Source organism: Cherax quadricarinatus, chromosome 66 (genome assembly GCF_038502225.1).
Source record: "Cherax quadricarinatus isolate ZL_2023a chromosome 66, ASM3850222v1, whole genome shotgun sequence".
Lineage (NCBI taxonomy): Eukaryota > Metazoa > Arthropoda > Malacostraca > Decapoda > Parastacidae > Cherax > Cherax quadricarinatus.
Genome location: NC_091357.1, coordinates 20,285,152 through 20,357,240, shown reverse-complemented (window position 1 = coordinate 20,357,240; position 72,089 = coordinate 20,285,152). Strand labels below are relative to the sequence as shown.

Genomic DNA, 72,089 nt, shown 5'->3' with positions numbered 1-72,089 from the left:
GGTACCGGTGAGTGCCAGTGAAAAACCGGGGGTGCCCGTGAGTACCAGTGGGGTACCAGTGGGGTGCCAGTGAGTACCGGTGAGTGCCAGTGGTACCGGGGAGGGGCCTCTGAAATGCCGGGGAAATACCGGTGAGTGCCAGTGAGTCCGGGGAGTGCCGGGGGGTACCGGGGGTCCAGTGAGTCCCGTGAGTGCCTCCGGTGCCAGTGAGGGACCGGTGGGGGGCCCGGGGAGTACCGGGGAGGGGCCGGGGAGTCCAAATGGTACCAGTGGTCCAGTGAGTGCCGGGGAGTGCCAGTGGACCGGTGGTCCAGTGAGTGCCCCGGGGGTGCCGGGGAGTGCCAGTGGTACCGGGGAGTCCAGTGATCCCGTGAGTCCAGTGAAGGGGCCAGTGAGTGCCAGTGAGTGCCGGGGGTGCCAGTGAGTACCAGTGAGTACCAGTGGTACCAGTAGTCCCGTGAGTGCCCGTGAGTGCCCCCCACCACAGCAGTAACAACCTTCAACAAGACTCACGGGGCCCGGAGATCAATACTTGCACCAAGTATAAATATATACCAATTTTCCACGGGGAAAAACTTTTAGGGAAAAATAATTAAGACTTTTTTCAAAAATATCTTGTAAGGGGCTCAAATATCCTAATATATATATATATATATATATATATATATATATATATATATATATATATATATATATATATATATTTTTAAAATATATAATATAATTTTTGTGTGTGTGTGTGTGTGTGTGTACTCACCCCAGTTGAGGTTGCAGGGGGCAGTCAAGCTCCCGGGTCCCCCCTCTTCACTGATCCTTGGTCCTCTCCCCGAACCAAGGCTTTATCATACCTCTGCTTAAAGCTATGTATGGATCCTGCCTCCCCCTAAACCCTTCCCAAACTATTCACTTACTGACTTCTCTGTGGCTGAAGAAATCTTCCTAACATCCCTGTTTATTCATCTGTGTCTTCCCGCTTCCCAACTGTGTCCCCTTGTGTATGTGTGTGTGTGTGTGTGTGTGTGTGTGTGTGTGTGTGTGTGTGTGTGTGTGTGTGTGTGTGTGTGTTTTATGCAATAATCGCGAACATACTATACAAGATGCAAAATAACCACAGGGGAGAGTTGTATGGTAGTTCTAGGTCTTTTGTGTTGCAATCAACGCATCATCAGGAGCTTGCAATGTTGCAGAAACAGTAGAAATTTCAGGAAAATTGCAGCTCTTGATGACGTTGATTACCTTTTGAAGGGGTAGAATTTTCATTCAACTCCCCTGCGATTATTTTTTTATATGTGTGTGTACTCACCTATTTTTTGGTTCAGGGGGCGATTCCAAATCCTGGGCCTCTTCACTGATCCTTTCTAGGGTTTTCTCTCTCACTGCTCCATGGCTTTATCATACCTCGACTTAAAAAATGTGTATGGGTTTCCCGCCTCCACTCTCACTTTCCCCGACTAATCCACTTCCCGGCCTTTATTATAAAAAAATCTTCCTAACATCCCCACGACTCATCTGTGTGTGTGTGTGTGTGTGTGTGTGTGTGTGTGTGTGTGGTAAATAGGGGGTTCTAACACGGTAACAGTCGATGTAGATTCTGTCTCAGTAAGACTTTCTGAAAACCCTCATCCTTCATTTTAAAATCTATGTTGTAGTTTTGTGATGTACTACTGCAATGGGGGGGGAAAAGAGAGAGAGAGAGAGAGAGAGAAAATTTAAAAGCTCTTAGCTTGTAAATAAACTTAGAAACTAAATTCACCTTTTAAAACCCCCTTAAAAAAAAAAAAAGGGGGAGAGAGAGAGAGAGGCCGGGGTTTTTCACACAGACACTTTGGGGTCCACCTGTACAAATTACCTGGGCGCTGCTAACAAGGTCCAGTGAAAAAAATTAGTGAAATGGAATAGCAGTGCCAATATTCCCCACCCACCCCGTTTCTCTCTCTCTCTCTCTCTCTCTCTCTCTCTCTCTCTCTCTCTCTCTCTCTCTCTCTCTCTCTCTCTCTCTCTCTCTCTCTCTCTCCCTCAATCTTCCTGCTCCTGCATCTCCACTCTCAACTATTAAAATCAACCATTTTGTCTTAAACAGGCAAATCTCCCATTTAAACCCCATTTTTCGTTCCCAGGATAAACCGAAGTTTCAAAATTTCTAAAACGAAAATCCGGTTTCGATTCAAATTTCCATGGTTTTTGTTTTAGAAAGGTTTTAATTACCTTGAAAATGAGGTAAATTAAAATTTAACATGGGTTAGAATGTATTGAAGAAGGTTGAAGTGTTCCCGCACTGAGGTTGAAGTGGTTACCTTGGAGCACTGAGGTTGAGAAGTGGTTGCAGCAGAATGAGGTTGAGGAAGTGGTTACCTTGGACACTGAGGTTGAAAGTGGTTTACCTTGGAGCACTGAGGTTGGGGGGAAGTGGTTACCTTGGAGCACTGAGGTTGAAGTGGTTGCCGGAGCACTGAGGTTGAGGAAGTGGTTACCTTGGAGCACTGAGGTTGAGGGAAGTGGTTCACCTTGGAGCACTGAGGTTGAGGGAAGTGGTTACCTTGGAGCACTGAGGTTGAGGAAGTGGTTACCTTGGAGCACTGAGGTTGAGGAAGTGGTTACCTTGGAGCACTGAGGTTGAGGGAAGTGGTGCCTTGGAGCACTGAGGTTGAGAATGGTTCCTTGGAACACTGAGGTTGAGGGAAGTGGTTACCTTGGAGCACTGAGGTTGAGGGAAGTGGTCTGGAGCACTGAGGTTGAGGAAGTGGTTACCTTGGAGCACTGAGGTTGAGGAAGTGGTTACCTTGGAGCACTAAAGGTTGGGGGAAGTGGTTACCTTGGAGCACTGAGGTTGGGGGAAGTGGTTACCTTGGGCACTGAGGTTGAGGGAAGTGGTTACCTTGGAGCACTGAGGTTGAGAAGTGGTTACCTTGGAGCACTGAGGTTGAGGAAGTGGTTGACCTGGAGCACTGAGGTTGAGGGAAGTGGTTGCCTTGGAGCACTGAGGTTGAGAAGTGGTTACCTTGGAGCACTGAGGTTGAGGGAAGTGGTTCCTTGGAGCACTGAGGTTGAGGAAGTGGTTACCTTGGAGCACTGAGGTTGAGGAGTGGTTGCCTTGGAGCACTGAGGTTGAGGGAAGTGGTTACCTTGGAGCACTGAGGTTGGGGGAAGTGGTTACCTTGGAGCACTGAGGTTGAGGGAAGTGGTTACCTTGGAGCACTGAGGTTGAGGGGAGTGGTTGAACCTTGGAGCACTGAGGTTGAGGAAGTGGTTACCTTGGAGCACTGAGGTTGAGAGTGGTTACCTTGGAGCACTGAGGTTGAGAAGTGGTTACCTTGGAGCACTGAGGTTGAGGAAGTGGTTCGCTGGGCACTGAGGTTGAGGGAAGTGGTTACCTTGGAGCACTGAGGTTGAGGAAGTGGTTACCTTGGAGCACTGAGGTTGAGGGGGGAAGGGGTTGGTTACCTTGGAGCACTGAGGTTGAGGGGAAGTGGTTACCTGGGCACTGAGGTTGAGGGAAGTGGTTGCCTTGGGCACTGAGGTTGAGGGAAGTGGTTACCTTGGAGCACTGAGGTTGAGGAAGTGGTTACCTTGGAGCACTGAGGTTGGGGGAAGTGGTTACCTTGGGCACTGGGGGTTGAGGAAGTGGTTACCTTGGAGCACTGAGGTTGAGGAAGTGGTTGCCTTGGAGCACTGAGGTTGAGGGAAGTGGTTACCTTGGAGCACTGAGGTTGAAAGTGGTTACCTTGGAGCACTGAGGTTGAGGAAGTGGTTACCTTGGAGCACTGAGGTTGAGGGAAGTGGTTACCTTGGAGCACTGAGGTTGAGGAAGTGGTTGCCTTGGAGCACTGAGGTTGAGGAAGTGGTATACCTGGGAGCACTGAGGGTTGAGGGGAAGTGGTTACCTTGGAGCACTGAGGTTGAGGGGAAGTGGTTACCTTGGAGCACTGAGGTTGAGGGGAAGTGGTTACCTTGGAGCACTGAGGTTGAGGGAAGTGGTTACCTTGGAGCACTGAGGTTGAGGGGAAGTGGTTACCTTGGAGCACTGAGGTTGAGGGGAAGTGGTTACCTTGGAGCACTGAGGTTGAGGGGAAGTGGTTACCTTGGAGCACTGAGGTTGAGGGGAAGTGGTTACCTTGGAGCACTGAGGTCGACGGGTAGTGGTTACCTTGGAGCACTGAGGTTGAGGGGAAGTGGTTACCTTGGAGCACTGAGGTTGAGGGCAAGTGGTTACTTTGGAGCACTGAGGTCGACGGGTAGTGGTTACCTTGGAGCACTGAGGTTGAGGGGAAGTGGTTACCTTGGAGCACTGAGGTTGAGGGGAAGTGGTTACCTTGGAGCACTGAGGTCGAGGGAAAGTGGTTACCTTGGAGCACTGAGGTCGACGGGTAGTGGTTACCTTGGAGCACTGAGGTTGAGGGGAAGTGGTTACCTTGGAGCACTGAGGTCGACGGGTAGTGGTTACCTTGGAGCACTGAGGTTGAGGGGAAGTGGTTACCTTGGAGCACTGAGGTTGAGGGCAAGTGGTTACCTTGGAGCACTGAGGTTGAGGGGAAGTGGTTACCTTGGAGCACTGAGGTTGAGGGAAAGTGGTTACCTTGGAGCACTGAGGTTGAGGGGAAGTGGTTACCTTGGAGCACTGAGGTCGACGGAAAGTGGTTACCTTGGAGCACTGAGGTCGAGGGAAAGTGGTTACCTTGGAGCACTGAGGTCGACGGGAAGTGGTTACCTTGGAGCACTGAGGTCGACGGGAAGTGGTTACCTTGGAGCACTGAGGTCGACGGGAAGTGGTTACCTTGGAGCACTGAGGTCGAGGGAAAGTGGTTACCTTGGAGCACTGAGGTCGACGGGAAGTGGTTACCTTGGAGCACTGAGGTCGAGGGAAAGTGGTTACCTTGGAGCACTGAGGTCGACGGGAAGTGGTTACCTTGGAGCACTGAGGTCGATGGGAAGTGGTTACCTTGGAGCACTGAGGTCGAGGGAAAGTGGTTACCTTGGAGCACTGAGGTCGACGGGAAGTGGTTACCTTGGAGCACTGAGTTCGACGGGAAGTGGTTACCTTGGAGCACTGAGGTTGAGGGGAAGTGGTTACCTTGGAGCACTGAGGTTGAGGGGAAGTGGTTACCTTGGAGCACTGAGGTCGACGGAAAGTGGTTACCTTGGAGCACTGAGGTCGAGGGAAAGTGGTTACCTTGGAGCACTGAGGTCGACGGGAAGTGGTTACCTTGGAGCACTGAGGTCGACGGGAAGTGGTTACCTTGGAGCACTGAGGTCGACGGGAAGTGGTTACCTTGGAGCACTGAGGTCGAGGGAAAGTGGTTACCTTGGAGCACTGAGGTCGACGGGAAGTGGTTACCTTGGAGCACTGAGGTCGAGGGAAAGTGGTTACCTTGGAGCACTGAGGTAGACGGAAAGTGGTTACCTTGGAGCACTGAGGTCGATGGGAAGTGGTTACCTTGGAGCACTGAGGTCGAGGGAAAGTGGTTACCTTGGAGCACTGAGGTCGACGGGAAGTGGTTACCTTGGAGCACTGAGGTCGACGGGAAGTGGTTACCTTGGAGCACTGAGGTTGAGGGGAAGTGGTTACCTTGGAGCACTGAGGTTGAGGGGAAGTGGTTACCTTGGAGCACTGAGGTTGAGGGGAAGTGGTTACCTTGGAGCACTGAGGTTGAGGGGAAGTGGTTACCTTGGAGCACTGAGGTTGAGGGGAAGTGGTTGCCTTGGAGCACTGAGGTTGAAGGAAAGTGGTTACCTTGGAGCACTGAGGTTGAGGGGAAGTGGTTACCTTGGAGCACTGAGGTTGAGGGGAAGTGGTTACCTTGGAGCACTGAGGTTGAGGGGAAGTGGTTACCTTGGAGCACTGAGGTTGAGAGGAAGTGGTTACCTTGGAGCACTGAGGTTGAGGGAAAGTGGTTACCTTGGAACACTGAGGTTGAGGGGAAGTGGTTACCTTGGAGCACTGAGGTTGAGGAGAAGTGGTTACCTTGGAGCACTGAGGTTGAGGGGAAGTGGTTACCTTGGAGCACTGAGGTTGAGGGGAAGTGGTTACCTTGGAGCACTGAGGTTGAGGGGAAGTGGTTACCTTGGAGCACTGAGGTTGAGGGGAAGTGGTTACCTTGGAACACTGAGGTTGAGGGGAAGTGGTTACCTTGGAGCACTGAGGTCGACGGGAAGTGGTTACCTTGGAGCACTGAGGTCGACGGGAAGTGGTTACCTTGGAGCACCGAGGTCGACGGGTAGTGGTTACCTTGGAGCACTGAGGTCGACGGGAAGTGGTTACCTTGGAGCACTGAGGTCGACGGGAAGTGGTTACCTTGGAGCACTGAGGTCGACAGGTAGTGGTTACCTTGGAGCACTGAGGTCGACGGGTAGTGGTTACCTTGGAGCACTGAAGTCGACGGGAAGTGGTTACCTTGGAGCACTGAGGTCGACGGGAAGTGGTTGCCTTGGAGCGCTGAGGTCGACGGGAAGTGGTTACCTTGGAGCACTGAGGGTGAGGGGAAGTGTTTACCTTGGAGCACTGAGGTCGACGGGAAGTGGTTACCTTGGAGCACTGAGGTCGACGGGAAGTGGTTACCTTGGAGCTCTGAGGTCGACGGGTAGTGGTTACCTTGGAGCACTGAGGTTGAGGGAAAGTGGTTACCTTGGAGCACTGAGGTTGAGGGGAAGTGGTTACCTTGGAGCACTGAGGTCGACGGGAAGTGGTTACCTTGGAGCACTGAGGTCGACGGGTAGTGGTTACCTTGGAGCACTGAGGTTGAGGGGAAGTGGTTACCTTGGAGCACTGAGGTTGAGGGGAAGTGGTTACCTTGGAGCACTGAGGTTGAGGGGAAGTGGTTACCTTGGAGCACTGAGGTTGAGGGGAAGTGGTTACCTTGGAGCACTGAGGTCGACGGGTAGTGGTTACCTTGGAGCACTGAGGTCGACGGGAAGTGGTTACCTTGGAGCACTGAGGTCGACGGGAAGTGGTTACCTTGGAGCACTGAGGTCGACGGGTAGTGGTTACCTTGGAGCACTAAGGTTGAGGGGAAGTGGTTACCTTGGAGCACTGAGGTTGAGGGGAAGTGGTTACCTTGGAGCACTGAGGTCGACGGGAAGTGGTTACCTTGGAGCACTGAGGTCGACGGGGAAGTGGTTACCTTGGAGCACTGAGGTCGACGGGAAGTGGTTTCCTTGGAGCACTGAGGTCGACGGGTAGTGGTTACCTTGGAGCACTGAGGTCGATGGGAAGTGGTTACCTTGGAGCACTGAGGTCGACGGGAAGTGGTTACCTTGGAGCATTGAGGTTGAGGGGAAGTGGTTACCAGGATACCAGGATACCTATCTCGGATCACTGGTTTTAGTTACACCCCAGCACCTCGACTACCACCTCCATAACTTGGCTTTTGTTAAGGTTACACTCCTGAACCATTATTACAACTAATACAGAAACCCAGGTGTTAGACCTGTGTGTTATTCATCAATAGTTTGTGCTTCACTGTTGTCTACCAAACCTGAGGACCCATCCTCATGTTTCATATCTTATCATGACGCTGTGCGTGCCAATGCCTCTCTCCGAATAACACGACGATTACAATCCACGGAACGGGCGGGGTTTGAACTAACCTGGAGTTTCACGACTCACTCGCCATGGGTTTAAATCACACCCATTCCGTGGAGTGCTTGTCCAGGCTGTGATTTTCTTTAACCCCCCTCCCCCACCCCCAGCTGGCTTATCCACCTTACCAATGGCTTCTTACAGACCAGGAACATGCAGTGTAGACAGAGATGCCTGTATATACACGTGTGTAAGCGTGTTCGGGAACAAAGCTGAACAATACCGTGACTGGAACAATACACAAATAACCCGCACATGGGAGAGTGAAACTGACCACCACGTTTCACTCCCACTTGCTCCATTTACAATTATTATCAACAAGGAAGCGCTATTTACAAGGTTCTAAATGGTTCAAGTCCGACCGAAATGTCGTCGTAAGCTCCTCTCTCTCTCTCTCTCTCTCTCTCTCTCTCTCACTGTCTCACTGTTTCTATCTCTATCAGTCTCTCACTGTCTCTCTCACTCTCTCACCAGGCCGAGGGTGTCACCATTCATGTTGTGAGATTTTTTTAAACTGGTATTTTCTTTCTTTTTTTTTTGTGGGTGTGAATGTCGCCACTGTCCTTCATTGTTATGTTTCTGTTCATGCTTTTGTTTCTGTTGTTGCTCCTCTGGTTCATGTGGTTGTCGTTGCTGTTATTAATTTTGCTTCTGTTCCTACTGTTTCTCTGTTTTGTTTTGTTTTTTGTTAGTTTTGCTGTTGGTTTGTATCTTCTCCTGTTGTTGTTGCTATTGTTGAAGCGTTTGTGATTTGCTGTTGTTGTTGTTGCTATGGTCTCTCTCTCTCTCTCTCTCTCTCTCTCTCTCTCTCTCTCTCTCTCCCTGTCTCTCTCTCTCTCTCTCTCTCTCTCTCTCTCTCTCTCTCTCTCCATCTCTCTCTCTCTCCCTCTCTCTTACACAGTGTTTTACAAGGTTAGGTTAAGGTTGCTATATTTACCAACTAAGAGTTGTTAACTATATCAGCTCATTTGCAAGACTTTTTATTGTTATGAGACATACAGATAGGGAACAAGGTGAAGTTGAAGCCATCTGTGGGCCAGAGGATGAGGTTGGGGTCATCTGTGAGCCACAGAATGAGGTTGGGGTCATCTGTGAGCCACAGAATGAGGTTGGGGTCATCTGTGAGCCAGAGAATGTGGTTGGGGGCCATCTGTGGACCAGAGGATGAGGGTGGAGCCATATGTGAGCCAGAGGATAAGACCGGAGCCACTTATGGGCCATAGGATGAGGTTGGAGCCATCTCTGGGCCAGCAATTTCACTGGATCAACTTACTTTCCTCTCTCTCTCTCTCTCTCTCTCTCTCTCTCTCTCTCTCTCTCTCTCTCTCTCTCTCTCTCTCTCTCTCTCTCTCTCTCTCTCTCTCTCTCTCTCCCTCTCCCTCTCTCTCCCACCACCTTATATGTACACCACACGGCACCTAACAAGAGCCTTCCTTCATACACTAACGACCTTCCTGGAGGTTAATGGTACAGTCTGCCCTCCTGCCTCCTAACAGGCGACACTCTCAACCATCCACATAGCCAAACAATGTAATTAAAAAGAGAACCAATAAAAGTGTCCAAAGGAAACCAGTAAAAGATAATAATAATAATAATAATAATAATAATAATAATAATAATAATAATAATAATAATAATAATAATAATAATAATAGTTTACTTAAAATCATTATACAATAATGTACAATAACTGGCTTGTGACAGTATTGTAGTATTGTGTGACAGTATTGTAGTATTGTGTGACAGTATTGTAGTATTGTGTGACAGTATTGTAGTATTGTGTGACAGTATTGTAGAATTGTGTGACAATATTGTGGTACTGTGTGACAGTATTGTAGTATTGTGTGACAGTATTGTAGTACTGTGTGACAGTATTGTAGTATTGTGTGACAGTATTATGGTGCTGTGTGACAGTGAACATTAAAATGGTATAAAATACCGACAGATTGTTAGGTAAGACACATATGCAACAGTTAGGTATCTTTATTTTGAAACGTTTCAAAATAAAGATACCTAACTGTTGCATATGTGTCTTACCTAACAATCTGTCGGTATTTTATACCATTTTAATGTTCATTCTGTCAGACACTGCAACACAAGGGTATCTTGGTACAGACCATCTACTTCGACAACCTCTACTAGTGAGAACGGCTGGGTTTGAGAAGGACCTGCCCTCCCAAATCAACCTACGTCTCACCTCCTGGCACTATATAAGGCCCGATTCTGTCACTTCAACTTCATATTGTTTCAGACAACGGAACAATGCTCTTCTCCAGACTGAGGGACTGACCACCTCAAAACTTTAAGGGTGATGGACTGATTACATCGTCTTCAAGTATCTTCTGCTTCTATCAACTTTTCTGTACTCGACTGAAGAAGCCTGCTGTGTAGGCGAAACGTTTCATAATAAAGATACCTAACTGTTGCATATGTGTCTTACCTAACAAACTGTGTGACAGTATTGTGGTACTGTGTGACAGTATTGTAGTACTGTGTGACAGTATTGTAGTACTGTGTGACAGTATTGTAGTACTGTGTGACAGTATTGTAGTACTGTGTGACAGTATTGTAGTACTGTGTGACAGTATTGTAGTATTGTGTGACAGTATTGTAGTATTGTGTGACAGTATTGTAGTATTGTGTGACAGTATTAAGGTACTGTGTGACAGTATTGTAGTATTGTGTGACAGTATTGTAGTATTGTGTGACAGTATTGTGGTACTGTGTGACAGTATTGTAGTACTGTGTAACAGTATTATTGTACTGTGTGACAGTATTGTAGTACTGTGTGACAGTATTGTAGTATTGTGTGACAGTATTGTGGTACTGTGTGACAGTATTGTGGTACTGTGTGACAGTATTGTAGTACTGTGTAACAGTATTGTGGTACTGTGTGACAGTATTGTGGTACTGTGTGACAGTATTGTAGTACTGTGTGACAGTATTGTAGTACTGTGTGACAGTATTGTAGTATTGTGTGACAGTATTGTGGTACTGTGTGACAGTATTGTAGTATTGTGTGACAGTATTGTAGTATTGTGTGACAGTATTGTGGTACTGTGTGACAGTATTGTAGTATTGTGTGACAGTATTGTGGTATTGTGTGACAGTATTGTAGTATTGTGTGACAGTATTGTAGTATTGTGTGACAGTATTGTGGTACTGTGTGACAGTATTGTAGTATTGTGTGACAGTATTGTAGTACTGTGTGACAGTATTGTAGTACTGTGTGACAGTATTGTAGTACTGTGTGACAGTATTGTAGTAGTGTGACAGTATTGTAGTACTGTGTGACAGTATTGTAGTACTGTGTGACAGTATTGTAGTACTGTGTGACAGTATTGTAGTACTGTGTGACAGTATTGTAGTACTGTGTGACAGTATTGTAGTACTGTGTGACAGTATTGTAGTATTGTGTGACAGCATTATGGTATTGTGTGACAGTATTGTGGTATTGTGTGACAGTATTGTGGTACTGTGTAACAGTATTGTAGTATTGTGTAACAGTATTATGGTATTGTGTGACAGTATTGTGGTATTGTGTGACAGTATTGTGGTACTGTGTAACAGTATTGTAGTACTGTGTGACAGTATTATGGTACTGTGTGACAGTATTGTAGTACTGTGTGACAGTATTGTAGTACTGTGTGACAGTATTGTGGTATTGTGTGACAGTATTGTGGTATTGTGTGACAGTATTGTAGTACTGTGTGACAGTATTGTAGTACTGTGTGACAGTATTGTAGTATTGTGTGACAGTATTATGGTACTGTGTGACAGTATTGTAGTACTGTGTGACAGTATTGTAGTACTGTGTGACAGTATTGTGGTATTGTGTGACAGTATTGTGGTATTGTGTGACAGTATTGTAGTACTGTGTGACAGTATTGTGGTATTGTGTGACAGTATTGTGGTATTGTGTGACAGTATTGTGGTACTGTGTAACAGTATTGTGGTAATGTGACAGTGTTGTGGTATTGTGTGACAGTATTGTGGTATTGTGTGACAGTATTGTGGTATTGTGTGACAGTATTGTGGTACTGTGTAACAATATTGTGGTAATGTGACAGTGTTGTGGTATTGTGTGACAGTATTGTAGTATTGTGTGACAGTATTGTGGTATTGTGTGACCATCTGGAACGAGGTATAAGAAGGTAAGGGAGGAAGAACAGGGAGAGGGAAGAGAAGCAAAGGGAGTGAGTGAGAGAGAATAGGGAAGAGAGGAGGGGGACGTGGGAAGGAGGAGGTGTTAAGAGAAATAAAGGGAAGGGGTAAGGGGTAAAGCGGAGAAGGAAAGGGGAAGAAATCTGCTCGTTGTTCAAGTCTAATCTCCGTGATCTTGATAAATGGTCTCCCCCTCCCCTTCTTACCCTCTTCCCTCCCCTCCCTTCTAACACCCCTCCCCCTCCCTAACAGGTTCACCTCTTCCTCCTCTGTCACTCTTCCTCCTCTGCCACTCTGCCTCACACACCACTCTGCCTCACACACACACACCACTCTGCCTCTCACACCACTCTGCCTCTCACACCACTCTGCCTCTCACACCACTCTGCCTCACACACCACACTGCCTCACACACCACACTGCCTCACACACCACTCTGCTTCACACACACCACTCTGCCTCACACAGCACTCTGCCTCCCACAGCACTCTGCCTCACACACCACTCTGCCTCACACAGCACTCTGCCTCACACACCACACTGCCTCACACACCACTCTGCCTCATACAGCACTCTGCCTCTCACGCCACTTTGCCTCACACAGCACTCTGCCTCACACAGAACTCTGCCTCACAAAGCACTTTGCCTCTCACACCACTGCCTCACACAGCACTCTGCCTCACACTCCACTCTGCCTCACACACCACACTGCCTCACACACCACACTGCCTCACACACCACACTGCCTCACACACCACACTGCCTCACACCACTCTGTCTCACACACCACTCTGCCTCACACACCACACTGCCTCACACACCACACTGCCTCACACACCACACTGCCTCACACACCACACTGCCTCATATACCACACTGCCTCACACACCACACTGCCTCACACACGACACTGCCTCACACACCACACTGCCTCACACACCACACTGCCTCACACACCACACTGCCTCACACACCACACTGCCTCACACCACTCTGCCTCACACACCACACTGTCTCACACACCACACTGCCCCACACACCACACTGCCTCAAACCACTCTGCCTCACACACCACTCTGCCTCACACACCACATTGCCTCACACACCACACTGCCTCACACACCACACTGCCTCACACCACTCTGCCTCACACACCACTCTGCCTCACATACCACACTGCCTCACACACCACACTGCCTCACACACCACACTGCCTCACACACCACTCTGCCTCACACACCACACTTCCTCACACACCACACTGCCTCACACCACACTGCCTCACACACCACACTGCTTCACACACCACTCTGCCTCACACACCACTCTGCCTCACACACCACACTGCCTCACACACCACACTGCCTCACACCACACTGCCTCACACACCACACTGCCTCACACACCACTCTGCCTCACACACCACACTGCCTCACACACCACACTGCCTCACACACCACTCTGCCTCACACACCACACTGCCTCACACACCACTCTGCCTCACACCACTCTGCCTCAGACACCACTGCCTCAGACACCACACTGCCTCACACACCACTCCCTCACACACCACACTGCCTCACACACCACACTGCCTCAGACACCACACTGCCTCACACACCACTCCCTCACACACCACACTGCCTCAGACACCACACTCCCTCACACACCACTCCCTCACACACCACACTCCCTCACACACCACACTCCCTCACACACCACACTCCCTCACACACCACACTCCCTCACACACCACACTCCCTCACACACCACACTGCTTCACACACCACACTCCCTCACACAACACTCCCTCACACACCACACTCCCTCACACACCACACTGCCTCACACACCACTCCCTCACACACCACACTGCCTCAGACACCACACTGCCTCACACACCACTCCCTCACACACCACACTCCCTCACACACCACACTCCCTCACACACCACTCCCTCACACACCACACTGCCTCACACACCACACTCCCTCACACACCACACTGCCTCACACACCACACTCCCTCACACACCACACTGCCTCACACACCACACTGCCTCAGACACCACACTGCCTCACACACCACTCCCTCACACACCACACTCCCTCACACACCACACTGCCTCACACACCACACTGCCTCACACACCACACTCCCTCACACACCACACTGCCTCACACACCACACTGCCTCAGACACCACACTGCCTCACACACCACTCCCTCACACACCACACTCCCTCACACACCACACTGCCTCACACACCACACTGCCTCAGACACCACACTGCCTCACACACCACTCCCTCACACACCACTCCCTCACACACCACACTGCCTCACACACCACTCCCTCACACACCACACTCCCTCACACACCACACTGCCTCAGACACCACACTGCCTCACACACCACAATGCCTCACACACCACTCCCTCACACACCACACTCCCTCACACACCACACTCCCTCACACACCACTCCCTCACACACCACACTGCCTCAGACACCACACTGCCTCACACACCACACTCCCTCACACACCACACTCCCTCACACACCACACTTCCTCACACACCACACTGCCTCTCACACCACACTCCCTCACACACCACACTGCCTCACACACCACACTTCCTCACACACCACACTCCCTCACACACCACACTGCCTCTCACACCACACTGCCTCTCACACCACACTCCCTCACACACCACACTCCCTCACACACCACACTGCCTCACACACCACACTTCCTCACACACCACACTCCCTCACACACCACAATGCCTCACACACCACACTTCCTCACACACCACACTCCCTCACACACCACACTCCCTCACACACCACACTCCCTCACACACCACACTGCCTCACACACCACACTTCCTCACACACCACACTCCCTCACACACCACACTTCCTCACACACCACACTCCCTCACACACCACAATGCCTCACACACCACACTTCCTCACACACCACACTCCCTCACACACCACTCCCTCACACACCACTCCCTCAAACACCACTCCCTCACACACCACACTGCCTCTCACACCACACTCCCTCACACACCACACTGCCTCACACACCACACTGCCTCACACACCACACTGCCTCACACACCACACTCCCTCACACACCACACTCCCTCACACACCACACTCCCTCACACACCACACTGCCTCACACACCACACTGCCTCTCACACCACACTGCCTCACACACCACACTCCCTCACACACCACACTGCCTCTCACACCACACTCCCTCACACACCACACTGCCTCACACACCACACTCCCTCACACACCACACTCCCTCACACACCACACTCCCTCACACACCACACTCCCTCACACACCACACTCCCTCACTCACCACACTGCCTCACACACCACACTGCCTCTCACACCACACTGCCTCACACACCACACTCCCTCACACACCACACTGCCTCACACACCACACTCCCTCACACACCACACTGCCTCACACACCACACTCCCTCACACACCACACTCCCTCACACACCACACTGCCTCACACACCACACTCCCTCACACACCACACTCCCTCACACACCACACTGCCTCACACACCACACTCCCTCACACACCACACTCCCTCACACACCACACTCCCTCACACACCACACTGCCTCACACACCACACTGCCTCTCACACCACACTGCCTCACACACCACACTCCCTCACACACCACACTGCCTCTCACACCACACTCCCTCACACACCACACTGCCTCACACACACCACACTGCCTCTCACACCACACTGCCTCACACACCACACTGCCTCTCACACCACACTCCCTCACACACCACACTGCCTCTCACACCACACTCCCTCACACACCACACTCCCTCACACACCACACTCCCTCACACACCACACTGCCTCACACACCACACTCCCTCACACACCACACTCCCTCACACACCACACTCCCTCACACACCACACTGCCTCACACACCACACTGCCTCTCACACCACACTCCCTCACACACCACACTCCCTCACACACCACACTCCCTCACACACCACACTCCCTCACACACCACACTCCCTCACACACCACACTGCCTCTCACACCACACTGCCTCACACACCACACTGCCTCAGACACCACACTCCCTCACACACCACACTGCCTCACACACCACACTGCCTCACACACCACACTGCCTCACACACCACACTCCCTCACACACCACACTCCCTCACACACCACACTCCCTCACACACCACACTGCCTCTCACACCACACTGCCTCACACACCACACTGCCTCAGACACCACACTCCCTCACACACCACACTGCCTCACACACCACACTGCCTCACACACCACACTCCCTCACACACCACACTCCCTCACACACCACACTCCCTCACACACCACACTCCCTCACACACCACACTGCCTCTCACACCACACTGCCTCACACACCACACTGCCTCAGACACCACACTCCCTCACACACCACACTGCCTCACACACCACACTGCCTCACACACCACACTCCCTCACACACCACACTCCCTCACACACCACACTCCCTCACACACCACACTCCCTCACACACCACACTGCCTCTCACACCACACTGCCTCACACACCACACTGCCTCAGACACCACACTCCCTCACACACCACACTGCCTCACACACCACACTGCCTCTCACACCACACTCCCTCACACACCACACTGCCTCACACACCACACTGCCTCTCACACCACACTCCCTCACACACCACACTCCCTCACACACCACACTGCCTCTCACACCACACTCCCTCACACACCACACTGCCTCTCACACCACACTCCCTCACACACCACACTCCCTCACACACCACACTCCCTCACACACCACACTGCCTCACACACCACACTGCCTCACACACCACACTCCCTCACACACCACACTCCCTCACACACCACACTCCCTCACACACCACACTCCCTCACACACCACACTCCCTCACACACCACACTCCCTCACACACCACACTCCCTCACACACCGCACTCCCTCACACACCACACTCCCTCACACACCACACTCCCTCACACACCACACTCCCTCACACACACCACTCCCTCACACACTACACTCCCTCACACACCACACTGCCTCACACACCACACTCCCTCACACACCACACTCCCTCACACACCACACTCCCTCACACACCACACTGCCTCACACACCACACTGCCTCACACACCACACTTCCTCTCACACCACACTCCCTCACACACCACACTCCCTCACACACCACACTGCCTCACACACCACACTCCCTCACACACCACACTGCCTCACACACCACACTCCCTCACACACCACACTCCCTCACACACCACACTCCCTCACACACCACACTCCCTCACACACCACACTGCCTCACACACCACACTCCCTCTCACACCACACTCCCTCACACACCACACTCCCTCACACACCACACTCCCTCACACACCACACTGCCTCACACACCACACTGCCTCACTCACACCACACTGCCTCACTCACACCACACTGCCTCACTCACACCACACTGCCTCACTCACACCACACTGCCTCACTCACACCACACTGCCTCACTCACACCACACTGCCTCACTCACACCACACTGCCTCACTCACACCACACTGCCTCACACACCACACTGCCTCTCACACCACACTCCCTCACACACCACACTCCCTCACACACCACACTCCCTCACACACCACACTCCCTCACACACCACACTGCCTCACACACCACACTCCCTCACACACCACACTGCCTCACACACCACACTCCCTCACACACCACACTGCCTCACACACCACACTCCCTCACACACCACACTGCCTCACACACCACACTGCCTCACACACCACACTCCCTCACACACCACACTGCCTCACACACCACACTGCCTCACACACCACACTGCCTCTCACACCACACTCCCTCACACACCACACTGCCTCACACACCACACTCCCTCACACACCACACTCCCTCTCACACCACACTGCCTCTCACACCACACTCCCTCACACACCACACTCCCTCACACACCACACTGCCTCACACACCACACTCCCTCACACACCACACTGCCTCACACACCACACTGCCTCACACACCACACTGCCTCACACACCACACTGCCTCTCACACCACACTCCCTCACACACCACACTCCCTCACACACCACACTCCCTCACACACCACACTCCCTCACACACCACACTCCCTCACACACCACACTGCCTCACACACCACACTGCCTCACACACCACACTGCCTCTCACACCACACTGCCTCTCACACCACACTCCCTCACACACCACACTGCCTCACACACCACACTGCCTCACACACCACACTGCCTCTCACACCACACTGCCTCACACACCACACTCCCTCACACACCACACTGCCTCACACACCACACTGCCTCACACACCACACTGCCTCTCACACCACACTCCCTCACACACCACACTGCCTCACACACCACACTGCCTCACACACCACACTGCCTCTCACACCACACTGCCTCTCACACCACACTCCCTCACACACCACACTGCCTCACACACCACACTGCCTCACATACCACACTGCCTCACACACCACACTGCCTCACACACCACACTGCCTCTCACACCACACTGCCTCACACACCACACTGCCTCACACACCACACTCCCTCACACACCACACTGCCTCACACACCACACTGCCTCACACACCACACTGCCTCACACACCACACTGCCTCACACACCACACTGCCACACACACCACTCTTAACACTAACAAATTAAGTTATTAAAGACAGCTCTGGTATAACGCTCTCTTTTTACCTATACTTTCAATAGCCTATTTATGTTGACATCTCACATATATATTTCAATTTCTAAATGTTTGGGAATCTCTAGCCCCATCATGACTAAAATGTAAATGAACAATTTACTAAGCACAACAGTTTGGTTTATCACAAGCAAATATGTCCCAGTAAAAGAACTATGCATTATATTTTCTGTGGTGTTGAAGTCAGTACAGCGAAGTACCCAGAAGTGAAGTCTCTGTGGTGTTGAAGTCAGTACAGTGTAGTACCCAGAAGTGAAGTCTCTGTGGTGTTGAAGTCAGTACAGTGTAGTACCCAGAAGTGAAGTTTCTGTGGTGTTGAAGTCAGTACAGCGTAGTACCCAGAAGTGAAGTCTCTGTGGTGTTGAAGTCAGTACAGCGTAGTGCCCAGAAGTGAAGTCTATGTGGTGTTGAAGTCAGTACAGCGAAGTACCCAGAAGTGAAGTCTCTGTGGTGTTGAAGTCAGTACAGCGAAGTACCCAGAAGTGAAGTCTCTGTGGTGTTGAAGTCAGTACAGCGAAGTACCCAGAAGTGAAGTCTCTGTGGTGTTGAAGTCAGTACAGTGTAGTACCCAGAAGTGAAGTTTCTGTGGTGTTGAAGTCAGTACAGCGTAGTAGTACCCAGTAAGTGAAGTGAAGTCTCTGTGGTGTTGAAGTCAGTACAGCGTAGTACCCAGAAGTGAAGTCTCTGTGGTGTTGAAGTCAGTACAGCGTAGTACCCAGAAGTGAAGTCTCTGTGGTGTTGAAGTCAGTACAGCGTAGTACCCAGAAGTGAAGTCTCTGTGGTGTTGAAGTCAGTACAGCGTAGTACCCATAAGTGAAGTTTCTGTGGTGTTGAAGTCAGTACAGTGTAGTACCCAGAGGTGAAGTCTTTGTGGTGTTGAAGTCAGTACAGCGTAGTACCCATAAGTGAAGTTTCTGTGGTGTTGAAGTCAGTACAGCGTAGTACCCATAAGTGAAGTTTCTGTGGTGTTGAAGTCAGTACAGTGTAGTACCCAGAGGTGAAGTCTTTGTGGTGTTGAAGTCAGTACAGCGTAGTACCCAGAGGTGAAGTCTTTGTGGTGTTGAAGTCAGTACAGCGTAGTACCCATAAGTGAAGTTTCTGTGGTGTTGAAGTCAGTACAGCGTAGTACCCAGAGGTGAAGTCTTTGTGGTGTTGAAGTCAGTACAGCGTAGTACCCAGAAGTGAAGTTTCTGTGGTGTTGAAGTCAGTACAGTGTAGTACCCAGAGGTGAAGTCTTTGTGGTGTTGAAGTCAGTACAGCGTAGTACCCAGAAGTGAAGTCTCTGTGGTGTTGAAGTCAGTACAGTGTAGTACCCAGAAGTGAAGTCTCTGTGGTGTTGAAGTCAGTATTTGATCCCGGTTTGTATGTGGTGTCCCCAGGCTTGTTGTGGTGATGCGGAACCCGTATTGGTGATCGGGCTTGTTGTGGGTGATGCTAAAACTTTTGTGGTGCTAAACTTTTTTGGGGGTTGATGCTGGAGGCTTGTTTTGGTGATCAAGGCTTTTTGGGGTGATGCTGGCTTTGTTTTGGGGGGATGCGGGAAAGGCTTTTTGGGGGTGATGCTGAGCTTTTTTGTGGGGGGAAGGGCCTGTGGTGATACTGGGCCCTTTATGGGGTTTGATGCTGGGCTTGTTGTGGTGATGCGGGAAGGTTGTGTGGGTGATGCTGGGTTTTGTATGTGGGTGATCCTGGGCTTGTTTGGGGGGTTTACTGGGCGAATGTGGTGATGCTAGGCTTTGTATGTGGTTTGCCTGGAAAACATTATGGGTGATCCCGGGGCTTGTATGTGGTGATCCCTGAGCTTTGTTTTGGTGATGCTAAGGTTTGGGATGGGGGTGCCCACTGGGTTTTGTTTTTGGGGGTTGAGGCTTGTGGGGTGGTCACTAAAACTTTGAATTTTGATGCTGGGCTTTGTAGGGGTGATCTAAGGCTTTTTGTGGTGATCTGGGTTTTTGTATTGGGGGGATACGGGAAAAATTTTTATGAAAGGGTGATCGGGAAAACCTTAAAGGGGGTGATACTGGGGCTTTGTATGGCGTCGGAGGCTTTTTGTGGTGATCTGAGTTTTGTATGTGGGTGATGGGAAAACTTTTTGTGGTGATACGGGAAACTGTATGTGGCGATCGGAAAGCGTTGGTGATACTAAAGTTTTGTAGGGGTGATGCAGGCTTGTATGGGTGTCCACTGGAAAAAAGAGGGTGGTGGGAAAAATTTTGTAGGGGTGATCAAAGGCGTATGTGATGCTAAAACTTTGTAGGGGGCTGGGGTTTTATGGGTGATCCCTGAGCTTTGTTGTGGTGATCGGGAAGTTTGTATGGTGATCCCGGGGTTTTTGTATGGTGATATTGAGCTTTATTGGTGATGCACGGAACCCTTGTTTTGGGGGAAGACTGGGCTTGTATGGGTGATGCGGGAAAATTTGTATTGGTGATCGGCCCGATGTGGGTGATTTTGGGGGTTTTGTATATGGGGTGATAGGGGGGCTTGTATGTTTTTGATGAAAGGCTTTGTATGGGTGATGCGGAAACCCGGTTTTGGGGGTGATCTGGGCTTGTATGTGGTGATCTGGTTTGTTTTAATTGGTTCGGGGGCCAATGGTGCTGGGGCTTGTATGGGTGATCTGATTTTTAATGTGGTGATCCCAAGGCTTGTATGGGTGATACTGAGTTTTGTATGGGTGATCCCGGGGGTTTGTTGTGGTGATATTTTAGGTTTTTGTGTGGTGATCTGGGGGCCCTTGTTGTGGTGATCTGAAGATTGTATGGGGGTGATGCGGGCCTTGTAGGGGGTTGATGCTGGGGCTTTGTGTGGTGATGCTGAGCTTTGTTGTGGTGTCCGGCTTTTTTGTGGGTGATGCTGGGGGCTTTTTGTGGGTGATGCAGGCTTTTTTGGGGTGATGCTGGGCTTGAAGGTGGGTGATACGGTTTTGTATGTGGTGATGGGGGGCCCGTTTGGGGGTGATGCTGGGGCTTTTTTGTGGGGGCCTGGGCTTGTTTTGGTGTTTGGGGAAGCTTCGTTGGGGTTGATGCTAGGTTTGTTGGGGGTGTTTAAAAACTTTGTTTTGGGGGTGATCTGGGGGCTTTGTTAGGGGGTGATCTGGGCTTTGTATGGGGGTGATCTGGCTTTTTGTGGTGTCAAATTTTGGGGGGATCCCGGGAAAAAGTTGGGTGTCTGATTTTTGTATGGTGAGGGAAACGTATGTGGGTGATGCTGGGGGCTTGTGTGGGTGATCCCGGGGAAATTTTGGGGGTTTTGATGCTGGGGCTTTTTGTGGTGATACAGGCTTTGGGGTTTGATCTAAGGTTTTGTAGGGGGTGATCGGGAAAACGTATGTGGGTGATCCCAAGGTTTTGTATGTGGTACTGGGGCTTGTGGGGGTGATCGGGGGTTTTTAAATGTGGTGATGCTGGGGCTTTTTGGGGGTGCCTGGGTTTGGGAGTGGTGATCCCTGGGCTTTGTACATGGTGATCTGGAAGCTTGTTTTGGGGGTGATTGAGGCTTTTTATAGGGGTGATACGGGAAGCTTGTATGTGGTGACCCGGGAACCGTGTGGGGGTTATGAAGGCTTGTAGGGTGATGCTGGGCTTGTATTTGGTGATCCCCTAAAGCGTAGGGGGGGTGTTTAAAAGGCTTGTATGGGTGATGCGGTTTTGTATGTGGTGATCCTGGGCTTGTATGTGGTGTACTGGCTTGTATGTGGTGATCTGGGGTTTTATGTGGTGATACTGGAAACTTTGTGTGGGTGATGCTAGGCTTTGTTGTGGTGATGCTGGGGCTTTTTGGGTGATGCGGAAGCTTGTGGGGGTGATGCAGGCTTTGTGGGGGTGATGCGGGGTTTGGGGGGGTGGTGATACGGGAAGCTGTATGTGGGTGAGGGAAAGGTTTGTATGGGGTGATCCCGGGGCTTTGTTTGTGGGGGATGCAAGGGCGTATGTGGTGACCCCGGGGTTTTTGTTGTGGGTGTTTAAAAATTTTGTATGTGGTGATCGGGGGCTTTGTATGGGTGATCTGAGCTTTGTATTGGGGTGATGCTGGGGCTTTGTAGGGGGTGATGCGGGAACCCTTGTATGTGGGGGTGTAGGCTTTGTATGGGTGTTCACTGGGGGCTTGTGTGGGGGGTGCGGGAAAACTTTGTGTGGGTGATACTGGGGCTTTTTTGGGTGATCACAAGGCTTGTTTTAATTTGCCCCCTGGGCTTTGTTGTGGTGATCAGGTTTTGTTTGGGGGTGATCCCAAGGACCTTTTTTGGTGTAAAAAAACAGGTTTTTTTGGGTAGGGAGGCTTTGTTATGGTGATCCCGGGAAAACGTATGTGGTGATCTAAATTTTTTGTTTTGGGGTGATCCTAGGCTTGTATTGGTGATCCGGGAAGCTTGTTGGGGGTGTTTGGGGGCTTTGTATGAGGTGCGGAAGCTTGTATGTGGTGATCTGGTTTTTGTATGTGGTGATCCCGGGGGTTTTGTATGGGTGATCCCTGGCTTGTATGTGGGGGGAAACTGGGCTTTGTTTTGAAGGGGGTCCTGGGCTTGTATGGGGGTTACGGTTTTTGTTGTGGTGATGCGGCCCTTTTTTGGGTGATACTGGGGTTTGTATGGGTGATGCTGGGTTTTGTATGTTTTGATCCTAGGCTTTGTTGTGGGGGTGATGCTGGGGGTTTTTATGGGTGATCGGGAAGCGTTTTGGTGATACGGGAAACTTGTTAAAGCCTGGCTTTGTATGTGGTGATGCGGAAGCTTGTTTTGGTGATACGGGAAGCTTGTATAGTGATCGGGAGCTTTGATTGGTAACTGGAAGCTTGTAGGGTGATCTGGCTTGTTTTGGGTGTCTGGGGTTTTGTATGTTTGATCTGGTTTGTTTTGGGTGATGAAGGCTTTATGTGGTGATCACGGCTTTGTTTTGGGGGTGATACTGGGGCTTTGTAGGGGGTGATGCGGGAGCTTTGTTTTGGGGTTGATCCGGGCGTATGTGGTATGGAGCTTTTTTGGGGGTGATACTGGCTTGTATGTGGTGTTTTTGACTTTGTTTTGGGGGTGATCTGCCCTTGTATTGGGTGATCCCAAAGGTTTTTGTAGGGGTGATCTAGGCTTGTATGTGGGTGATCCTGGGGCTTTGTTTTGGTGATCTGGGCTTTTTTGGTGCTGGGGGCTTTGTTGGGGGTGATCGGGGCTTTGTATGTTTGTCTGGGCTTTGTATGGGTGATGCGGGAAAATTTTGTATGTAATTTTAAAAGGCTTGTAGGGTTTTTGATGCTAAGGTTTTTGTATGGGTGATCCGGGAAGGCGTATGTGGTGATCCCGGGCTTTGTATGTGGGTGATACGGGGGTTTTTGTATGGGTGCTGAGCTTTTTAGGGGTGATCGGGAAGCGTATGGGGGTGATCGGGCTTTGTATGTGGTGATACTGGGGCTTGTATGGGTGATGCGGGAACCCTTTGTTTGGTGATACTAAAGGCTTTTTTGTGGTAATCCCTGGGCTTTGTATGTTTTGATACTAGGCTTGTTTTGGTGATCGGTTTTTGTATGTGGTGATCCCAAGGTTTGTATGGGGGTGATCACAGGTTTTGTTGTGGTGATCTGGGCTTTTTTGGGTGATCCTGGATTTTTTGGTTTGGTGATGGTAAAACTTTGAAATTGATGGTAAAGCTTTGTTTTGGTGATACTGGCCCTTTTTTGGGTGATCTGGAGGATTGGGTGATGCTAAAACTTTTTTGGGGTTTGATCTGGGCTTGTATGTGGGTGATCTAAAACGTATGTGGTGGAGGAAACTTTGTTTTGGTGATCCTAAAGCTTGTATTGGTGATGAAGGCTTGTATGTGGTGATGCTGGGTTTTGGGTATGGTGATGCTGGAGGCTTGTATTGGTGATACGGTTTTGTTTTAAAATTGATGCTGGAGGCTTGTATGTGGTGATCTGGGGGCTTTGTATGTGGTGATGCGGGAAATTTTGGGTTGGTGACACTGGAAACTTTTATTGGTGATACTGGGGTTTTGTATTGGTGATCTAAAATTTTTGTTTTGGTGATACAGGCTTTGTATTAGTGATACTGAGCTTTGTATTAGTGATCCCCCGGTTTGTTTTGGGTGATGCTGGGCTTTTATGTGGTGATGGGGAAAACTTGTATGTTTTTGATTTTTGAGCTTTGTATTGGTGATGCTAAAGTTTTGTATATGGTGATACTGAGCTTTGTATGTGGTGATACGGGAAAGGCTTGTAGGGTTTGATGCTGGGGGCTTTTTTGTGTGGGTGATGCTAAACTTTGTATTGATACTAAAGTCTTTGTATGGGGGTGATCTAGGCTTGTATGTGGGTGATCCCTGGGCTTTGTATGGGTGATCTAAAGGCTTTGTTTAGGTGATCTGGGGCTTTGTATTGGTTTGATGCTGGTTTGTAGGGGTGATGGGGGGTTTTTGTAGGTGATGCTGAGTTTTTGGTTTAAACGATCCCTGGGGCTTTTTTATGGTGATCGGCTTTTATGTTGGTGATCACAGGTTTTGTATGTGGTGATAGGGGGCCCTTTGTTTGATACGGGCTTTTGTGGTGATCTGGGGGCTTTGTTGTGGTAAACTGGGTTTTGTATGGGTGATCTGGGCTTTGTTTTAAAAGTGATCTAGGCTTTAGGGGTTTGATCAAATTTGTATGGTGATCGGGAGCTTTGTTATGGGTGATAAGGCTTTGTTTTGGTGTTTAAAAACTATGTGGTGATCTAAATTTTTGTATGGGTGACCCGGGGTTTTTGTATGTGGGTGATGCTGGGCTTTGTATGTGGTGATCGGGAAAGCTTTTTGAAGGTGATCCTGGGCTTTGTATGTGGTGATGCAAGGGCTTGTATTTTGGGTGATCGGGAGCTTGTATGTTTTGATCCCGGGTTTTGGGTAATGGGGGGATCTGGGCGTGTGGTGCGGGGAACCTTTATGGGGTTGATGCTAGGCTTGTATGTGGGTGATGCGGGAGTTTTGTATGGGTGATGGGGCTTGTTTGGGGGTGATCTGGCTTTGTATGGGGGTCTCAAAGCTTGTAGGGTTTGATCCAAAAGGCTTGTTGTGGTGTCTAGGCTTGTATGGGTGATACAAGGGCTTGTATGTGAGTGATCTAAAAACTTTGTATTAAGGGGCCTGGGCTTGTATGTGGTGATCAAGGTTTTATGGTGATACTGGGGCTTGTAGTGGTGATACGGGGGCTTTTTGTGGTGATCCGGGAGGCTTTGTATGTGGGTGAGGGACTTGTATGTGGTGATGCGGGTTTTTGTATGTTGATACGGGAAAAGTTGGGGGTCCCAAGGCTTTTTTTGGTGATCTGGGCTTTTAATTATCGGCTTTTGGGTGATCTGAGCTTTGTATGTGGTGATGCTAAAACTTTGTGGTGATACTAAAGCTTTGTTTTGGGTGATCGGGAAGTTTTTGTATGTGATGCTGGAAGCATGGGGGTTTTGGGCTTTGTATGGGTGTTTACTGGGGCTTGTATTGGGTGATCCTGAGCTTTGTTTTGGGGGTGATCGGCTTTGTATGGTGATCTGGGTTTGTATATGGTGATCCCCGGGGGTTTTTGTATTGGTTGATTCTAAGGCTTGTATGGGGGTGATGCGGGGCCCTTTGTAGGTGTACTAAAGCTTTTTGTTTTGGGTGCGGGAAAGGCTTGTTTTGTGGTGATACGGGAATCTTATATATATTATATATATATATATATATATATATATATATATATATTATATATATTTTTATATATATATATATATATATATATATATATATATATATATATATATATAAAGTTTGATGAATAAAGGAAGAGTATGGGAGACTTGAACCGGGTCCTGGTTCCTAACATTTCCCAAACCACCACAAAAACTACTGGGCTCTAAACAGAAAGTTTTTACATACGTTTTTTTTCGGACGTGCCCAAGACGTGCCCGGGTGTCACAGACTTTTTTTGCGGAATCTTCTTTTAAAAAAAGCCTCGTTTTAGTGCTGGATGAATCAAATGCCAGCCCAGGGTTTCCCAGTCCCCCGACGTTTTGTTTTTAGTTTCTCAAAAACCCCTTTTTTCCCTGCGTTGCTTTAATATTTTTTCCACTTGTCTTTATAAAAGGAAAATGGCTTTTAATAGAATAGTGGTTGGGGCTTTACCTCCTGGGAGTGTTGGGTGCGTCCTTTAATTTTTGTGGCGAGGCACCGTCCGTACCTGCCAACGTCTGGTGGTACACTGACTGTTGGATCCTCCCAGTAGTAGTAGACCTCCTCACCACCACTCACTCCCCTACCACTACACCACTGCCACTACTACCACTACTACTGCTGCCACTGCTACCACTGCCACTACTGCCACTACTACTACTACCACTACTACCACTACTGCACTACTACTACTACCTGCTACACCACTGCCATGCCACTGCTACTACTGCCACTACTGCCACTGCTGCCACTGCTGCTACTGCTGCTGCACTACTGCTGCTGCTGCTGCTGCACTGCTGCCACTGCTACCTGCCATTTGTCCGCTGCCACTGCTGCTGCTAATGCTGCTGCCACTGCTGCTGCCACTGCTGCTGCCGCTGCTGCCACTGCTGCGGCCGCTGCTACCACTGCTGCTGCCTGCTGCCCAGCTGCCACTCTGCCACTGCTGCCTGCTGCTGCTGCTGCCACTGCTGCTGCCCTGCTGCTGCTGCCACTGCTGCTACTGCTGCTGCACTACACACTGCTGTCACTGCTGCTGCTGCTGCCCACTGCTGCCACTCGCCACTGCCCTGCCACTGCTGCCACTGCCACTGCTACTACTACTACCACTACCACTACTACCACTACTACTACCACTACTATCACTACTACTAACTCTACTGTGGCCCGGTGGCCTGGTGGCTAAAGCTCCCGCTTCACACACGGAGGTCCCGGGTTCGATTCCCGGCGTGTGGAAACATTTCGACACGTTTCCTTACACCTGTTGTCCTGTTCACCTAGCAGCAAATAGGTACCTGGGTGTTAGTCGACTGGTGTGGGTCGCATCCTGGGGGACAAGAATAAGGATCGCAATGGAAATAAGTTAGAGTGTTAGACAGTCCTCGATGACGCACTGACTTTCTTGGGTTATCCTGGGTGGCTAACCCTCCGGGGTTAAAAATCCGAACGGAATCTTATCTTACTACTACCGCTACTACCACTACTACTACCACCACTACTACTACTACTACCACTATTACTACCACTACTACTACTACCACTACTACTATTACTACCACTACTACTACCAACACCACAAATAATACTATTGTCACTACTACTACCACTATTACCACTACTTGCTGCTGCTGCCACTATTGCCCTGCTGCTGGGTGCTGCCCCACTGCTGCTGCTGTTGTCACTAGCTGCTGCCAGCTGTTGCACTGCTGCTGCCTCTGCTGCTGCCACCTGCTACTGCTGTTGTCGCTGCTGCTGCCACTGCTGCTGCCTGCTGCTCTGCCACCACCACTGCTGTTGTCACTGCTGCTGCTGCCTTTGCCACTGCTGCTGCCTCACTGCTGCCACCACTACTGACTGCTTTGTCCTACTGCACTGCCACTATTGCCCTCTGCTGCATCTGCTACTGCCACCACCACTGCTACTGCTGTTGTCTGTCTCTGCTACTGCCACTGTGCCTGCTCTGCCTCTGCTGCACCGCCTGCACCTGCTGCTGCTGCCACTATTGCCACTGCTACTGCACTCTGCTACTCCCGCCACTCTACTGCTGTTGTCACTGCTTCTACTGCCTGTTGCCGCCTGTCTGCCTCTACTGTGCCACCACTGCTGCTGTTGTCTGCTGCTGCTGCTGCCACTGTTGCCACTGCTGCTGCTATCTGCTGCCACCGCTGCTGCTGCTGTTGTCCTGCTGCTACTGCTGCCACTGTTGCCACTGCTCTGCCTCTGCTGCCACCCACTGCTGCTGCTTTGTCACTGCTGCTGCTGTTGCCCTGCACTGCCTCTGCTGCTGCCACCACTGCTGCTGCTGTTGTGCTGCTGCTGCTGCCACTGTCCAGCTGCTGCTGCTCCCCCTATCTGTGCTACTTGCCTGCTACTGCTCTCTCTGCCACCACCCTGCTGCTGCTGTTGTCACTGCTGCTGCTGCCACTGTTTCCTGCTACTGCACTCTGCTACTGCCCCGCCACTGCTACTGCTGTTGTCACTGCTACTGCTACTGCCACTTTGCCATGGTGCTGCATCTGCTACTGCCACCACTACTGCTGCTATTGTCACTACTGCTGCTGCATGTTGCCACTACTGTCTGCTACTGACCCCACTGCTGCTGCTGTTGTCCTGCTGCTGCTGCCACTATTGCACTGCTACTACTCTCTGCTGCGCCACTGCTGCTGCTACTGCCACTGTGCCACTGCTACTGCACTGCCACTGCTCCACTGCTCTGCTACTTTGTCCTGCTACTACTACCGTGTGCCACTGACTGCCTCTACTACTGCCCCCCTGCTGCTACTGGTCACTGCTACTCACTGCCACTGTTGCACTGCTGGTGCCTTCTGTCCTCATGCTACTGTGACCACTACTGCCACTGTACACACGCCTCTCATCTCCACCGCCACTGCTGCAGCTGCTGCCACTAATGCCGCTGCTACTACCTCTGCGCATGCAGCTGCTAAATTACTGTTACTAGCAATGATGTAACTGCCATTATTGCCAATGCACTACAGCATCATACTGGGTTGCATGCCCTTGCTGTACTTGTAGTGATATTCTGTTGTGACTAGTTGCCACCTGGCTATTTATACTGCCGCCCATATCCATCCTGTGACTAGCGCGAGCATGTGGATACACAAGAGGCCTGCTGGGCCCAAGTTACGGTACTGTATGGTTTATTCTCTACTATCTATGTTCCTATCGTTACAGCAATTTATTGCTGCACACCCTGTACTTTTTTTCATTAATAGATATCTTTACCCCTGTCCATGACTGTCCTCTGTCTGTCTCTGTGTTCCTCTATACTGGACATTAAGCACTGTGCTGTGCCTATGCCTGATCACTATTTACTTTTGTTTGTCATCTGCTGTGTGTTGCCAACTGCCGATCTGCAGCTAAGCTGCCACTCACATCAGCAGTACTTGTCCAAGCCCAAACTGCTACAACATCAGTCAGTACTTTCTACTGAGCTAAATTGGCCACTACTACTCCTCTGTACTTTACCAACCTAAGTCTGCTACTAGCTAGTGTACTTTTGCAACTGCCTGTGCCACTACTCAGCATACTGCCAGCTACTGCCACCACACATCAGTCGTACTTGTACCCAGCTGCTGCCACTTAGCCACTCAGTACTTTACTCAAGGCTGACTGCCACTACAACTGCTACTTTGCACTGCTAAGCATGTGCCACTACTGTCCTCTGTACTGCCAACATAGTTCACTTATCTGTTACAAGCAAATTTATGAAATTTGCTTAGTATATCTGGTATCTTATTTTCATTAATAAGATATCTTGACATGTCACATAGGTTATTATACTGTCTGTCTCTGTATTCCTCAATAAGTGGACAATTAAGCACATAGTGTTCAAGAGAGTGACCATATGCCTGATCACATAATTTACATTTAGTTTGATCATCATCTGTGTGTCTCCCAAACTGCCAGAAGTACTTGTAACCAAGCCTAAGCCTGGCCACTACAACATCAGTCAGTACTTGTAACCAAGCCTAAGTCTGGCCACTACAACATCAGTCAGTACTTGTAACCAAGCCTAAGTCTGGCCACTACAACATCAGTCAGTACTTGTAACCAAGCCTAAGTCTGGCCACTACAACATCAGTCAGTACTTGTAACCAAGGCTAAGTCTGGCCACTACAACATCAGTCAGTACTTGTAACCAAGCCTAAGTCTGGCCACTACAACATCAGTCAGTACTTGTAACCAAGGCTAAGTCTGGCCACTACAACATCAGTCAGTACTTGTAACCAAGGCTAAGTCTGGCCACTACAACATCAATCAGTACTTGTAACCAAGGCTAAGCCTGGCCACTACAACATCAGTCAGTACTTGTAACCAAGGCTAAGCCTGGCCACTACCTGGAGTTTACCTGGAGAGAGTTTCGGGGGTCAACGCCCCCGCGGCCCGGTCTGTGACCAGGCCTCCTGGTGGATCAGCGCCTGATCAACCAGGCTGTTGCTGCTGGCTGCACGCAAACCAACGTACGAGCCACAGCCCGGCTGATCAGGAACTGACTTTAGGTGCTTGTCCAGTGCCAGCTTGAAGACTGCCAGGGGTCTGTTGGTAATCCCCCTTATGTGTGCTGGGAGGCAGTTGAACAGTCTCGGGCCCCTGACACTTATTGTATGGTCTCTTAACGTGCTAGTGACACCCCTGCTTTTCATTGGGGGGATGGTGCATCGTCTGCCAAGTCTTTTGCTTTCGTAGTGAGTGATTTTCGTGTGCAAGTTCGGTACTAGTCCCTCTAGGATTTTCCAGGTGTATATAATCATGTATCTCTCCCTCCTGCGTTCCAGGGAATACAGGTTTAGAAACCTCAAGCGCTCCCAGTAATTGAGGTGTTTTATCTCCGTTATGCGCGCCGTGAAAGTTCTCTGTACATTTTCTAGGTCGGCAATTTCACCTGCCTTGAAAGGTGCTGTTAGAGTGCAGCAATATTCCAGCCTAGATAGAACAAGCCTAAGCCTGGCCACTACAACATCAGTCAGTGTTCACATTGCACGTTGCTCCATAAACATACTTATCTACGTTCATGTTATCATAGTGGGTTATAGATCTACTCAGGCTTCTAACTGCATTCCTATAACAATCATCTTCATTATTTACTTCTCTCCTAATATTATTCCTAATGCTAGACACAGTTATACCAAAGTTATATTCTACATTCTCCTTCTGGGTACTTTTCTTGGCTAACATATCAACTTTATCATGAAGGAGTAATCCAATGTGTGATGGGATCCATAGCAATTGTACATTAATTCCTTTGTCCCTAATTTTTGAGTATCTATACCTGGCTTCTCCAATGAGCATGTTGTTGGAGTCATTACATGAGTCAAGAGCCTTCAGTTAGGTAGTGTATTTAAATAATAACAAAGTTAGATTGGGTCTTAGGTTTAACATTTATGTGATATAATTGTGAGAAACATTTAAGATATACAATTTATAAGATTCAGTTATTCAGTATTTATTTGGTTTTGGGTGAGTAAGTGATCTTTGAGAAGAGACTTGAATTTATAAACAGAGAGTGTGTCTTTTATATTTACAGGTAATAAATTCCAGATTTTAGGGTCTTTTATGTGCATTGAGTTTTTGCATAGCGTGAGATGGACTCGAGGAACATCAAAGAGTGATCTGTGCCTTGTGTTATGGTCATGTGTTCTGTTGAGGTTGGTAAGGAGATGTTTGAGGGGAGGGTTAATATCAGAGTTAAGTGTTCTATGTATGTAGTAGGTGCAGTAATAAGTATGGATGTTTTGTATGGTGAGTAGGTTTAGAGTTTTGAATATTGGTGGAGTGTGCTGCCTGTAGTGGGAATTTGTTATCATTCTAACTGCAGCCTTTTGTTGGGTAATTAATGGTCTGAGATGGTTTATTGTTGTTGAGCCCCATGCACAAATTCCATAGGTGAGATAGGGGTAAATAAGAGAGTGATAAAGGGCCAGGAGGGCTGACTGTGGAACATAGTACCGTATCTTCGATAGTATGCCTACGGTCTGGATTCCTAAGAATTTTCCCTCTGTTAGCTTTGTGATAGGTGATCCGTTTATGATTATGTTAAGAGGGACATCTGTAACTGTTACCAAACTGAATGAAGTAGGTTTTGTCATGTTTAGTGTAAGTTTGTTAGTCCTCATCCAGGTAGATATTTTCTGTAATTCGGTATTTACAGTATTGGCTAGCGTGACTGGGCTCGGGTGAGAGACGACGTATGTGGTGTCATCTGCAAATAGTGTGGGTTTGAGTAATTGCGATGCATTTGGTAGGTCATATATGTATATGAGAAAGAGTAGAGGGCCTAGGACACTTCCCTGTGGGACCCCCTCAAGGAAGGTTCCTTGATGTTGGTGAGGGGGCTCTCGATTTAGGGAATTGGATCTGTGCTCCAGTTCCCCGAATTAAGCCTGAATGCCTTCCATATCCCCCCCCCCAGGCGCTGTATAATCCTCCGGGTTTAGCGCTTCCCCCTTGATTATAATAATAATAATTCCCTGTGGGACACTATTGTCACTACTACTACTACTTCTACTACCACTACTACTACCACTACTACTACCACTGCTACTACCACCACCACTTCTACTATTGTCACTACTACTACTACCACTGCCACCACTACAACTACTACCACCACCAACCACTATTACCAGTACTACTACCACCACCACGACCACTACCACCTCCTCCACTACATCCCTGAGCATACACAATAATACACAAGCATCTGTTACCGTCTTCCCGGAGACACAACATTAGTATTGTGAGTCACAACCAACGAGGCCTCTCCCTCCCTCCCTCCTCGACTGAAGAACCAACTGACTGATAAAACATTTCCAGAATAAAAATACCTAGATGTTGCACAATTGACTCATTTATCAACTTGTCGGCTTTCTAAACCTCAGCTTACACACTGAGGGACCAGGATTCGATCCTTGACACGATTGGAAACATTGGAAATGCTTCCATACACTTGTTCACTGTCATGTGGACACAGTAGATATGATGTGTTATAATGCAGAGACAAGGGTGTCATGTGACATGATAGAGAAGGTGTGTTATAACCCTGAATTATTATTATTATAATTAAGGGGGAAGCGCTAAACCCGGAGGATTATACAGCGCCTGGGGGGGGGATGTGGAAGGCATTCAGGCTTAATTCGGGGAACTGGAGCACAGATCCAATTCCTTAAATCAAGAGCCCCTCACCAACATCAAGGAACCTTCCTTGAGGGGTTATAACCCTGAAAAGGGTGTCGTCTGTGCCCTGAGTGTCAGGTGACACATGTGTAAAATTATAATTAACGTATGATGTATATATCTATACCAAAGATTATATGTTTTTTATATCAATATTGTTATATTAAAGATTGTTTATTATTGTAGGATACATCTATACCAAAGATTGTTTTTATATCAAATATTGTTTTAGTAAAGGTTATAAAGTTGTGTTTATTCTGTATCCCGAACTCTTATGCTACTGCACTGATATAAGGCCAATCAGTGTTTTGTAATATTCACCTAAAAGTAAATAGGTACCTGGGGATTAGGCGACCAGTGTGGGTTGCATCCTGGAGAAAAAGAGCTGAGATACAATGGAAATAAGCCAAACAGTCCTCGATGACAGCCTGACTTCAGTGGATTACGCTGAGTAATAGTTAACTTGGGAGCATTATTACTATTAATAGTAGTAGTATTTTTCTTGTTAGTATATTCACAGGAAAGCACTAAACTCCAAGGGCTCATACACTGCCTGGGGAATGGTAGGAAATAAAGTTTGATCCGAGGGGGACAGTAGTTCAGTTCCTCTGATCATGAACCTCCTTCAGCATTATCAAGGCACCTTATTTATTTAAAGGGCTGCCAAAGGGGGCAAATATTCCCACCTATTTATGCCAAAATGAAGAGGTATAGAAAGCATTGAGGTTTGAGCAGAGGGAGGATAATTCTAGTCCCTTGCATCAGGAACCCTTCATCTTCGAGGCGTCGTCATAAGGCACTGTAAGGCTCCACTTATACAGCAGGTTAAGTTCCGAGCTATTATAGGGCCCCACTTATACAGCAGGTTTGGTTTCGGCTATTGTAGGGCCCCACTTATACAGCAGGTTAGGTTCCGGGATACTATAGGGCCCCACTCATACAGCAGGTTAGGGTCCAGCTACTGTAGGGCCCCACTTATATTAGGTTCTGGACTACTGCTGTAAAGTGAAAATCATTGTAAAGTGAAACATGGGCTTTTCTTTTCACTTTCAAATGCATATAAAAGCCTGATAACATGTATTAAGTGAGCAACAGAGCTAGGCCTAAAAAATGCATGTACAGTACACACATTACTTACCTTAAAATATTTTTATAGTGAGTGGTGAATATATTTACTGTAGGAAGTCTTCAATAAATGAGGAATGGGTATAATTGAAAACTGTTGTATTAGCGAAACACTGTAAAGTGAAGCATTGTAAAGTGAAGCCTTGTAAAGCAGAGCACTGTAAAGTGAAACCTTGTAAAGCAAAGTGCTGTAATGCAAAGCACTGTAAAGCAAAGTGCTGCAAAGTGAAGCACTGTGAAGCGAAATTTAGATTTAGATTTTTTAAAGCGAAGCATTGTAAAGAGGAGCCTGCCTGTATTACACCTCAGTTAGCACTGATGCTGCAGGGCAGACATCCCACGTTGATTTATTTCAGGATTTATAAATATTATAAAACACTTGAAAGATTAAGCTTGAACAATACACAAATAACCTGCACTTGTTTAATTATTTTATTACAGCTACCATTACATGTAAATTACAAGAGGAACTGAAATGTACATCTATGTGGCAAATACAGAAGAAGCAGAAGTCTACACTAAAAGGAACATGATTATTTTTGTACTGGAACTATAGTTATATTCCCTGAAAATATACTGTCGGTCCTAAACTACCTATGGAAAATACATTTTATAACCACGAAAATGTAATTCAGACCCCTGGCCAAGAAAATGTAATTAATACCACTTGTCATGAAAATGTAATTAATACCACCTGCCATGAAAATGTAATTAATACCATCTCATGAAAATGTAATTAATACCACTTGTCATGAAAATGTAATTAATACCACTTGTCATGAAAATGTAATTAATACCACTTGTCATGAAACTGTAATTAATACCACTTGTCATGAAACTGTAATTAATACCACTTGTCATGAAACTGTAATTAATACCACTTGTCATGAAACTGCAGTTAATACCACTTGTCATGAAACTGTAATTAATACCACTTGTCATGAAACTGTAATTAATACCACTTGTCATGAAACTGTAATTAATACCACTTGTCATGAAACTGTAATTAATACCACTTGTCATGAAACTGCAGTTAATACCACTTGTCATGAAACTGGAATTAATGCCTCCTGGTCATGAAAATGTAATTAATACCCCTATTCACAAAAATGTAATTAATACCCGAGTGTATTTACTTCATACCCCTAAAAATACAGTAGGACCCCGTATCCACAGGGGTTACGTTCCAAGGGCTTGCCGCAGATATCAAAACCATGGATAGTAGTGAATCCTATTTATAAGTCCTATACATACCTATTATAAAGTTTAAGCGATAAATTACACACAATAAGTGGTGAATTATCACTTTTTCACTGATGGGAAGCACTTCACAGCTTCTCTTAGGCTTTAAAGAACTTCCACCATCACTACTATTGCACTTGGAGGTCATTATCAAGCAAAATTACGGTTTTTTTTTCGGGCCATGGTAAACCATGGATAAATGAACATGCAGATGCTGGACCTGCAGATAGAAGGGTTCTACTGTATAGTTCGTGTACAGTACATACCTCAATGTAGCCTATTTAATCCATCTAGATAACATAATACTAAAGTAATAATTTTTTTCACACATCTCGTGAGTGAATATAAAATAGGAGTTACTACAATAACTCTATTTCCTATAATACTGTACTGGAAATAAAAATAAATTAACCCTTGACTAAAACTAGTATAACAATGAGCGTACCTTAAAACACTCCCTTCTATGAGCTTATGAAACAAACCAGAGAGCAGAAATATATTTCACATTCCTAGGAACTTACAACACCTTGCCAGGATGACTCTAGGCAAGAATTACACTATTCATGGTGCCTATGGCAGCTTGTTATGCCATGCACTATAATCTTTCTCTTCTTATGAAAGATTTTCTCTCTCTCCAGCATTCCATCCTTTTCTGTGGTAATTAAAAAACTGCCTGAGATTCTTTTGCTTCTTTCTTATTGCTTTTACATTTACATGACTAATCTTCTCTATTCTATTACGTCTCTTACCTTAATAATCATATTTATTGTATTTAAAGAGACAGGAGCATTTTTCACGACCTGGAGTTTACCTGGAGAGGGTTTCGGAGGTCAACGCCCCTGCGGCCCGGTCTGAGACCAGGCCTCATGGTGGATCAGGGTCTGATCAACCAGACTGTTACTGCTGGCCACACGCAAGCTGACGTACAAACCACAGCCCAGTTGGTCAGGTACTGACTTTAGGTGCCTGCCCAGTGCCTTCTTGAAGACAGCCAGGGGTCTATTGGTAATCCCCCTTATGTATGCTGGGAGGCAATTGAGCAGTCTTGAGCCCCGGACACTTATTGTGTTGTCTCTCAGTGTCCTCGTGGCACCCCTGCTTTTCATCAGGGAAATGTTGCATCTCCTGCCGAGTCTTTTGCTTTCATATGGAGTGACTTTCCTGTGCAGGTTTGGTACCAATCCCTCCAGGACGTTCCAAAGTGTATATTATCATGTATCTCTCTCGCCTGCATTCGAGGGAATTGTACAAGAATGGTATACAATATCGACAAGATGAAATTAAGACACATGTGCAACATCTGGGTATCTTTATACCCAGATGTTGCACGTGTCTTAATTTCATTCAAGGGAATACAGATCAAGGACCTTTCACTGTTCCCAGTAGTTTAGGTGCCTTATTGCACCTATGTATGCCATGAAAGTTCTTTGTACACTCTCCAGGTCTGCAATGTCGCCAGCCTTGAAGGGGGCCGTTAGTGTACAGCAGTATTCCAGCCTAGGGAGCACAAGCGATTTGAAGAGAATCATCATGGGCTTGGCGTCCCTAGTTTTGAAGGTCCTCATTATCCATCCTATCATTTTCCTAGCGGATGAGGTAGATACATTGTTGTGGTCTTTGAAGGCAAGATCCTCCGAGATTATCACTCCCAGGTCCTTCACATTACTTTTCCGCTCTATTGTGTGGTTAGAATTTGTGGTATACCCTGACACATTTTTAATTTCTACAAGTTTACCATATCTGAGTAGTTGAAATTTCTCCTCGTTGAACTTCATATTGTTTTGAGTGGTCCATTCGAAGATTTGGTTGATGTCCGCTTGGAGTCTTGCAGTGTCTTCGATGGAGGTCACTGCCATGGTGATCCGGGTGTCATCCGCAAAGGAAGACACGGAGCTATGGCTAGCATCTCTGTCTACCCACTTTTCCCGTTATTCCTTTATCCCGCATTCTGTGTGCTATTACACCATGGTCACATTTGTCGAAAGCTTCTGCAAAGTCTATGTATACTACATCTGTATTTTGTTTATCCTCTACAGCATCCAGGACCTTGTCATAGTGGTCCAGTAGCTGGGACAGGCAGGAACGACCTGCTCTAAACCCGTGTTGCCCTGGGTTGTGTAACTGATGGGTATCTAGGTGGTTGGCTATTTTACTTCTTAGAACCCTCTCAAAGATTTTTATGATATGGGATGTTAGTGCTATTGGTCTGTAGTTCTTTGCAATTGCTTTACTGCCATCTTTGTGGAGTGGGGCTATGTCTGTAGGGACTTCTTGCAATTCTTGATGAACACGGAGTTCCACGAGTCTGGGCCTGGGGCAGAGTGCATGGGCATGTCATTAATTGCCTCTTCAAAATCTTGTGGAGTTAGAATAATATCCGAGAGTTTTGGGATGACCAAATTTTGGGTTTCGTTCATAAAGAATTTATTAGGAATGTCGACCCTTAGAGTGGGTAGTGGATCGCTGAACACTGAGTCATATTGGGACTTTAGTATCTCACTCATTTCTTGGCTATCATCTGTGTATGTCCCATCCCGCCTAAGCAGGGGCCCAATACTGGATGTTTTTTTCCCTTAGATTTGTCATAAGAAAAAAAGTATTTTGGGTTTTTTCAATTTCCTTTATGGCTTTTAGTTACGAGCATTAGTTACGAAAAAATTATTTTCAGAGTAAACACTAAGTAGAACATACTTCGGGCAAAACTCTTCTAAACCTTAAAGGAAATAAAAAAAAATCGATATTCCGTAACAATGCATCATGTCATGCTTGGCAGCTCAAGGGGCACTGGACTAACTAATAGCTCGATTGGTAGCACACTCAGCTCACACACCAAGGTTCGAGGGTCAATTCCCAGTATGGGTAGAACCATTAGGATGTGTTTCCTTAAGACACCTGCTGTCCATGTTCACCTGGGTGTTAGTTGACTGGTGTGAGTCACTTCCAGGGGACAAAATTGACCTAATTTCCCCGAAATGATCTTCATAACAAGGTACATTCCATATAGTATGTCACTGATGTCAGTTACGGTCTGTATACCTTGTACATGTACTTGTAGAAATAAAAATTATTATTATTATTATTATTACATGTTTGTTGCTGTATACGTCTTATTTTTCAGTCATTTTTATAGAAACATTATTGAAACTGGATGTCAGTGCAAGGAATCCCAGTGAACACTCATTGCCCTTCTCTACCTTCCCTTAGTGAGGTGGACAAAACAAACATTTTTTCTTCATATTATGCAATGCATGAATATTTTGCCTTGCATACAAATTAATACAAAAACAGATATTATATAGTAATGATATAGTGCATACATAAGCTACCAATGCATAGAGAATGTACAGAACAGTATGTAAAACCTGTATATACATACAAGGAATTTAGGTTTCATTCCATTATATCATCTGTAATACAATGTTTATCTTTCCAATCAATACAATTGCTTACATAAACTACAAAGACAAACAGTTGATTATTATTACTAGCTATTATGGAACTAATACATAAGCTTGGAATGTATAGTACAAAAGATGTATATAATACTTGTAAGTCTTTAGTAATTTATGCAACAGTTCATTTTCCCATCTGCTTTAAGAATTTTTGTACAACACATCAATTATAAACATTCATGTACACTGGCTATGCTATAAATATGTAAGTAATTACGTAAAATAATTTACAGTAAATAAATGTGTGGAATCAGGTAAAAGTGAATACATGGCAGTGTCAGCAAGTTGTTAGATATTGCACTTGGATGGTTTCCCTCCTGCATGGTAGACTCGTACAATATATCTATCATACTATCAGAATAGTAATTATCTCTGTTTCCTAACAGTCAAATGCTTTTTTTTTTTCAACAAGTTGGCCATTTCCCACCGAGGCAGGGTGACCCAAAAGGAGAAAATCCCCAAAAAAGAAAATACTGTCATCATCATTCAACACTTTCACCTCACTCATACATAATCACTGCCTTTGCAGAGGTGCCCAGATACAACAGTTTAGAAGCATATATAAAGATGTATAACATATCCCTCCAAACTGCCAATATCCCAAACTCTTCCTTCAAAGTGCAAGCATTGTACACATGTACTTCCCATATCCAGTACTCAAGTCCGGCTATATAAAAATATTTTTTTTTTTTTAACATACCAGCTGTCTACCACAAAGGCAGAAAACTATAAAGTTCTCTTCTTGTTTACATTTAGTAATTTATACAGGGGAAGGGGTCACTAGCCCTTCGCTTCCATCATTCTAGTTGCCTTTTACGACACACATGGCTTACAGAGGCAGGATTCTTTTCCCACTTTCACTAAATAAATTTATATTGATTTTATTTATTCTTATTTACATTCTTAACTCATAGCAAAACTTATTAAAAAAAAATTTTTTTATTTTTTTTTTATTATTAACACACTGGCCAATTCTCACCAAGGCAGGGTGGCCCAAAAAAGAAAAACTTTCACCATCATTCACTCCATCACTGTCTTGCCAGAAGGGTGCTTTACACTACTATACATAAATGTGCAATGGTGATGTGGCAGAAAATACATGTAGGCTTTATTGTACTATAAATACGAAAAAAACAGCTTGCAGTTCCTTGCCATACACACACCTCCACTGCATGACACTGAAAGACTCCTTCAATGAAGTTCTCTTATATTATATATCAGTAAACTAGGCAAAAATCAATAATTATAAATAAAAGAATTTGGGGGACCATCGATTTGAGGAATCTCCCAACAGCACTAGTTCCTGAGAAATTGTCACCTACGTTAGTTTATGCAGTACAATACTACGTCCACGAGGAAGAAGGGGGTGTTAATGCTGCAGTTTTATAACTGTAGTGCAAGCGTGCCTCTGGCAAGGAAGTGATGGAGTGAATGATGGTGAAAGTTTTTCTTTTTTGGGCCATCCTCCCTTGGTGGGAAACGGCCAATGTGTTAATAAAAAAAAATAAGTCCACAACTTACAAACACGTTGAGAATATTCTGCATTGTGGATATCATTATTATGTCATTATTGTGTATAATATCATTATTATACACAATACATTAGGTCCCCAATGTACGCATTCGTAAGTTGAAGACTTTCTGTATTATGACTATTATACACAAATCAGGAGTCCCCAGTGTGTTGGTAAGTCAAGGACTTATCGTATACATCATTTCATAACAACCAATCATCGCACCTTACCTTACCTTTTATGGTCATTGAATTTTGCTATTTATTTTCTTAGAGAATTATTCTTTTTATTTTAAATGCACTGTATTTACTCTATGGTACTACATAAATATTTTTAATTTAAAAGTGAATAAAATTAACTATAGCTCTGATGTGGGGTGTTAAATTCAGTGTTAAAAACTACCAAGTAGGTCAACACCCTTGAAGAACTTGCATACTGAACAAAATTTTGAAAAGCTATCATGGTTTTGGTCCAAGGGTGCTGATTTTCAGAATTTACTCTAAACATACATATTCCTTTTCTGCACTTTTTCTTGCATTTTCATTTCTGCGCATATCTCTGTTTTTTGTAATACTGTTATAACTCTACACGGACAAAAATTCAGTTTCTTGTCATTCCCGCATATCTTTGGTTTCATTTATTATTTGGTTATCAACTAAATCTTCCTCTTTTCCTCTTGCTTTCTTATATACTATATCATCTATCTTGAATACCTTCAACTTGGCAATCAGTAGGGTAAATTATGTATAAGAAAGCTATCTCTCTAAGTTAAACGTGTTTCATATTAAACACATTATGGAACCCACTCATCGGAATCTTCTTCTTGGTCACTATCACTGCTGGAATTATTAGTTGTAAATGTTCTTTTAATAGCATTCCCTCGCCTCTCCCTGGGTCTCCCTGTGGCTGTGCTCCTTACGCTTCTTACAGCTTGCCTTTGGCTCTCATTTTGCATGCCACTGCCTAGAGCACTCTCTTCTTCTTTGTATCTGCCAACATTACTGCGTGACTTCCTCTTCAACTTCACTCGTTTTGTTTCGTTTTCCTCCTTGCCCATCACTTCTTTGAGTCGATACACCAAGACAGTGTGTTGGCTACCTTTGTGGGACACTATATTCAAAATATCTCTGTCCATAGTGACACTGAACGTGTTGGTTTCAATATCTCCCTCAACTCTAACAGACAAATCCATTTCATGAAGAAGATCATAAGAAAGACTATCATAAAAAGTAACCTTCAGTAGTTTTGTACAGTTGTGTTCCTGAAAGAAAATATTCACTTATTATAAGTTATTCATTTCAAAAAATCTTCATATTAATGTACTATTTCTTAAATACATATTTTAAAACCTCACAAATAAACACAAAAGTTGACAAAAAGAAAAAAAAAAAGGTTGAAGTCTTTAGCATTCAAGTTAAATATTAACAAAACACATAAACTATTAAGCATTCAAAATAGTTGGTTAATTATGAGAAATGTGTGTTGCTCCTGGCTAAAACTAAATCATGACGTATAATATAGCATATTTTGGTAAAATTCAGAGGCCAGTCTAATAAAACCAAATTCATTATAGAGGAAATGTCAGGCAAATAAGCAACAATAAATGCCTCTGGGTTTAGCATGTTGTGTAAATGTAAAATGCATAATAATACTACAGTAAAAATAATTAGGTAAGAACATTCAACAAACTGGGCCAAGATCACAATGGAAATATGTCACTTTCTCTGACTTTTTGGGCTGTGCTTTATGACCCTTGAAGGTTTAGTGCTTTTTTTATTATTATAGTAATCTGACTTTTTGGGTTTCCTAGTTAATTTGCACTTATGTTACTAGGTATGATAATACTACAGTTCGTTTTTGAACTGTAGTATTGGTACACCTCTGGCAAGACAGTGATGGAGTGACTGATGATGAAAGTGTTTCTTCTTTTTTGGGTCACCTTGCCTTGGTGGAAAACGAGCGATGCATTTAAAAAAAGGTACGATAATTGTACTTATGTGTACCTGTACCTAAATAAACTTTACCTAGTTACATAGTTACAGTGGTGCATGACTATTAGGTACCTACTGGACGGATCTTCACCAAGCTTCACTTCAGTTTTTTTGTGACTGAGGAACTGGTGATATGAACTACTCTATTACAAAAATAAATTATATTACAGTGCAGAAAAGTTCCCACATTCATCCAAAAGCAGAAAAATGTGAAAATCTTTCCCAGGAAAGCAGTAACTTAATAAGCTTTGTTAGATAACTATAAACTGCTCAGTATTAAGTCAATTATTTTTTTTATATACAGTATCTGAAAAAGTAATGTAAGAGTACAAACTTAAGTAGTATATATTATATCCTTTCTTGCCTGGAATTTTTTTTTTCAGCATGTTGGCCGTCTCCCACCAAGGCAGGTGACCCAAAAAATGAACACTTTCACCATCACACATAATTTTATTGTAAATCTTACAGAATGATTTTAAATCTTCTTAAGCTGAAAATGCAATTTTCATTGTACTATGCTAGGACAACCATAGAGCTGACAATGTGATAATATTGATAATATTCTACTTAAAATTGTATGCTGTTAGGTTAGATAAGTACATGAGTGGGTGTGGGTGGGTGTGAGTTGGACCTGACTAGCTTGTGCTGCTGGGTCTGGTGCAGTGCTCCATCCTTGAGCAGAGATGATCAGACTGGGTGGGTCATTGGGCTAATCCGGGGGTGGGTCATTGGTCTAATCCGGGGGGAGACATGGACCTGCTCCGCATGGGTCTGTAGGCCTGTTGCAGTGTTCCTTCTTTCTTATGTTCTTACGTTTCAAGCCTTGCTCTTACTCAGAACAAAAGTACATTTACAACTGTGCTGTACATCTTCCTTCTAAATGTATGAACGTTCACATGAAAGATGATCAGCTATCACATTCACAAAACATGTTAAACCAATATGGGCCACTCAAGTGTGGCACCAGGGCCTCTTAGCAAAACTTCAAGCACTGGGAATTGCAGGCTCTATGCTATGTCTCCTCAGTGATTACCTTCATGGTAGATCTCTAAGTGTAGTTCTCAATGGAACGGAATCAGCAAGACATCCTATTGGGGCAAGTGTTCCACAAGGAAGCGTGCTGGGACCATTGTTATGGAATGTCTACTTCAACGACCTTCTTCATCTCATCCCAGAATCACATGCATATGCAGACGACTGCACACTGACATTCACTTATCCAAGAGAAGAAATGCCAGCTGCTCTAAGCTACATCAATCACCAGCTGAGAGCTATATCAGCTTGGGGAAATAGATGGCAAGTAACATTTGCACCTGAGAAAATGCAAATGATCGTCTCTAGGCACCATGATGGTAATGCTGGTGCAGTAGTAAGGATGAATGGGAGGGTGTGGGCACCTGGAGAAGAAGTTGATATCCTTGGGGTGAAATTTGACCCCAAACTAACCATGAAGAACCATGTTGTAAATCTTGCAAACAAGGCAGCCAGGAAGCTTACAGCACTTCGCAGTATCTCACATCTACTTGACAGTAGGGGTTGCAAGATTCTGTACAAGGCACAAGTACGCTCGCACCTTGAGTATGCTCCACTTTCTTGGTTTGCCTGCCCCCCCCCCTCTCATCTGCGACTGCTTGACAGAGTAGAGAACAGAGCAAGACGTCTCATCTCTCGCCTGGACCCATCCTGGATAGATCTGTCATTTCAGCAGAGCCTTCAACATAGGAGGGATGTGGGTGGCCTTACTGTTATGTACAAGGCTAATATTGTCAAAATACCACACTTGGATCCACTTCGAGGACAGCGTGAAACAAGCTTTTATGCCACAAGACGGGCAGAAAGCAGCAACTTCACTCTGGCTGTACCCTTCTCCAGAACTTCACTCCATCTGAGATCCTATATACCCAGGATGACTCGAGTATGGAACACATTCGTACAGCATAATGATGTCAATGAGATAAAGTCAGTTGATCAAATGAAAATGCTGGCCCACAGATGGCTCCAACTTCATCCTGTTTCCTACTTGTATGTCTCATAACAATAAAAATGCTTTCAAATGAGCTGATGTAGGTAACAGCTCTTAGCTTGCCAATAAAGTTAGGAATCCTTAACCTGTAAATAGCTTGTCAATAAAGCTAGGGATCCTTAACCTTGTCAAACCCTGTGTAAAAAAAAAAAAAAAAGTGTGAGGAGGAGCAAAGCTGCAGAATAATACATCTGCTATTTATTTGTTAAATCGCATCATAGTTACACAGTTGTACATATAACCGTTTACCAGGCAGGCCAATATATTTATTGGCCTGTCTGATAAAGGGTTAAGAACTCCTACTTAATAATCTATGCGTAAGTAAAAGGACACAAGGGCAACTAATGTGACATTTTATTGTGGCAACATTTCGCTCTCCAGGAGCCTTGTCAAAACTTCTAGGAAGTTTTGTACAGTATTTAAATCAGATTTAAGACAGACAAAAATGCATATAAAAAAACTTGCATAGCTTACAACATCTCTCCTAGCCTCTAGGACAACCAGGACTCTCAGATCAGTTTCTACATTGAAGGCTATGGCTCTGTTTAGAGAGTCATCCAGTTCAAACTTGGATTTTATTAGTCGGCCAGATCGAGAATATTTAGCAGGCGCCGCAGTCTGAAAAAAGGAAAAGTAAATGGTAAATAGAAACAATTTAAGAACCAAGAAAGCTTTGGGTGTGTCAAGACATTTCTAGGGGTAGCAGAATAAACAGCACTCACTAAGCACTTGGCAAAATCAATTGGTGATCAACCAACAAACATTGTATGACACTCCATGGATACGTCCCTCCTCTGAAATAGTTTTCATATGCACTAGGAAATGTCATTCTGTCAATCTATTAATATTTTTTTTTTAACACATTGGCTGTTTCCCACCAAGGCAGGGTGACCCGAAAAGGAAGAAACAGTTTCATCACTCACTCACTCACTCTTGCCAGAGGTGCAGTATCTTCCCTGTATTAACCCGTAAACGGTCCAAACGTATATACAGGTCTCCCTCAACATTCACGTTTTCAGCTTTCGCGGGCTTCACACATTCGCGAATTCCCAACCGCCAAATTCCCAGCCACCAAATTCCCAGCCGCCAAATCATATTCAAGTTTCCCGCCACCTGCGAGTCCCTACTACCCTCCCACCGACCCCCGCAACTAGCAGCCAGCCCTCCCACCACTCAGTGTGGTGAGCGTTTTGTTTGTTCATTATTTGCTATTAAACTACAGTATAAATAATGTAAACTCATTCATGACTGCATATTGGAATGGCTATTCAGACAGGTATTAGACGGTGACATCATGTGTTTACTCTTGAACACAGCAAAGAATCAAACATTTCTGCTACTGCTAATAATAACAATAGTAATAATAATAATAATAATAATAATAAATACGATATAATTGAAGGAAGTTGTACAAAAATACGAGGGAGTGGTTGACACATCGTCAGTGTGGCTTTGTTTATGCTGGAGTGAGCATTAGTCTCCCTGCTCTTCCAAACATTTCACAATAATTCAGCAGTTGAGGCAGCGATTGAGGCAGCTGTTGAGGCAGCTGTTGAGGCAGCGATTGAGGCAGCTGTTGAGGCAGCGATTGAGGCAGTGGGTGAGGCAGCTGTTGAGGCTGCTGTTGAGGCAGCAATTGAGGCAGTGGTTGAGGCAGCTGTTGAGGCAGCGATTGAGGCAGTGGTTGAGGCAGCTGTTGAGGCAGCAATTGAGGCAGTGGTTGAGGCAGCTGTTAAGGCAGCGATTGAGGCAGTGGTTGAGGCAGCGATTGAGGCAGTGGGTGAGGCAGCTGTTGAGGCAGCAATTGAGGCAGTGGGTGAGGCAACTGTTGAGGCAGCGATTGAGGCAGCGATTGAGGCAGCGATTGAGGCAGTGGGTGAGGCAGCTGTTGAGGCAGCAATTGAGGCAGTGGGTGAGGCAACTGTTGAGGCAGCGATTGAGGCAGCGATTGAGGCAGCGATTGAGGCAGCTGTTGAGGCAGCGATTGAGGCAGTGGGTGAGGCAGCTGTTGAGGCAGCGATTGAGGCAGTGGGTGAGGCAGCTGTTGAGGCAGCGATTGAGGCAGTGGTTGAGGCAGCTGTTGAGGCAGCGATTGAGGCAGCTGTTGAGGCAGCTGTTGAGGCAGCGATTGAAGCAGTGGTTGAGGCAGCTGTTGAGGCAGCGATTGAGGCAGTGGGTGAGGCAGCTGTTGAGGAAGCAATCGAGGCAGTGGTTGAGGCAGCTGTTGAGGCAGCGATTGAGGCAGTGGTTGAGGCAGCTGTTGAGGCAGCTGTTGAGGCAGCTGTTGAGGAAGCTGTTGAGGCAGCTGTTGAGGCAGCGATTGAGGCAGCTGTTGAGGCAGCGGTTGAGGCAGTGGTATTTAATAACATACATGTTATTAATAATAATAATACATGTTATTAATAATATGTACTATTATTATTTATAACATATATGTTATTAAATGGTAGGTAGTAGGTTGGTAGACAGCAACCATCCAGGGAGGTACTACCGTCCTGCCAAGTGAGTGTAAAACGAAAGCCTGTGATTGTTTTACATGATGGTAGGATTGCTGATGTCTTTTGTCTGTCTCATAAATATGCAAGATTACAGGCATGTCTTGCTACTTCTACTTACACTTAGGTCACACTACACATACATGTACACATTTATTTATACACACTCATCTGAGTTTTCTTTGATTTTATCTTAATAGTTCTTGGTCTTATTACTTTTCCTTTTATATCCATGGGGAAGTGGAATAAGAATCTTTCCTCCGTAAGCCATGCGTGTTGTAAAAGTCAACTAAAATGCCGGGAACAATGGGCTAGTAACCCCTTTTCCTGTAAAGATTACTAAAAAGAAAAAGAAGAAAATTGTTTTCTTTCTTTTTTGGGTCACCCTGCCTCGGTGGGAGACGGCCGACTTGTTGAAAAAAAAAAAAATGTTATTAAATACCACTGCCTCAACTGCTGAATTATTGTGAAATGTTTGGAAGAGCAGGGAGACTAATGTTCACTCCAACATAAACAAAGCCACACTGATGATGTGTCAACCACTCCCTCGTATTTTTGTACAATTTCCTTCTTCAATTATATCGTATTATTATTATTATTATTATTATTATTATTATTATTATTATTACTATTGTTATTATTAGCAGTAGCAGAAATGCTTGATTCTTTGCTGTGTTCAAGAGTAAACACATGATGTCACCGTCCAATACCTGTCCGAATAGCCATTCCAATATGCAGTCATGAATGTGTTTACATTATTTATACTGTAGTTTAATAGCAAATAATGAACAAACAAAACACTCACCACACTGAGTGGTGGGAGGGCTGGCTGCCAGTTGCGGGGGTCGGAGGGAGGGTAGTAGGGACTCGCAGTGGTTGAGGAAGTGGTGGAGGCATTGGTGGAGGCAATGGTGGAGTCTGTGGTATTTAATAACATACATGTTATTAAAGCATAACATGTATATTTTTAGTACAGTTTATGACGTTTTCATGTATTTTATGGTTGTTCACGGTTCAACAAGTTAAGGAAGCAGTATTGTATTATATTTCCCTACAATATATTGGGGCACCAAACATTCACGGTTTTTAAAAATTCGCGAGGCTCTTGATCCCCTAACCCTCGCGAATGTTGAGGGAGACCTGTATACATTTTTTCAACATTTGAAAGTATGTAAAAAAAGTAGATCTTCTTTTTGTTTTTTTACATTTGAAAATGTGTAAAAAAAACTTTGATCTACTTTTTTTTTTTGTTATATTTGAAAATATGTAAAAAAAAAAAACGTAGATCTACTTTTGTAGCACTACACATGTGAACGTAGATCTGCTTGGACCGTTTACAGGTTAATATTCAGTGTACACAAATATCGAAGACCACATCTAATAAAATGTTCTCTGAAAGAAAATAATTAACATACATACCTTAGTAATTTTTCTTTTCTTTGGATAGGCAAACTCTTCCTCTAAGGTTCGTCTTCCTTCTTTTTCTTTAATCGCCAGAATTCTAAAACAGAAAGCTCTATAATTCATCCACAAATCTAAATCTGCTGTTGGATGATTCCAACGATGCAATTAACATTTAATGAAATTATTAATTCTTGAGGATGATGAGAATAACTCATCACAGGAATGGAAAACATGGTAAACTGGTATGATAATTTTAATCTAACAGCACTATGGAAAATAATATCAAAAACTCTCAGGATGTTGCTATTTAGAAACACTGCTGACTCACGAAATCCTGATGTCACAATTGTCAACAATGCAGTGAATGGAATGGGACTCGTATCCTATTCTATTCAATGAGTTGTTTACATTCTTTTAACTGCTGGCAACCCTGAACAGCATGGTCATATGTTTATGTATTTTATAGAGTAAAGCAAAATCCATTACATACATAATAAGCAAATATTAATTATTGCCATTGTAGTCTCAAGTTAGGCTAAGGCTTTTCCAAAATACTCTGCATAACCAAGGGCTTGCTGCATGCACAACCAGATGTCACCCATCCCTGTACAAATACTGTATCATGTGGAAATAAATCTTTGACTCTGACAGATCATGAAAATATAAGCAAAAGAAAACATCGTTCTTTTCCAGGGGGTAAGAGGAGGAGATGGAAGGAAAACGTTAAATTTTTTTTCACAAGCCTATTACCTGATTTCAGAGGTCCTAACATGAATAACTCTGCTAGAGTCATCAGGATGGAACATGAGATAGTCAGGAGAAATTTGCACATCATTCCTATCCCTCCACATTACCCGGCCTCCATGAAGCAGTTCCTTGGTGGCTAAATCACGCACCTGTGAATTTAGTTTTATAGAGTTAGTAATGACTGGCAGCTCAGCTGAAGGTAAAGGTAGTGTTAAGCCAATTAATGTTTTAGTTTTTTTTTTTTTTCAACAGTGGTCCTATCCTACCAAGGCAGGGTGACCTAAAAAGAAAAAAAACGAAAGTTTTTCTTTTTAAATTTAGTAAATTATACAGGAGAATGGAAGCCAATTAATGATAACTCCAAATTCAAATTCAAATTCAAAGTTTATTCTCTATAAGGATTACAATGCTGAGTTTACAGAAATTTGATTATTGTGTGGTTTACATGTAGTAAAATAATGATTACAGAGTGTACCACTAGAACGCTTAGCATGGCTAGGCATTTCGGGCAGACTTAGTTTTATTCTTAATTGTAAAATATTACAAATTATGAGGTAAGTTGGTATTATGGCTAAGTGACTAAATACTAGTTTGTGAGTTTAGCAATGTGAATGCTTTTATTTTGGCACAGTACATAGTTTCAGTATTGGAGTATCACAGGATTCATTATTTTAAGATTGAGATTAATATTTCTGTTTATGGTCAAATGGGTGAGTGAGTGTAAGTGTGAACCACCAGGTGGTATTTGTGTAGTTAGTTGACGGGGTGTATCAGGGAGATAAGATGTTTTCTAATGGTAGTTTTGAAGGTGATGAATGTGTCTGCAGTTCTAGAGTTCTCAGGTAGGGTATTCCAGATTTTAGGGCCTTTGACATGCATTGAATTTTTGTAAAGGTTTAGTCGGACACGGGGAATGTCGTAGAGATGTTTGTGTCTGGTGTTATGCCTGTGGGTTCTGTCACAACTATCAAGAAAGCGTTTTAGGTCAAGGTTGATATTAGAGTTTAAGGCCCTGTAGATGTAGATTGCACAGTAGTAAGTGTGGATGTACTGAACAGGGAGTAAGTTTAGGTCTATGAAGAGTGGGGGGGGTGTGTTGCCAGGGATGGGATTTAGTGATTATTCTTACTGCAGTTAGGGTAAGATATAAACAGCTATTGGAGGATAGATGGGCTAATGAGAGCATAGGCAATGGGGTCGAAGAGGTATGGGGTAGGTTTAAAAATGTAGTGTTAGAGTGTTCAGCAGAAGTTTGTGGTTACAGGAAAGTGGGTGCAGGAGGGAAGAGGAGCGATTGGTGGAATGATGATGTAAAGAGAGTAGTAAGGGAGAAAAAGTTAGCATATGAGAAGTTTTTACAAAGTAGAAGTGATGCAAGGAGGGAAGAGTATATGGAGAAAAAGAGAGAAGTTAAGAGAGTGGTGAAGCAATGTAAAAAGAGAGCAAATGAGAGAGTGGGTGAGATGTTATCAACAAATTTTGTTGAAAATAAGAAAAAGTTTTGGAGTGAGATTAACAAGTTAAGAAAGCCTAGAGAACAAATGGATTTGTCAGTTAAAAATAGGAGAGGAGAGTTATTAAATGGAGAGTTAGAGGTATTGGGAAGATGGAAGGAATATTTTGAGGAATTGTTAAATGTTGATGAAGATAGGGAAGCTGTGATTTCGTGTATAGGGCAAGGAGGAATAACATCTTGTAGGAGTGAGGAAGAGCCAGTTGTGAGTGTGGGGGAAGTTCGTGAGGCAGTAGGTAAAATGAAAGGGGGTAAGGCAGCCGGGATTGATGGGATAAAGATAGAAATGTTAAAAGCAGGTGGGGATATAGTTTTGGAGTGGTTGGTGCAATTATTTAATAAATGTATGGAAGAGGGTAAGGTACCTAGGGATTGGCAGAGAGCATGCATAGTTCCTTTGTATAAAGGCAAAGGGGATAAAAGAGAGTGCAAAAATTATAGGGGGATAAGTCTGTTGAGTGTACCTGGTAAAGTGTATGGTAGAGTTATAATTGAAAGAATTAAGAGTAAGACGGAGAATAGGATAGCAGATGAACAAGGAGGCTTTAGGAAAGGTAGGGGGTGTGTGGACCAGGTGTTTACAGTGAAACATATAAGTGAACAGTATTTAGATAAGGCTAAAGAGGTCTTTGTGGCATTTATGGATTTGGAAAAGGCGTATGACAGGGTGGATAGGGGGGCAATGTGGCAGATGTTGCAAGTGTATGGTGTAGGAGGTAGGTTACTGAAAGCAGTGAAGAGTTTTTACGAGGATAGTGAGGCTCAAGTTAGAGTATGTAGGAAAGAGGGAAATTTTTTCCCAGTAAAAGTAGGCCTTAGACAAGGATGTGTGATGTCACCGTGGTTGTTTAATATATTTATAGATGGGGTTGTAAGAGAAGTAAATGCGAGGGTCTTGGCAAGAGGCGTGGAGTTAAAAGATAAAGAATCACACACAAAGTGGGAGTTGTCACAGCTGCTCTTTGCTGATGACACTGTGCTCTTGGGAGATTCTGAAGAGAAGTTGCAGAGATTGGTGGATGAATTTGGTAGGGTGTGCAAAAGAAGAAAATTAAAGGTGAATACAGGAAAGAGTAAGGTTATGAGGATAACAAAAAGATTAGGTGATGAAAGATTGAATATCAGATTGGAGGGAGAGAGTATGGAGGAGGTGAACGTATTCAGATATTTGGGAGTGGACGTGTCAGCGGATGGGTCTATGAAAGATGAGGTGAATCATAGAATTGATGAGGGAAAAAGAGTGAGTGGTGCACTTAGGAGTCTGTGGAGACAAAGAACTTTGTCCTTGGAGGCAAAGAGGGGAATGTATGAGAGTATAGTTTTACCAACGCTCTTATATGGGTGTGAAGCGTGGGTGATGAATGTTGCAGCGAGGAGAAGGCTGGAGGCAGTGGAGATGTCATGTCTGAGGGCAATGTGTGGTGTGAATATAATGCAGAGAATTCGTAGTTTGGAAGTTAGGAGGAGGTGCGGGATTACCAAAACTGTTGTCCAGAGGGCTGAGGAAGGGTTGTTGAGGTGGTTCGGACATGTAGAGAGAATGGAGCGAAACAGAATGACTTCAAGAGTGTATCAGTCTGTAGTGGAAGGAAGGCGGGGTAGGGGTCGGCCTAGGAAGGGTTGGAGGGAGGGGGTAAAGGAGGTTTTGTGTGCGAGGGGCTTGGACTTCCAGCAGGCATGCGTGAGCGTGTTTGATAGGAGTGAATGGAGACAAATGGTTTTTAATACTTGACGTGCTGTTGGAGTGTGAGCAAAGTAACATTTATGAAGGGATTCAGGGAAACCGGCAGGCCGGACTTGAGTCCTGGAGATGGGAAGTACAGTGCCTGCACTCTGAAGGAGGGGTGTTAATGTTGCAGTTTAAAAACTGTAGTGTAAAGCACCCTTCTGGCAAGACAGTGATGGAGTGAATGATGGTGAAAGTTTTTCTTTTTCGGGCCACCCTGCCTTGGTGGGAATCGGCCGGTGTGATAATAATAATAAAAAAATCTTACTGCAGCTTTTTGTTGGGTTATTATTGGCTTTAGGTGTGTTGCTGCAGTTGATCCACAAGCACAAATAGCATAGGTGAGGTATGGATAAATAAGTGAGTGGTATAGTGTGAGAAGGGCATTTTGCGGCACGTAGTATCGTATCTTGGAGAGGATCCCAACCGTTTTGGATACTTTTTTGGTTATATGCTGGATATGGGTGCTGAAATTCAGGTTGTTGTCAAGGTATAAGCCTAGGAATTTGCCCCCATTATTTCTGGTAATTAGAGTGTTGTCAATCTTAATGTTAATTTGTGCATCTCCTACTCTGCTACCAAACATAATATAGTAGGTTTTGTCAGTGTTAAGCGTAAGTTTATTGGCTGTCATCCAAGTCGATATTTTGATCAGCTCCTCATTCACAATGGTGTTGAGGGTGGCAAGATTAGGGTGAGAGATGACATAAGTCGTGTTGTCAGCAAAGAGAATGGGTTTCAGGTGTTGGGATACGTTTGGAAGGTCATTGATGTATATGAGGAAGAGCAGGGGACCAAGGACACTTCCCTGCGGAACTCCAGTATCAAGTGGCCGTGTTGCTGATGCTGTGTCTTTAATGGTGACATACTGATACCTATTAGTAATGTAAGATTTGAAATAAGCAAGCGCATGGCCTCTTATACCGTAATGATCAAGTTTGTGGAGTAGGATGTCGTGGTCTACCGTGTCAAAAGCTTTTCTTAGGTCAATAAAAATTCCTAGTGGATATTCTTTATTTTCCAATGCTGTGTAAAGCAGATCTAGCATTTTTATGATTGCATCATTAGTGCTTTTATTTTTCCTGAATCCAAATTGGCAGGGGTTGAATATGTTTTGAGCCGTTATAAATGAATACAGTCTCCTGTGCACGAGTTTCTCAAAGATTTTGGATAGCAATGGTAAGTTAGATATTGGCCTATAGTTGTTTAAGTCTGTAGGGTCACCACCTTTATGTATTGGTGTAACCCTTGCCATCTTGAGTAGTTTCGGGAAGGTGCTAGTCTCTAGTGACTTGTTAAAAAGTAATGATATTAAGGGAAGATATTATCTTGTTCATCATATATGTCTTACCTCATATTCATGAAAATGGGGAGCAAGTAAAATCTATCCAAAACATTTATGTATCAATCTCACATACATATTTTAAGCGAATGAAAAAACAAAACATAACTGACCAATTTCTGAGAAATTATCAAGTTCATGAGGCTCCTACATAAAGAAGATGGGTCCATGTCGTTTCAATGTACTGTTATGCCACATAACTCACCCATCTCAATCTCCTGCACATCAACCTCTTCTTACTAACCCCAAATTCCCGCATTGCCCCCACCCATAAACTCGACCAACCATCATCCCACCAGTCACATCCATAATATATGATCTTCCCCAGCATCCTTGTGACACTGGATCATCCACTCTTCACAACAACTCAAACAACAAATGAATGAAATGGGTTTCAGAAGGGGTTATATGTGCAACAAATAATATATTACATTATGAATAAGTAAAGACAACCAAAGACTATAAATATAGCTCTATGCTTCTTACTATAAATAAGCATCACAAATGGGTAGTTATATATAAAAGCATGCTTAGAAAAAAAAGAGTTGTTGTGAGGATACTAGAAAGTTTGTATTTGTAAACAGAATGGCAGATCAATCAAATGATTTAAAAGAGGAGATATACAATCAATGCTACAACCACTGGAAACATAAAAATTAGACACCATGGAAACAAAAATAAGACACCATGAACTTTGCATAGTTCCTGGACCTATAAAGGTGATCATACTACATTACTTTTAACAGTGTGTTGCAGGGGAGGTGTTTAAAGAAAAAATGAGAAAAAATACAGAATGAATGTCTTTTTTTTTTTTTTTTTTGGCCTACCTCCAAAACGGAGTCAGACACCGCTCGTATGTATGCCCATGGACACGCTCCCAAACTTAAGACGTCCATATGTGCCAGTGTGACAAACAAAAGTGGAGGAGCCTTCTCTACAAGTTCTAGATGACTTGATGCAAAATCTTCAGCACCCTGAGCATTGCCAACCATCTTCTCCTGAAGAGAATTTGGGAATATGTAACGAAATATCAGATGTGAATTTTTTTTTTTTCTTCAACAAACCGGCCGTATCCCACCACGGCAGGGTGGCCCAAAAAGAAAAACGAAAGTTTCTCTTTCTAAATTTAGTAATTTATACGGGAGAAGGGGTTACTAGCCCCTTGCTCCTGGCATAGATGTGTAAATATTGTTTATAATTTGGTGATGTTTGTACTTTTTTCAGTTAGGTCTCACATACATTCAAAACCTATGAGCAAGTTAAATAAATTAAAAACTCCTACATAATAACCTACATTTATTTCTTAAGTAATCATCAAGCATTTGGATTAGCCTGTCTGAAATGCACCTCATACTAGTGGCTTTCTTTAATGCCTAATAATATCTCATTATATGTAAACTACATTACCTGTATACTGCATTAAAGAAATTTTAAATAACCTAATTCACACTAAGAAATAAAAGAAATTTTAAATAACCTAAATTCTCTCTAAAAAATAAAAAATTTTAAATAACCTAAATTCTCTCTAAAAAATAAAAGAAATTTTAAATAATCTAAATTCACTCTAAAAAATAAAAGAAATTTTAAATAACCTAATTCACTCTAAAAAATAGTTTCAAAATTATCCTTCAAGCTCTCATTAACCCATAAATTGTCCAAATGTAGATCTACGTTCACGTGCGTAGTGCTCTGACCTTGATTTTCCCCATTTGAAAGCATGTAAAAAAAAAAAGCAGATCTATGTTTGGAGCCCACCGCACGCGGACGTAGATCTACGTTTGGACAGTTTAAGGGTTAAACACAGAAACTGGCATGTTCTTACAAAATTACAAATGCTTTATTTCATCATGATACAATGTTTGTACAGAGATGGGTGACATTTAGGGGGTCACGCAGAAAGCCTTTAGCATGCAGCTAGTTCAGCCATCAAAACTTTGGAGCCCGGTCCCTGGACCCATTGTGTACCTCTGTAATCTGTAAATACCTTTGTAACTTGTCATGATTGTGACTAGACCTACCTGGAGTTCATTACCTTTGTAAATTGTGAGTTCATTACCTTTGTAAATTGTGAATTCATTACCTCTGTAACTTGCTCAGCTATCAAAACTTTGAGGCCCAGTCCCTGGACCCATTATGTACCTCTGTAATCTTTTGACTACCGCCCACAGGATGGGTATGGGGTGCATAATAAACATATTAAACTAACTAACTAACTAGCATGCAGAGCATCTGTTTGTTTCCCTTTGAGTTTCTTGTCTGGAAGGGGATCCTAAAAGAAAATCATGCGACAGTAATATATTTAAACCTACTTTAAGTTTTGAGGAATGAATTTACAAGCTTAGAGCTATTATCCTACCAAAGCTCAGCTCTATCTAAGGTATACTACTAACCCCCAGGGTGCAACCAGCAGCCATCAGCTAACACCCAGGAACCTATTAATTGCTAGGTAAACAGGGGGCAACAGGTATAAGGAGACCTCTAGTGTCTCCAGCGCTTATGACTGAAATTGAATCCTTCAGTTTTGAGTGAAAGGTGTTACCACTAAGCCACAGGCCACCTTGCTGATGGTGTCTGATTGTCCGAAATGTAATCAAATTCAGTCAATCAGAACTGATGGTAGTATACATACATTATGTTAACACTCCTGTATACTGCACCTTGTTACCTAATCCCATATTTTCTTTTTATACTTTTGATTATCAGTTATTTCTCCAATATTTCATTTTCAAATTGGAGGGGTTTGGGATATTGGCAGTTTGGAGGGATATGTTGTGTATCTTTATACATATATGCTTCTAAACTGTTGTATTCTGAGCACCTCTGCAAAAACAGTGATTATGTGAGTGAGGTGATAGTGTTGAATGATGATGAAAGTATTTTCTTTTTGGGGATTTTTTTTCTTTTTGGGTCACCCTGCTTCGGTGGGAGACGGCATACTTGTTAAAAAAAAAAAAATCTATTATTATTACAGTAAACGTATTCACTAAAAAACAGCTACACCCACATGGGTCATTCATAGCAATTCCCTCTCTACTATCTGTTTATCCTTTTTGGTTTAATTATAAAATAATCATCTCTACAGTATTTTTTTTTTCAACACACTGGCCATCTCCCACCGAGGCAGGGTGTCACCCTATCATTCTACAGTATATCTTCCTTTATCCTAATATTCTGTTAAATGTTTGCATACCCCCATTTTTTCCTCTTCCACTGCCAAGGTTTAATACAGGAGAGCCCCACTTTACAGCAGTTTGCTTTACAGTGATTTTCTAATGCAGTGGACCCCCGCTTAACGATCACCTCCCAATGCGACCAATTATGTAAGTGTATTTATGTAAGTGCGTTTGTACGTGTATGTTTGGGGGTCTGAAATGGACTAATCTACTTCACAATATTCCTTATGGGAACAAATTCGGTCAGTACTAGCACCTGAACATATTTCTGGAATGAAAAAATATCGTTAACCGGGGGTCCACTGTATCAGCGATTTTCAATCATACCCAGTCTTCATTTATTCAGACTTCCCACAACAAATATATTCACCTCTCACTATAGGCTAAGAATGAGAATAATTAAAGGTAAATAATGTGTGTACTGTACTGTATATGCATTTTTTAGGCCTAGCTGTAATATATGATAGTGTAACATGTTATCAAGCTTTTATATGCATTTGAAAGTGAAAAAAGGCTACGATTCACTTTACAGCAATTTTCGCTTTACAGTGGTAGCCCGGGACCTAACTTACTGTATAAGCGGGGCCCTCATGCATTTGCATGAGGCCAACTCACCTTAATAATTTCCTGCACGTCATATATAAGGCTGAAGTTCTTCTCTGTCATCACAATCAGCATATCTTCATGGATCTCAGCATTACGGAGCTTCCCATACTGACGCTTATGCTCGTTGTCTTAAATTACACGAGACTCTTTTGAGAAGGTAAAATTATCAGATAGAAATAACATCCCTGATCATTGGCATAAAATATATGAATTAAGTTCCTGTGTACAGGATATACTATAAGTCTGGATTGATAGGAAATACAGATCATGGTCTGGGTGGGATTTGAACCTATGTCCTACAGCTCACAGGCCATGAAAAGAATTCACTTGCCATGGGTTAGAACTCCATTCATTCTGCGATTTGTTTGCAATCATGTTAGGGAGTCAGAAAATATAGGTCATCCCCCAACATACAAATGCCTAAAATAGTATATGATTTATGTTTTAATTCATTATATTTTAAGACCACAACTCTCCAACACTCAGCATTCACATTTTGTATAACCCAGTCTATAACAAATTAAAATAATTATTACCTTCAACATACAGAGATAAAAAAGAAAATATTTAATAGAGTATACAGTAATCAAAACAATTAAGCGTAATAAATATTTTCAATGGCATAAACTAACCAACACTCAGAAAATAAAACAGAAGAGATAGGGAGTACAGCGCTATACATATTCAGTCTGCTACTGAGGCCATCTTTATCCGAGTTTCTCTGTGACCACACGTTTTTATTTACCTATTTGTATCTACAAATCAGAGCTATGCTTGTGGTGCTCCATTTTCAATAATAATGTGCTCATCATACAATTTTTTAAAATATACAATTATTGTAGCACTTTAATTCATTCTGTTGATCTACTGCTCTGTTAAGAAAATTTTCCCATTATTCCTTTATGTCATGTAGTATAATAATAAATAAGAAAGTCTTCAAATTACCTGGAAATACCGAGCCATCAATATCAAATTTTGCCAGACATTTGAATGGGTGCATGCAAAAAGCATGAAAACGGAAGAAGCACTCTGACCGATGATGAAACTTGAGCTTAGGTGACTTGACGATGAGGATATCCGAGAGAAAACCAACAGTTAGAGACTTACACGGCATGTGACTTAGAAATATGCTATTGTAAAATTTCCCATTCTCCAGGTTGTGACGTGTCAACACACCTCCTTTCCTCAGAGTGAACATCACTGGCTGATATTCTGAAAAAATGCCACTATATAATCATTCAGAAAATTTACAGGCAAGCATGTGTGGGCATGTTAGATAGGAGTTAATGGAGATGAATGGTTTTTGGGACCTGACGAGCTGTTGGAGTGTGAGCAGGGTAATATTTAGTGAAGGGATTCATGAAACCGGTTATTTTTATATAGCCGGACTTGAGTCCTGGAAATGGGAAGTACAATGCCTGCACTTTAAAGGAGTGGTTTGGGATATTGGCAGTTTGGAGGGGTATGTTACATATGCTTCTAAACTGTTGTATCTGGGTGCCTCTGCAAAGACAGCGATTATGTGTGAGTGAGATGAAAGTGTTGAATGATGATGAAAGTATTTTCTTTTTGGGGATTTTCTTTCTTTTTGGGTCACCCTGCCTCAGTGGGACATGGCCGATTTGTTGAAAAAAAAAATTAAGAAAATTTCTTTACATATATCATAAATCTCATAATCCAATTATTAAGAGAAAAGAATTTTACAATGATAATTTGAAAGATCAGTACAAAATACTAAACACCATGTGCAGATTGCACTGATATTCAATGTACTGTAGTGTAATGCACTGTTAGAATACTAAAAATTATTATGGCTATAGAGAATCAGTAGAAGTTCTAGTGGAAATGCATTTACAAAACACAAAATACCCACACACAGGAGAGATAAGCTTATGAAGGCATTTCGATCTGACTTGGACCATTTACGAAGTTGTCATAAGCTTCTCACTCCTATATGGGGGTTACCCGTGTATTGTTCCCTGTCACTGTATTGTGCCTTTTGCTCTCTCATTTTCAAAATTGTATTTATGTGTTGTACTTTACCTGTTCATTATGCAAATGATAACACAATGGTCCCCCATATAAAATAAGTATATAAGTGACTTAGAATAATTATAGAACCTGGTCACAATCAGAGGACTAAGTCAAGTTTCAGTTTTTTGCTAATATGCACTCAGTAGTGCAGTGTAGTATGCTTAACTGCTGCTACAGATGCGAGGTCACTCCCATTTACCTCCTCATCTATAAAAATAAACGAGGTATACAATACAGTAGCTACTGTGGTATGAATTATTACATACTAAAAAGGCACTCACATTTTCCATCAAGAGGAAACAAGAAAGAGCCACATGCCTACTGAAATGAAACATTATGAAATGAAAATACTGAAGGACATGTGAACAGAGACTAAGGCAAGAGTGGAGGAAATAAACAGAGGGAGATGACCAACAGAAGTGGCAATATACTCTAGGGTGGCCTGTGCATCAACAGCTGTTTGCTTAGCCAATGAAATGATTAACAGATACAGTGGACCCCCGCCTAATGATCAGCTCCCAACTCGACCAATTATGTAAGTGTATTTTTGTAAGTGCTTTTGTAGGTGTATTTTTGGGGGTCTGAAACTGACTAATCTAATTCACAATATTTCTTATGGGAACAAATTCGGTCTATAATGGCACCCAAACAGACTTCTGGATTGAAATAATATCGTTAGGCGGGGGTCCACTGTATCTTCAACTACAACATACACAATTAACAAATCCTTTTGTGACTATCAATCAATATCTTTTTAATTACCTTGTTGGGGAATAGATGCTTTGAAATTTGGGTCAGGGATATCATATATTGCAACCTCCTTTGATCGAGGGTGGAGGTCTGATGTGTAGAGGGAGATAACTTGTCCATCTCCACATATTCTCTTCATGACATTACAAGAATCTGAAATTTACCCAGGTTCAAAATTGTTACATGTAAATCTTCAATCACAATACATTAAACTTTAAATTAAAAACCCAGTGTACAGCCTCTCCTCACTTAGCGATGTACTCGTTTACCAACGACTTGGACTTATGACGCACTCTCTGACCAGTATGCATACCTAAATAATGTATATTAGAGCTGATTTTCTCTATTCTGTTTATTACAATATACAGTACACTACTGTATAAACATTTAAAAATATACTAAAAATGTTATAAATGGTACAAAGGTGATATTAACCCTTTCAGGGTCCATCCCGTAGATCAACGGCTTTACGTTGAGTGTCCAAACCGTAGATCTACGCCAAAATTCTAGCGCCGTCAAATTTAGCGCGAAAACGCTCATAGGCCTACATGTGAGAGAACGGGTCTGCGTGGTGGGTGTGCGCCATAAACAAAAAATCTAGGCGCCCGCATAGCATTGTGGGAACGCCGGCTCAGTTACCCTTGTTCACCATGCCTCGTCGCAAGTCAGCTCTCACTCCCCAGAAAATTGGGACTCTCCTCTTCCTATCTGATAGTTCTGACACTGATGGAAGTGGAAATGAAGACGAATTCTACGGCTTTGATCAGTTAGTGACCGAAAAGAATGACCAGGATATCAATAATAGTGCAGAAAACCCTGACGATCCTCAACCTTCTACCTCTGGTGTGGGCACTCGTGACTCAGGGTTGGTTGTTCCTCATCGCAAGAGAAAACTAATATTTTCGCATGGCCAGGCCTCTGACTTCAGTAATGATGATGATAGTGACGTGGACTGTGATTTTATTGCGCTCGACGATCAATCGAGTAGTGATAGTGAGGAATCATATTCACCAGTGAAGCATCGGTATGTTCGCCGCCGCATGCGCTCGGGTAGTGTACCCTATGCTGTGCCCAGGGGACGGAGTACATCCCGGAGTACATCCCGGAGTACATCCCGTGGCCCAACACCAGTTTTAGGTAGTGATAGTGAGGATGATGTGGCTACACTTGGCATGGATAGACCACAGGCATCAGTGGATGGTGTTAGTGGTGATGGTAGTGGCACCGCCATGCGTGACTCACCAGGCCACGCTGGGACCCACACTGCTGACTCGTCAGTTCAAGGACAAAGCGGAGCGCCAGCCACCAGCCCACCACAACCACAACCACCCGCACAACCAGCCTATGATGTCCAGTATCCACCAGCAAACCGTATGTGGGATTGGCAGCAAAATCCCAATTTTGTTCCCAAGCCTCACCACTTTGATGATTCTCAAAGTGGAATTCTACCTACTTGTCCCCTTGGAACCACGGCCAATGAACTGGAATTCTTTGAATTATTCTTTGACCAGCCATTGATGGAAATTATTGTCAGGGAAAGTAATAAGTATTTTGAGTACACCATGGCAAATACGATCTTATCACCACAGTCAAGACTACACAGGTGGAAAGAGACGACTGTTGCAGAAATGTATTTGCTTTTTGCAACAATAATGCTTATGCCTCACGTCTATAAGCATAATATAAAAGCATACTGGTCCACAGATCGGCTAATTTCTACCCCGGTCTTCAGTGAAATCATACCAGTGAACAGGTTTATCTTACTCTTACGTATGTTGCACTTCTCTGACAAAACCAGGCCTGACAGAAGTGACAGGTTATACAAGATTAGAAATGTTTTCATGTATCTCAAACAAAAGTTCAGCATATACTTTTATCCATTCAAGAATCTTGTAATTGACGAGTCTTTGATTTTGTTCAAAGGTAGACTGTCATTCAAGCAGTATATACCGAGCAAGAGGAAACGCTTTGGTATAAAACTGTTTGTACTCTGTGATTGTGACAGTGGCCTGGTGTTGGATATTGTTGTATACACGGGTAGTAAAACATTGAAAGATACCAAGATGTTATTGGGTATCTCAGGTGACGTAGTGAGAAACATGATGGCACCTTATCTTGGTAAGGGGCATACATTATATACCGATAACTGGTACACAAGCCCATTACTCAGTGATTTCATGCGAGTGAACAAGACAGATGTGTGTGGCACAGTGCGTTCTAATCGTAAACATATGCCCAGGCTCAACGCAGGTGCTCGTGGTGATGACATGCAGGTGTTTACTGCCAATGACATCATGGCATTACGGTGGCATGACAAACGAGATGTCACATTGTTGACAACCATTCACCGTAATGAAATGCAAGACAGTGGCAAAGTTGATCGAGTGACTAATGAACGTATTCGAAAACCAGTGACAGTGATTGATTATACACAAAACATGCGCTTGGTTGACAAATGTGACATGCAGATTGGTTTTGTTGACTGTGTTCGTAAGAGTTACAAGTGGTACATGAAACTTTTCTTCCATCTCATGGACATTTCAATGCTCAATGCATATAATATGTACCAAATAAAGACTGGCAACAGACCACCGTATGGTGAATTTTGTTTGTCTGTTGTCAGACAACTCATAATGAAGTACCAGGTAACAACACCTGCTATACAACACGGTCCTCGAATTCCTCAGGATATACCCAAGCGTTTGAGGAGGGAAGGTGATCATTTCATAATACAACTTCCTTCAACTCAGAAGAAATTTGCTCAGAAGAGATGCATCGTCTGTGCACAAACAAAAAGACGGCAACAAAGACGCAAAGACACTCGGTTTATGTGTGAGGAATGTAAGGTGCCTCTGTGCATGGTGCCTTGTTTCAAGGAGTTCCACAAGCTCCAGCAGTTCTAAAACCATGTCCAGTGATTGTAAATATGTAAATATATGATAGAACATTAGTATTATACAAGATTTGTGCATGTTTATTGTAATAAACAACAGTGGTAAACAATAATATGATAATAACTTTAGTGCGGTTATTGTGTTCAATACAGTGAGTTTATATATATACATTATATACAGTATTGGTCTCTCAGGCCCCAAATGTTAGTAGGAATAGAAAAAAATTGGAAAAGAAAAGAAAAAACAACAAAAACCGCAAAATAATGTAATGCGCGTATGTGGAATTCGTCGATGTTGCCGCCACCACATCATTTTCGACAAACTTCTTGGCACTGTATCTCGGTAAGTACTGATCAGAATTTTTTTTTTTTGTCTTATTACCTTCACAAAAATATGCTCTTTAATTCTGTAAGAAAAAATAATTTTTTTTTTTCAAAATTTCTTGGACACTGGAGCACCACTTAAGATTTTGGCCTTGGACCCTGAAGGGGTTAAAAAGGGAGACCCACCGAGGCAGGGAGACCCACCGAGGCAGGGTGACCCACCGAGGCAGGGTGACCCAAAAAAGAAAGAAAATCCCCAAAAAGAAAATGCTTTCATCATCATTCAACATTTTCACCACACTCACACATAATCACTGTACCTACACACCTACACACACACAACAGGCCTAGTGTCTAATCGACATGTGCCTAGGACAAAATGGTAACTAACTAACGAACTGTTTTTGCAGAGGTGCTCAGAATACAACAGTTTAGAAGCATATACGTATAAAGATACACAACATATCCCTCCAAACTGCCAATATCCCAAACCCCTCCTTTAAAGTGCAGGCATTGTACTTCCCATTTCCAGGACTCAAGTCCGACTATATGAAAATAACTGGTTTCCCTGAATCCCTTCACTAAATATTACCCTGCTCACACTCCAACAGATCGTCAGGTCCCAAGTACCATTCGTCTCCATTCACTCCTATCTAACACTCACGCACGCTTGCTGGAAGTCCAAGCCCCTTGCCCACAAAACCTCCTTTTCTCCTCACTTAGCAACGTACTCATTTACCGACGACTCGGACTTACGACAGGCTCTCTGACCAGTATACATACCAAAATAATGTACATTAGAACTGATTTCCTCTATTCTGTTTATTACAATATACAGTGCTCTAATGTATAAACATTTAAAAATATACCAGAAATGTTATAAATGGTACAAAGGTAACATTAAAACATTATCAAAGATGATTGATACAAACCCACTACCACTGTAGTATGCTCCTCACTTAGCGATGAATTCATTTACCGACGAGGTCTTAGGAACGGAACTCTATCGTTAAGTGAGGAGAGGCTGTACCATTTTTTTTTTTTCTGTACCATTTATGTATATTTATTAGTGCAATATTTCTCAAAGACATGGTTTTTAAAGAAATGATTTAAAATTGACTTGTCAATAATGAAATATTAACAAAAATTTCATTAGGATATACACAAGCAACATCAACTGATACAATCAGTCAAGCAATGATGTATTTTTATGAAATGTTTATTACTAGTTTTGTCCCAGTAACAGTCATGTCTACTGACTGAACTCCTCTTTAATGTCTATGTAAGACATAATTTCTTCCAAATTATAAATTCATATATTTTATTTGCATTATAAGCATAACTAGCAATTCTCTTGGGTGACATGGTTAATAATATTGGACAAAGGTGAGATGGACTGATACTAAATATAAAAAGCTTGCTAAACAGGAGGTAAATGATACACAAGGGGACTGAAGCAAGCAACCTTGGTGATATGGGAGGGATGTGGCATTTTCTGGATGGGATGTGTGAAATGCCCTATGCCCAAGTTAAACCCAGACCTGCATGGCATGTCATTTCATAATTTCATATACACTCAAACCCCTGTAGCAAGATAAATGATAATTTGGCCACCTTGCATCAATCATATTGCAACATATATGTGCTGAGAAGAACCTCCATATACATATACTGTATTGGGTTGTACTGTTTATAAAATACACCTCACATCAATCAGCAAGTTGCCCCATGCAATCTTTTCAAAATTTTATCCTAAAATCCTCCACATATTTCTCACGCAGTATTACAATGCATTTAAATACAGAAAAATATGTAATCTTAACTCCACGGGGAAGTGGAACAGAATTCTTCCTCCACAGGTCATGTGTGTTGTAAGAGGCGACTAAAATGCTGGGAGAAAGGGCCTAGTAACCTCTTCTCCTGTACATATTAATAAAATTTAAAAAGAGAAGCTTAATTTTTTTTTCCTGGGCCACCCTGCCTTGGTGGGATATGTCCAGTGTGTTGAAAGAATGAGGATATAATCTTCAGCATAGCTGCTGAAACATAATTAAAAGCAAATGACTTTAAAAATAATTTTTGCTTCTAAATACAGTAGAATTTATCATCATCATTACAGTACATACTTATACAGTACTGATTAGGAAAAACAGATGAATGAGCAGGTACTTGAATCATGGTCCTGGCATGTAACAGGTCCACAGTTTGAGTACTCATCCATTCTTCTTTTTATTCACCGACAGTTGTTCATTATGACTTATCTTGAGTTTAAGTACTGATTATGTTTAGGCTGCAACAATGTAAATTATAATGATAAACATTTATATTATTTAAATTAAAAAAAAACATACATTACTTAATACTTCTAATACTGTATCTCATACTGTATAACTTTAATCTATTCATTCAACATCTCATACAAGAATCTTTAAAATTATAGATATCCTACACCTTGGCTGATCAAATGATTTTGTAATCCACATGAGGTCGCTGTTCAGTTCAAAAAGAGAGTTCTGCTTGGTTTGAAATACATTTTTCCATTTTCTTCTTGGTCCAAAAGCTGAATATCGAAGAGTCTGGATGCTAGCCCTGGAGAAAAAAATTGCTCATTTGAATTTGTCTAAATTGTTATAGTTAATGATATACTCTCTCTATTTACTGTCTATCAGTAAATGAATTACTATTTTTCCACATCAATTACATAAGTTGTTTCCAGAGTTATGAAAGGTATCTTAATATCAACAAGATATAGATAGACACTCATGGTGAAAGTTTTACTCGATTAAACGTCTAAAATTTCCAAGACACCATGGACATTATCAATACATACACAGTAATGAGTTAATAAGAGGTATAAGCTTTCTTCCAGTACTATATATATGGACTTACCCCCATGTGCACTTCACTCCATATTCTCTACGTATCAGCTCGTGCACAGCACTCCTCTGCCGGAACCTCATAATTTCCCTCTACAGTGCTAGAATTGAGGTCCTGATGGGTTTTCCTCCTGTTGATGAGTATACAATAAGATACTTTGCCTGACTTTTTTAGGGGGTTATCCCAGGTAAAATAAGATTTCGTTCAGATTTTTAGCCCTGGATTGTTAGCCACCCAGGATAGCCCAAGAAAGTCAATGCATCATCGAGGACTGTCTAACTTATTTCCATTGGGGTCCTCAATCTTGTTCCCCAGGATGCGACCCACACCAGTCGACTAACACCCAGGTACCTATTTGCTGCTAGGTGAACAGGTGTAAGGAAACACGTTGAAATGTTTCCGCTCCGCTGGGAATCGAACCCGGGCCCTCCATGTGTGAAGCGAGAGCTCTAGCCACCAGGCCACTGGGTAATATATACATATGCTGTGGTGCCCTGTGGCCTGGTGGCTAAAGCTCTCACTCCACATAGTGAATGTCCAGGTTCGATTCCCAGTGACAGTAGAAACATTGGGCGTGTTTCCTTACACCAGTTGTCTATGGTCACCCATCAGTAAAACAAGTACCTGGGAGCTAGTGGACTGGTGTGGGTCGCATCCTGGGGACAAAACTGACCTAATTTGCGGGAAATGTTCAGCATAACAAGCGGCTTTCTATATAGTAGTATGTCATTGATATCAGCTATGGTCTGTATAAGTTGTATCATGTACTGGTAGTAATTAAAGATATTATTACTTTTATTATGTATGATAACTTATATAACTGTACTTATGTGTACTTGTACCTAAACTTACTTATGAATTTAATGTGTAGATTACCTAGGATAACTCAAGGTAATCTACACATGTGCTGCTGTGTATCATGTATCTATATATGAATTTTGAAGGTAACTTCTCTATTTACAATGTAATATCCAGGACCCCAATGGAAATGTCACTTTGTCTGGCTTTTTTGGAAGAGATTATCCTTGGTAATTTACATATGTTACTATGATAATTATATTTGAGTTATCTTGGATAGTCTACACATATGTTGCTATGTATGATAATTTATGTAACTGTATTTATGTGTACTTGTACCTGAATAAACTTACCAGGGCGTCAGCAGGTCAGGAAAAGTCAGCTGTTGACAGACAGAGACTTGTTATTGTTGTTAGGGCCGCCACCACTGACACCGTAATGAACCCTTAAGTTGTTAGGTCTGCCACCACTGATACCGTAATGAACCCTTAAGTTGTTAGGTCCGCCACCATTTATACCGTAATGAACCCTTAAGTCGTTAGGTCCGCCACCACTGACAGATAGATTTCGTTCGGATTTTTAACCCCGGAGGGTTAGCCACCCAGGATAACCCAAGAAAGTCAGTGCGTCATCGAGGACTGTCTGCAGCAAATGGTTAGTAGACAACAAACTATCATTACACCTAGGGAAAACTGAAGCCATTCTCTTTGGCACGAAACATAAACTGAGAAGGGTAAATAATTTTAATGTTCAATGTAATGGGGAGCCCATCACTTTGGTTTCATCAGCAAAATATTTGGGAATCCCCTTTGACCCATGCATGTCAGGAGAATTGATAGGGAACAGTGTAGTAAAGAAAGCGAATGCCAAACTGAAGTTCCTGTATAGACAAGCACAGTGTCTACCTACTGAGACTCGCAGGACCCTATGTCTAGCCCTTATACAATGCCATATGGATTACGCTTGCTCTTCTTGGTACTCTGCCTTGACAAAAAAACTGAAAGATAGACTGCAAATCACCCAGAACAAAATCGTAAGATTCATCCTGGGGCTGGGACCAAGAGAACATGTAGGCCAGGATGAATTACAGCAGTTGGATATGCTGAATGTTGAAGACAGAGTAAAACAACTGAAGCTAAATCATGTTTATAAAATTGCTCACAAACAATGTCCAGAATATCTTGCTGTCAATTTTGTCAAGGTTGGGAACCAAAGCAATCATAGTACTAGGGGGAGAGAGCACAACTTTGTAGTACCCACAGTCAGTGGCCAGGCTTCAAACACCTTTTATTGTACAGCAATAAAGGAATGGAACAGACTACCCGCACATGTCAAAGCCAGTCATAGCGTGAACCAGTTCAAGAAGAGTGCCAAAAGGTGTCTGATGAATGTAGCTACAGAAAGGGAGGGGAATGATTTTCTATTTTTTAGCTAACATACGTGTAAATTTTACCTTATTCCTTGTAATGACCCTCGTATTGTAGATAGTCTTAATGACCTTGGTGTAGCAGATAGTCTTTTTAGTATGATAATAAGATGTTATCTTCATTGTAGAATAATAAGAAAATATTATAACCTTTATACTATAATAATAAGGTAAAAGGACCCCAATGGAAATAAGTCACTGTCTGACTTTTTTGGGTTATCCTAGGTTCCCTACACATATGCTGCTATGTATGATAATTCTATGTAACTGTATTTGTGTATACCTGAATAAACTTACTTACTTACTTACTTACTAACTTATTTCCATTGGGGTCCTTAATCTTGTCCCCCAGGATGCGACCCACACCAGTCGACTAACACCCAGGTACCTATTTGCTGCTAGGTGAACAGGACAACAGGTGTAAGGAAACGTGTCGAATGTTTCCACCCGCCGGGAATCGAACCCGGACCCTCCGTGTGTGAAGCGCGAGCTTTAGCCACCAGGCCACCGGGCCACCGGGCCACTTATTGACACCGTAATGAACCCTTAAGTTGTTAGGTCCGCCACCACTGATACCGTAATGAACCCTTAAGTTGTTAGGTCCGCCACCATTTATACCGTAATGAACCCTTAAGTCGTTAGGGCCGACACCAATGATACCGTAATGAACCCTTACGTAAGTTAGTAAGTCAGTAAGTCAATAAGTCAGTAAGTAATGTAAGTCAGTAAGTCATTAAGTCAATAAGTTAGTAAGTCAGTAAGTCAATAAGTAAGTCAGTAAGTCAATAAGTAATATAAGTATGTCAGTAAGTCAGTAAGTGAATAAGTCAGTAAGTCAATTAAGTCAGTAAGTCAGTATGTCAGTAAGTCAATAAGTCAGTAAGTCAGTAAGTCAGTAAGTCAATTAGTCAGTAAGTCAGTAAGTCAATGAGTCAGTAAGTCGGTAAGTCAATAAGTCAGTAAGTCAGTAAATCAATGAGTCAGTAAGTCAGTAAGTCAATGAGTAAGTCAGTAAGTCAATGAGTCAATAAGTCAGTAAGTCAGTAAGTCAGTAAGTCAATGAGCCAGTAAGTCAGTAAGTTTTTATAATACAAGTATGTGTACTCCAGGTACACATATATAAAGTTACATAAATTATGATACCTAGCAACATATATGTAAATTACCCAAGATAACCCAAGAAAGTCAAAGTGGCTTATTTCCATTAATATCCACGATATTTACATATATTTTATTTCTACAAAGTACAATTTACAATTGACATAGTTTATAGAAATGCAAATTTTTTTTTAATGTAGCTTTGATGTAGTTGGCAGATTATGATCCTTCGGAATCTTCAAGCAAAAAGTTTCTGATTTTTAGGGCCATTTACCCAATTTTTTGCCTTTTGTCCACATTTTAGAGTCTTTATGCACATTTTAGAACTTTTTAATCCAAATTTAAGACCTTTTATCGAGAGTTTGGGATATTTTATGCACATTTTAGATTTAAGGGCCTTTTATCAAAATTCTGGGGACTTTATGCATAATTTAGGGCCTTTTATCCACATTTTAGGACCCCTGTATCCATATTTTAGGGCCTTTTATCCATGATATTTTTATATCTCGTATTATATATATGAGTTGTAGTTATCAAAGAAAAGTTTCATAACAATGTATAGATAAAAACTGATTTTCTGTATATATAGAATATACATTAGTATGAGTGAATATTATATATATTGAGTAATAAAAAATAACCCACACGTAGGGCTTAATAAAATTTTGTAACAATAATCATGAGAATAATTAGTTTTGATGTTAATTTGTTAATTTAATACCATTGTTTACTTCACCAGAATTTATTTTGTAAATTCTAGTGGAGTAGATTCTAGAATTTACTTAGTAAATTCTAGAATGTCTAGAATTTACTTCGTAAATTCTAGACATTATTTGTGGAAAATTGCATTTATCTGAATGTAACTAATTATGTACATAACAGTAAATGATAACAAAGATAATTATTATTTATCAATGTTACATAGACAAGTAGGAATTTGGGACACCTAGGTCGCAAAAAATGTCCCCCTTCGATACCTACCACTGTCATATCCACAAGTTGCTCTGGACCTATTAATTAAATGAAATATACATACACCAGGAATACTGGTAAATATATGAATTTGTGGACTGTATATTAAAAAATGATTATATATAAATTCACATATACATAACAGAAGGAAAATATATCTTAATATCACTCACCAATTTGACTGGATATTAAGTTGTATCATACTCAGAAAAACCTCACTAACTAAATTTATGAAAACACTGGCCAGAATTATACACAAATCTAGAGAGCTTATCTGAGGTTCCTGGAGCTGTCTTGTCCAGTCGTCTGATATCTCAAGTTATGCAGGAATGCACATCCAACAATTTCGCCTCCTATTTGAGAGGTGTCAACACAATTTTAACCTCTAGAGCACGAGAAATTCTTCCCATTATATTAACGTTGTATCCAATTCAAAACCAAGATGGCGAGTCCCCGTCTACGCAGACGCAGGCTTTCCGTTTTCTATGACATAAATATTATTAAATACAGTATGGCCATCTATTTACATATAAATACTGAATTTCTGGAAAATATATACAGTATTTTCCACATTATTGGTAATTCAGTAAGTTTGTTCATGTACAGGTACGCATAAATACAGTTACACAAATTATCATATATAGTAATATATGTGTAAATTAACTAAGATAACAAAAAAAAAACTCGTATAAAGCGACTTATTTCCATTGGGGTCTTTGGTGACACATTTATATTTATAATAACTGTTATAATAAAAATAGATATGTATACTAAAATGTAAATATTTCCTGATTTATTTACATTGTTTTAATGCTAATTTCTTTAAAAATATATGTTGTTAAAGTGAAACTTTATATATATTACCCCTCTCTTGCATAAATGGGTAATGTGTCAATTGTTGATTTTTATAATTATATTTTGACGTAAATATATTGTATCACATTAGTAAAATCTGTAATTACTAGTTCATTTATGAGCTAAAGTAATCACTGTACTGTATCTATTTATTTTAGCTAAAGTTATGACTGAATTTGGGAACCGAAAAAATGTATAA

The 72,089-nt window shown here is 43.4% G+C and overlaps 1 protein-coding gene across 2 annotated transcripts; it reads right to left on the bottom strand.

The window, feature by feature from the left end:
- Positions 1 to 35,053: 35,053 nt before the first annotated feature.
- Positions 35,054 to 68,023, bottom strand: LOC128705948 (DDB1- and CUL4-associated factor 17). 2 transcript variants are annotated; one of them, XM_070099200.1, is made up of 11 exons: positions 67,893 to 68,023; positions 66,754 to 66,871; positions 66,314 to 66,453; positions 60,660 to 60,800; positions 58,809 to 59,075; positions 57,873 to 57,991; positions 54,912 to 55,082; positions 49,507 to 49,652; positions 48,772 to 48,853; positions 45,332 to 45,475; positions 35,054 to 42,104 (listed from the first exon to the last, which is right to left on the bottom strand). In XM_070099200.1, the coding sequence occupies exons 2-11, from the start codon at positions 66,822 to 66,824 to the stop codon at positions 41,637 to 41,639; spliced, it is 1,749 nt and encodes a 582-aa protein (XP_069955301.1). In that variant the 5' UTR covers positions 66,825 to 66,871; positions 67,893 to 68,023; the 3' UTR covers positions 35,054 to 41,636. The 2 variants fall into 2 exon arrangements, with proteins under 2 accessions (XP_069955301.1, XP_069955302.1); XM_070099201.1 differs by lacking the exons at positions 66,754 to 66,871; positions 67,893 to 68,023 and having other exon boundaries at positions 66,316 to 66,454.
- Positions 68,024 to 72,089: the final 4,066 nt, after the last annotated feature.

Coding starts and splice junctions, on each gene's coding strand:
- LOC128705948 (XM_070099200.1), bottom strand. CDS start 66,824: ATGAGGTTCCGGCAGAGGAGTGCTGTGCACGAGCTGATACGTAGAGAA. Junction 60,801..66,313: donor ATCATTTGATCAGCCAAGGT/GTAGGATATCTA, acceptor GGTAAATTTCAG/ATTCTTGTAATGTCATGAAG. Junction 55,083..57,872: donor ACGTGCAGGAAATTATTAAG/GTGAGTTGGCCT, acceptor AATTCTCTTCAG/GAGAAGATGGTTGGCAATGC.